The sequence below is a fragment of the Antechinus flavipes genome, chromosome 3, assembly GCF_016432865.1.
Source record: "Antechinus flavipes isolate AdamAnt ecotype Samford, QLD, Australia chromosome 3, AdamAnt_v2, whole genome shotgun sequence".
Lineage (NCBI taxonomy): Eukaryota > Metazoa > Chordata > Mammalia > Dasyuromorphia > Dasyuridae > Antechinus > Antechinus flavipes.
This window is the reverse complement of record NC_067400.1, coordinates 536470509-536542597: the sequence shown is the minus strand read 5'-3', so window position 1 is coordinate 536542597 and position 72089 is coordinate 536470509. Positions and strand designations below refer to the sequence as shown.

The following is a 72089-nucleotide window of genomic DNA, read 5'->3' as shown; positions in this document are numbered from 1 at the left end:
CTTTTAAATCTTGTGTTGGGTTTGCTTGTGCAAAACTTTTTAATTTAATGTCACCAAAATTGTCCATTTTGCATTTTATAATGTTCTCTAGTTCTTTGATTATAAATCCCTCCCTTCCCAAAGATCTGATATGTAAACTATCCCTTGCTATTCTAATTTGCTTATGGTATCATTCTTTACACCCAAATCAGGATCAATTTGATTTTATTTTATTATGGGGCATGGGATGTAGGTCTATGCTGAGTTTCTGACATATTATTTTCCAGTTTTCCCCGCCATTTAATGAGTTTTTATCCCAGATGCTAGAGTTTGGGGATTTATCAAACACTAGGTTACTATTGTCATTGATTATTGTGCCATGTGTATCTAATCTATTCCACTGATCATCTATCTGATTTTGACTGATTTGATGTTGATCTGTCAGCACCAAATTCTTTTAATGACTGATGCTTTAATAAAAGTTTTAGGTCTGGTACTGCTAGGCCACCATCCTTTGAATTTTCTTTTCATTAATTGCCTTGATACTCTTGATATTTTATTCTCCCGGATGAATTTTGTTACTATTTTTTCTAGCTCTATGAAATATTTTTGGCAGTTTGATGAGTATGTCACTAAACAAGTAAACCATCTTCCTTTGTCTTTAAAATTTCCAGTCCCATAAAAATTAGAGAGAAGCTAACTAATTAGTAACTAGAAGATAAGAAGAAGGGCTAATGCCTCTCTGAAGTGAATAAGCTTCTAATGACTTGTGACTTCAGTGTGAACCTTAACTGGCAATAAATCTACAACCATGATTATAGTTAGAATATATGTAATCTTCTTAGCCTAGTTGAAACTGTGAAAAATCTCCTTCATCTTCAATTATTCTTTATTTGACCTATTTCTTTCTCTGCAAGAAGGAAAACACTTTCCTAATCTCTTAGCTGAAAAATAGGTTCTTTGCAAGAGAGGAGAGAATGTGGTCCTGTTACCATGAGCTGTAAGATACTGGCTGCCCTGTTCTTCTTCAAGGTGACTTCTTGGAGGCTCTTCTGAGTTTCCTGAGCATGGAATTTTCTAAGATTCAAACAAGGCGTGTGTTTCAGTAGCTGTTCTGATCAAGTTCTGCAGGGCCACAGCTCTAATTAAGACAAACCTCCTTCCATTTGCTACAGAAGGAAAAGATTGTGTTTTGTTTTGCTTTTGCCATTCAGAGGATCTAGGATCTGGAGATACTTGGACAATAAGCACTGGGATATGAAGTGGGCCTGGTGTTCAGGGAGGCTGACATTTTAGTGATGAATTCCAAATTAAGACTGTTAAAGAATGGTTACCCTAGAAAAGAGACACAGGATGGGGAGGAAGGTATTGAAAAAGATTTCAAGTCTTTAAGTTTGGTATTTGAAGGGTTTTTTTTTGCAGGAGTGAAATAAAACTTAATCTTTTTGGCCCAGAGGGCAGAATGAGCAACATTGTGGGGCAGTTTCAAAGAAGCAACAAAAGGCTTTATGGAAAGCAAACAACAACAACAACAACAACAACAACAACAACAACAACAACAACAACAACAAAATCCAAATTTCCCAATAACTAGAAGGAAAGGGAGTAGCACCCCAGTATTTAAAAGGCTTTAATTTCCTTCTACCACCTATTATTGTTGTAGACTGAAAAGAACACTATATTTTGTGTGAATTCCTAACAATGAATCAATTTTCTGACCCTGGTCTCATCACTTCTCTTTGGGACTTCAGTTTCCTTAATTTTAAGATAAAAATGTTAGAAACAATGATCTTAAAGAATTTTTTTATAGTTCTATAATCCAATAAGGATATAAGAAAACCCTACAGAACCCTCTGTAAGAAAAAGGAAAAGACAGTGAGTGAGGAAAAGACAAAAGATTGAGGAAAGTGAATATTTTTCTTTCATGTTTCTTCCAATTGGTCCTTGCCTAAATCATGTATAGACGAAATGACATTTTTTTCCTTTTTTATTTTTAAAGCTTTTAAATTTCAAAACATATGCATGGATAATTTTTCGACATTGACTCTTGCATAGTCTTGTGTTTTAGATTTTCCCCTCCTTCCCCCCACTCCCTCCCCTAGATGGCAAGCAATTTGATATATGGTATACATATTAAAATATGAAAAATCCAATATGTATAAACATTTATATAATTCCTTTGCTCCACAAGAAAAATCAGATCAAAACAGAAAGAAAAAGAGTAAGAAAACAAAATGCAAGTGAATAACAAAAAGAGTGAGAATATTATGTTGTGATCCACACTCAGTTATCGCAATCCTCCCCCTGAGTGTCGATGGCTCTTTTCATCACAAGATCATTGGAATTGGTCTGAACTGTTTCAATGTTGGAAAGAGTCACGTCCATCAGAATTGATCATCATATGCTTATTGTTGCTGTGTACAATGATATCCTGGTTCTGCTTGTTTCACTTAGCATCAGTTCATGTAAGTCTCTCCAAGTCTCTCTGAAATCACCCTGCTGGTCATTTCTTACAGAACAATAATATTCTATAACATTCATATAGAATAACTTATTCAGACATTCTCCAACGGATGAGCATCCACTCAGTTTTCAGTTTCTTGCCACGATGAGATGACATTCAATCCTATGACAGTATTATACAGTGGAAAGTATGTTAGATTTAGAGCTTTTTCTCCAAAAAACCTTTGTGGTGAGCTTTTTCTTCTCAAAACACAGCCAGGTGATAAAAGTTCAGATCTTTTATTATCTCCAATATAGCCCGGTTAGCTTAGAGGTCTATCTCTCTGCTTGGTTCCAAGAGCTCCCTCCGAATGTCTCCAAATCCAAAGGATTCTGTCCTTCAGCCTCTGCCTCTACTTTCTTCAGCCTCCAACCAGCACAGAGATGGAATGAATCTCTTGTTTTCTTCACTTGGGGCTTGGCTAGCTTTCTGGTGAGTCTTTCAGACCAGCTTGGTCTCAGTGGGGGCTGTGCAGGAGCCCAGCCACCTACCACAGTGGTGTGAGATGAAGATGAATCTGGTTGTCCACTGAACTCTCGACTTGTAGCTTCTTCCTCTGAAAACTCTTCTTCTGCCACCAGCCATCCAAGTGGAAAATATTCTGCCTTGCCTCGGAGAGAGGGCTTCTGGCGTAATTCCGCTGAAATCTCAGAGTGAAATTCTTCACTCTGAAGAACTTCTTTGACTGGCCCATTGAAGCTCTATTTATGCTCCTTCAAGATAGGGATTGTGGGTTTTCTCCCATAGTGCTCTCTGGCCCAAAGAGCTTCAAGGGAGGTGTGAACTTATAAAGTTACAAAGTTTACTTTGTGAAACTCCCATACTTGTGAACTCCAATGAGTAAAGGTGTGAACACAAGCCTTGTATTAATTAGTTCTACTTAGTACCTTGTTTCAGGTTCTGCCCAAAACATCTTCTTGTAAGATTAGATCAACTCTAATTAGTTAGCAGTTTGTAAGGATTCCAACAGACCTTGGTTCAAATCTTCGCTCAAGTAGTTTGTCTCAACTGTGTCTTCATTCTTCATTTGCAAAATGAGGTAGTTGAACTAGATGATCTCCTAAAGTCTGTTTTAGCCATAAATCTAGCACTAAACTAATCCAATGTAATCCATTGGACAGAATGGCAGATTTAAAGGATCAGTAAGACCCTACAATTATAGCTGTACTTGTTTTTTGTTCTCTGTGAGGTGCTATGTTCCTTTGTCACCATGGATGAATCAAGTACTTTCTTTCTCAGTTTGCCCATCTGTAAAATAAAAAAAATTATAATAATTGTAGCACTTACTTCATGGAGTTTGGCAAGGCTCAAGTGAGATAATTCATGCCAAGTCCTTACAAAAATGTCAGAAATTATTATCATTATTTTTGAAAATTTCACTTTATCTATTTTCTTTTTCTTTTTCTTTCTTTTTTTTTTTTTTTTGCCAATTTGGTCTTGAGTTTCAAAATAGCTGAGCCTCGTAGTTGATCTAGTTTATTGGCAGTATAGAAATAGAAATATATTGGAGAGAAGATATTGAAGATTATATGAAGTCTAAAACAAAGCCACATGAATGATAGTGTCAGGTAACCAACTCTGCCCAGAACTAAGTGGGTTTGTTCTGGATGGCCTTGGAAAGGCTGAGTTGCAGGGGTTTTGATAATGAGATAGATGAAGGAAGCTCCAGGCATGTACAAATGCTTTAAAGTAATGAGACCTCATCCAACTCTGAATGTAGTGATCATAAGTAGATGAAATAAGGATAAATACAGAAATAGGATTCCTTTGGTAGCCTGGACTTCAGTTACAGATTTTTTAATCATTATCTCTATAAATCTTTTTATATTTGGTGGAGGCTAGGGAAAGAGAGAAATTTTCCCAATGGCACAATGAATATTTGGTTGGGATTAGGTTACTATTGTCCTTGGAGACCAATATTAGCTTAGAAAGAGAAATTTGGAACTGGACCACAGGGGGAGGAGGTAGGGTATGACAGTGTAAGGCTACAAAGGGTGAAGAATAAGTGTGGTTGTGCTGAAGATGAAGCTCACAATTGGTCATCCAGGGTGGGTGGGATGTAACAGCTTCTCAGCCTTCAATTCTCTGGTACACAACCCCTGAGGTCAAACCTTGGGCCCTTTAGAGCCATAGCTTCAAAGGGAACTCCCTTTCTGTTCTGCCATTTTGGAAACAACTGCATTAAAGGAAGAGACCCTTGTCTACACGGTAATAGATTCAGTCTTGTTTTGATTTCTCTCTCTCCTCTTTGCCTAATGGAGCAAAGTTTCCTATTCCAATCTCAGGCCTATACAGCTGTTAGGCTTATCTTCCCCAGGTGACATTTGAATTATGTTACTCCCTTGCTCTGAATCCTGTAACTGCTCCATAGAGCTTTTCCACCAAATGGAAGTCAGAGTCAAGGCTTTCCAACAAATCTCTCCTGGCTATTTAGTGTCTTTATGTTATACTCCGATTCCTAGTCTCTTTTGCTATTCAAGCTAATCTTCCTATATCAATCCTTTCATAATTCCACTCCCCTGTGGGGATGTTCCTTCCCAAATAACATTCTTCCCTGCTTCTAAACTACCTGATACCTTTCCAAATTGGCCCATAATGACCCAACATCTCTAGGGACTATGAGATCATTGAAGTATAGAAAGAATTAATGATTTGGGCAAATTCATATTTGAGTAAATGGCTTGGATTGGAACTTCCTGATTTATTATGCAGTATTATTGGAGTTTTTGTCTGCTTTATTTTCCCTATTTTAACGAATGTATTTGTAAACTTTATTTTCATCATTGAACTCATTCTAACCCTCTTTACTGTTTTTTTTTTTTAAATCGCCATGACCTGAGACTTTTCTTAAAAGCACTGTGAAGAATGTATCATCATCTCCCGCTCCCCCTCCCCCAGCCCCTTACTTGCCCTGGGATGTCATCAGCATAAAGAATTTTGTAAGAAATGTCCTCTACTAAGATAGAATGGTACATTCTCTGTAACTTAGTCTTATAGAGTTGCCTGTGGACACAGATGTTAAAAACCTTGCCCAACTTCAGAAAACCAGTATGTCAAAGGCAGGATTTGAACACATAACTTCCTGACTCATAAGCTACCTCTTTATCCATTATACCAGTCTATCTCTATAGTTAGCGAATATAGCAAAATAATTTTGTTTTGAGACATTTTGTGGGAGATAATTGAGATAAACTGAGATGAGCGGCAGCAACAAACTAGCAAATTTTAATAACTAGCTCTGGGTGGGGGGGAGGCAAGTGTGCAGGACACCATTTCAAGTTTAATCTGCATTAACAAAATTTGGTCCAGCACTTTCTTAAGTATATACAAGGTGCTAGCAAATGGTTTCTATAGAGGGTTAGTTAATAAGTATTTAGGTTTCATGGACCAGGAGAAAAAAATTGAGGATATTATATAGGTATTTATAAAAGAAGAGAGAAAAGGAATTTCCATAAAATGTTTTTGTTTATGAAATTTTAGAAAGAGAAGGGGGGAAAGAAAGGGGAAAGAAAATGAGGAGGAGAAGAAGGGGAGAAGCAGGAGGATTGAAGTTTTATATGTTACAGTTACTTTTCTTTGTTCTCTATGAGGTGCTAGCTTCCCTAATTGCAGACCCTGTGACCATTTCCTTTCTAATACCCTAAAGCCTCTAGGACTTCCCTCTGCATTCTGAAGGGTCCCAAAGATGGCACTGTCTCATTGCCAGGTCTGGAGATAGTTAAAGTTCTATGTCTTGTGTTTTTAGGTTTTACTTCCTTTGTTTCTGGGGAAATTCCTTATCTTGATCCTACTAATCCCAGGAGTTACTGTGCTCGCTTTATGGGTGGCACAATCAGTGCAACACCATCCAACCAGTCAGACAAGATTTGTTCTAACCTAGAGTGATTCTTACCTCTGAGGAGATTCTTATAAAGCATCAATACTATCACTTGAACCCAGATATCTCCAAAATCAAACTCGTTCTCTTGTGCCACCAAAATTGCTTCCTTCCTGGCTTCCCTATTTATTTTAAAGTTGGACATCACACTTCCATGCCAAGAAGCTTGGAAATTCTGTAGTGTCCCTCCTATTGCTACCAGAATAATCTTTCTTAATTATGAATTTAATCCTGCCACGCCTCTGCCTGGCAATCTTCATATTCTCACCTTTGTTCGGTCTTTTACATACAAGCCTTCCAATCTTATCTTACATTGCTAAGTTTTATGTACCTGATGATCCAGTCAAACTAGTCTGCTCTCTGCTGCCTGAATATGTCATGTACTCATATGCCTATGTCCATGACTTTTTCCTACACCAAAAACTTCTGCCTTATCTTTCTTTGCCTATTTGTCCTTAAAACCCAGCTTATCATCTTCTCCAAGAAGCTTCCCTGGTCCTTATTTAAGCCTAGGCCTTCACAGGAAACTTCCTGTGGCTCCCTATTGCACTTGTCAGGTAATGTTGGCTATTATTTATATATTTACTTATTTATGTATTATTTATATATAGATATTTATATTTATGTCTAATTCTCTTTCTCCACGGTGAACTTTGTAAATGTATGGTGGCCTATATTATTTTCACCGTGTATCTTGTCCAATGCTAGGAAAGTAGTTTGTAGAGAGTAGGTATTTTATTAGTAATTGTTCAATAAATGTGGTGAGAAATTGGACTAGATGGCAATTCACACATAAACAACAGTTTAAAGCTTATAAAGCATTTTCCTACCATAATCTAGTGAGATCAGAGTGAATATTATCACCATTTGGAAGATGAAAAAACTGACGCTCCTCAGGAGATAAAGAACTTACCTCTGGTCCCAAGGTTAGTAATGTTCAGAGCCAGGTCTAAAACCTTAAATCTAGGAAGCTTTCCAATTTTATGATCTTTGCTTCCTCATTCTCCTTTACCTATATATCTATCCAGTGAACAATACCTGTTGATTCTTCCCTTAAAATCTCTCACACAAATCCCTTCCTTTCCTTTCAAACTGACTCTACTACTACTTCAGATTTTTATCATCTTATGATTGAACTATTGCATCAGCCTTAGTTGTTCAGCTTGCCTCTGATCTTTCCTATTTTTGGTCCAATTTACATACTGTAGGATGATTAATTATCCTAAAAATGGTTTCACGATGTCATTTTAAAGAAAAACATGAAATAGTTCTCCATTCTCAATAAAAGACTACATTCACCAGCCTAGCATTAAAGCCTCTACAATAAGGTTCCCATTTTACTTTTATACTTTTATCTCCTACTTCTTTCCTGTTAAAATACTCTGCTGAAAATAGGTTGGCAGTTTGTTTTAAAAATGATTGCTGGACTTGGACACTTCAATTCTAGTCTGGGCTCTACCACTAACCATCATTATGGATGTGATAAATCACTTTACCTCTCATATTCTCAATTTCTTCATTTGTAAAATTAGGGGATTGTCCTAAATGGCTGATCTCATTTCTTCCATCTCTAACATTTCTTTTTTTTTTCTTTGTTTTCTTTTTTTTAACTTTCCTCCCAAAAAAAAATCCCTCGAGTTTTCTTTCTCTACTCTTTCCCTCCCTCTTTATCCTTTTTCCATTAACTTATATAGATTATCCCACTCCCTTTATTCTACACATTCTGCTATCCCTATATCCCTATATGTGTATTGTTCCCTCTTTAACCCATCCCCGATATGAGTAGTATTTCAGAACTACCAGCCCTTCTCCACTAATTCCTCTATGTCAGTTCTTTCTTTTGTACCTCATTTGCATAACATAATTACTGTTTTTACCTATTTTCTACAGTTTTGCTTTTCAGAATCATAGCATACTCAGATCTACACTAATCTTTTTTTTTGACTACCCAATTAATAAAGACAATCTTAGACATATGATTTATATTTCCATATATAAAAGATAAATGGCTTGTCCTTATTGAGTCCCTTGAAATTAGTTTTTGATGTTGACTCCTATCTGCTAAATTTTCTGTTGAGTTCAGGTTTATTTATGACAAAATATCTCCAATATTTTTATCATTTTATTCTTTGTTCTTGCAATGGCTTCCCTCCAAGTCTTATTCCCTCTTTTATGCTTCTCTGACTCCCACCTTTCCCTTTAAGATTCATGTCATCTGTGAGGTTTTCTCTTTTTACCTGCCCCTCCCTGTCTCAGTCTATGCCTTCTTCCTTCTGTGAATTCATATTGCATTGATTATGTGAGCTGCCTATTGACACTAATCCAATACCAATCCCATCAATCTTTATTATGTGCACAAAGCTCTGTGCTAAACTCTGGGGATACAGACAAAAAGAAAACCACTTTTATCCTAAAGAACTTGCATTCCAATGTGGGGGGGGAGGAAAGAGAAACATAGATTATAGAAATAGCTAAGTATATCCATTAAAGTTTAAGGAAGAAGAAAGAACTGAGAAATACAGGGATCTGGAAAGGTTTCCTGTAAAACAAAATACATGAGCTCAACCTGGTCTGAAGCAGCGAATCTAAGAGTCAGAAGTGTGATTATTTACTTGGCCTATTGTCAGAAAGACAGAAATTCAAATATTATCTTTTACTAGCTGTGTGACCCTAGGCAATTCACTTAATTTAGGTCTGCCTCAGTTTCTTGAACTATAAAATGGGCATATTAACTACCTATATCATAGATGTTGTAAGGAGCAAATGAGATATATGCAAAGAATTCAGCACAGTGCCTGGCACATACTATGAGCTTAATACATACTTATTCCTTTTCCTTCTCCCTACCTTCTTAAATGTTCATGTTTTGGCTAGTTAGAAATAATAGCTAACATTACTACATGTGTGACCCAAGCTCTTTGGACCTTAGTTTTTGGATATGTAGAACAAGATGGTTAGAAGAGATGATTTCTTTTTTAAATTTTATTAAAGCTTTTTATTTACAAAATATATGCATGGGTAATTTTTCAACACTGACCCTTGCAAAACCTTTTGTTCCAAATATTTCCCTCCTTCCCCCCCCCATTCCTTCCCCTAGATGGCAGGTAGTCCAATACATGTTAAAAATGTTTAAATATATGTTAAATCCAATATATGTATATATATATTTATACAGTTATTTTGCTGCACAAGAAAAATTGGATCAAGAAGGAAAAAAAAAAACGGAAAGAAAACAAAATGTAAGCAAACATCAACAGAAAGAGTGAGAATGCTATGTTGTTATCCACTTTCAGTTCCCACAGTCCTCTCTCTGGATGTAGATGGCTCTCTTCATCACTGAACAAGTGGAACTGGTTTGAATAATCTCATTGTTGAAGAGAGCCACGTCCATCAGAAATGATCGTCGTATAGTCTTGTTGTTGCAGTGTACAATGATCTCCTGGTTCTGCTCATTTCACTCAGCATCAGTTCATGTAAGTCTTTCCAGGCCTCTCTGAAATCATCTTGCTGGTTGTTTCTTACAGAACAATAGTATTCTATAACATCCATATACAATAACTTATTCAGCCCAACTGATGAGCATCCACTTAGTTTCCAGTTTCTTGCCACTACAAAAAGGGCTGCCACAAACATTTTTGCACATGTGAGGTCCCTTTCCCTCCTTTAAGATCTACAAGGGATGATTTCTAAGGTGTCTTTCAGTTTGAAAATGTAGGAATTTTCTTCTGACACTGGGATTCAATTACTAAACATGACATTTATCTGTCTTGCTACTTTATCTATGTTATCACACAGGTTGGACTTATCACCTTCAGCCTTAATTACTTCCCATCTCTATTTAATGCTTCCCTAAATTCCTAAGTCTTCTCAAAATGGAAGTAGAATCAACTCAGCTCTTGGTGGGCCAATGATAGTTTCTGAGCTATCTTTTAATCCCCTTTTCAACTTCTAGATATCTGAATTTGGATCATTTCATTCCTAATTGCCACTCTTATTTAGTGGGTTGACAAGAGAAAAGAAAGTGAGCTTAAGATGACGTTTAAAAGTATAAACAACTTGTGATAGTAATAATAATAATAACAATATCTATACCCAGATGACACTTTATGGTCACAGAGGACTTTTATCAAATATATTCTCTCATTTGATTCTCACAATATCATTATGAAATAATTTTGTTGTTTTGTTTTCAATCATGTCCAACTCTTTATGATTTCATTTAAGGTCAGTATCTTCTCCAACTCAGGAAATGAGGCAAACAGGATTATGTGACTTTTTTGAAGTTACACAGCTAGTATGGGTCTGAGACCAGATTTGAATTCAGAAAGATAAGCCTTCCTGACTCCAAGTCAGGACTGACTGATTCTATCCACTGTGCTGTTCATGAAAGAATGATAGATAAATAGATAGGTGATAGATAGATAGATTAATGATAGATAAGTAGATAGGTAATAAACAGAATTTTAAAGCACTTATGTGCTAAATGCTAAGAATACAAAAACAAAAGAATGAGATGATCCTTATTTTAAAGGAGATTACAAGTCATTAGAAAACATAACAAAAACAAGAGAAAGCAAGGAGAGAGCAAAGAGTGCCCACCCAGTGGTAATGCTGGTGGGGAAGTCCAGCAATACAGAATGTGACAATCTAGGAATGAGGCAAGTGTGGCTGGAGTTCCTCCAGACATGGTCATTCAGGCCAAGGATTCATCCGTGAGGAGGGCAGGACCAGAACAGAAGTAGACAAGACTGGTGAGGAAGTAGAGCTGATCAGGGAGTGAAATGAGCAGGGAATAAATATTATTATTTCCATTTTTAAAGATGAGGAAAGTGAGTTTAAATGATTTCCCCCAAAAGACAAAGTTGGAATGAGAACTCCTTTCTCTAGATCTGGTTCTACTATACAAACCTGTCATTTGAAAAAGATGATAGAATTTAGAGCTAGAAGGGACCTTAGCAAAAATCTTGTCTACCCTCTCATTTTATAGATGAAACTGAGGTTCTGAGAGGCTAATTGAATTATCAGAGATTACATAACTAAATGGCAGAGGATTCATGGGTCAATAATACTCTTGAATGCCAAAGACAAATCATGAAGAAAGTCTCACAGTTTATGTACTCTTAGAAGAATAACTGTTTCTATGGCTGGCAATCAATTCTGGTTAACAACTGATGAGAAGATGGTCAGCCAGATTGCATGGTGGATAAAGCGCCATACCTGGAGTCAGGAGGACTTGAGTTCAAATGTAGACTTGACACTTGCTGCTAGTTGTGTAACGTTGGACAAGTCACTTAACCTTAATTGCCTCACAAAAAGTATAAAGAATTATAAAAAATTTTTTAAATTATAGTTAACGTTTATAGTTTAAAATGCTCTAAGTTATTATTAATTAGAAAATTTCAAATTAAAACAACTCTGAGATACCTCCTCACATTTCTTAGATTGGCTAAGATGACAGGAAAACATAATAAATGTTGGAAGGGATGTGGGAAAACTGGGATACTAATGCATTGTTGCTGAAGTTGTGAAATGATCCAACCATTCTGGAGAGCAATCTGGAACTATGCCCAAATGGCTATAAAACTGTGCATACCTTTTGATCCAGCTGTGCTACTACTGGGTCTGTATCCCAAAGAAATAAAAGAGGGAAAAAGACCCAGATATGCAAAAACATTTGTAGCAGTTCTTTTTGTGGTGGCAAAGAATTGGAAAATGAGTAGATGCCCATTGACTGTGGAATAGTTGAATAGGTTATTGTATATGAAGATAATGGATTAATATTATTGTTCTATAAAAATGATGAAGACTGACTTTAGAATGGCCTGAAAAGATTTACATGAACTGATGCTGACTGAAACGAGCAGAACCAGAAAAACATTGAACAAGATTGTGCAATTATCAACTTTGGCAGACTTGGTTCTTCTCAGTTGTTCAATGATACAAGGCAATTCCAACAAACTCTGAATGAAAAACACTATCTGCATCCAGAGGAACTATGGAGACTGAGTTTAAATCAACATATGTTATATTCACTTATATATTTTTTTCTGTTTTTCCCCCTCTCATATTTCCTATTGTTCTGATTTTTCTCTCCCAATATGATTCATAAGAAAATATGTAAAAAAAGAATGTGTATGCAAAATCTCCCAAAATATTGCTTTTTTACATGTGACTAGAGAAAAAAATTAAAAAATAACTAACAAGAAGAATGAATATTACAATGATTATAAAAATTACAATTACTCATACCTGTGTAGAGCACATTGGGCTTCTCCACATTAGATTAAATTCTTTGTAAGGGTGGGATCTGAACAAGGTTAAGGGGGAAAGCAAAATTCAACTTCATAATTAGCAATGTCCTTCAGAGACTGAACAACCTATTGCTTCTGAAAAAATCATGGCCCTAATTCACTAATTATTAATATGAGGGGAAAATAATCATCTCAAAAACAACAAAAATGTTTAGTGGAGATCAAAATTGTTGCTAAAAATAAATTTGGGGAATATTCTATGCCTTCCATTGAATTTTAAGAGATATAAGAAATTTAGTACCTAATATACCAATCCACATAGGAACAAGAATCCTCTCTGTGAAGTTGTGTATCAAGCAGTCATCTGTCTTTGCTCCAAGAAGTGAGGGTAAACTCAATACTTCCTGAGGCAGTCCATTCCACTTTTGAATAGTCCCAATTTGAAAAGTTCTGCATACATCAAACCTAAATTTCCCCCTTAAAAACAAAATTGCAACATTTGCCCATAATTTCAGGTTCCATCCTACAATTCAGTATTGAGTTGTCAAAAGTAAATACTTCTCCTTTCGCTTTCTGTAGAAGAGCTTACCTAATTTAAATCTTCAACAATGTCTGTAATCATTCCTTTAGAGTTTTTGCAACCACAATCATTGCTTCCTTCTTCACAGATAAAACAAAAGTCATTTCCTGTTTGACAGTCCCTATTGGAACCCTGCATCCAAGACAGATATCTGCAAAGCAAGTTAGAACAGGTCCCAGACAAGTAGGGAAGAGCATTCATTGCCAGATCGCTAACTGGATAAAAGGATAATAACTACTTCAAGCAAAAATAGGTTAACACCATTTTAAAGTTGCCATGACTTTCTATTAAAATAGTGATCTGGGGCAGTTTTATGTGCTAGTGGTATATCACATCTGATAACTATGTAATGGTTTTTAGAAAGGGCAGTTTTTAAGCTTAGTGTTTTTTTTTAACTACCCCAATAATAATGGTATTAATTTAAGCAGAACTGGCCCCATCTTCTTACACAAAATTGTTCAAACCTTTGCTCTTGTCATTCCTTCCTCCACATCAAAAACATGAGGTGCTTTGTAAACTGCAGAGCACTCTACAAATATCTATTATTATCATTATCTTTTTGTTATTATTATTATTATTCTCTGGCTACTATTTAAAACATTTCCCCCCTCTCACATCAGGACAGTGATTTCACTGGTGTAGACAGCTCTCAGGAAAGAAACTGCCTCCACAGACCCATATCAATAACTGAACTGCATTAACTTAATTTTTGAAAATTGTAGAGTTCATTGAGTCTTCTAACCTAGAAGACTTGTGCTTGGTTATATAGCTAACATTAGAGGCAAGTTAAACTCAGTTGTTCCTCTAAAACCAGCCCTCTATGCACTATTTCATACCTGTCTCCTGACATTTCTTATTAATAGCCAAGAACTTACTAAGTCTAAGGAATAATTCCTTGGATCTCTCATTTTGGCAAAGATAATACAACTTAGTAAACCCATAGACAAAGAAGTGAATTACGGAGGCAATGAAGAATATATCTTATTAAGAAACGTAGGATTAATTGATTGCATTTACTGGGGGTGCATAGGATTGCGTGCCAGGGTGGAATTAGAAAAGCTCATTTTTTCTGAGTTCAGATCTTGCCTCAGTTATGTTACTCTGAACAACACATTTAAATGCGGTTTGCCTCAATTTCTTTATCTGTAAGATGGGCTGGAGAAGGAAATGGCAAACTACCAAGAAAATACCAAATGGGATCACAAAGAGTTCTAAAGACTGAACAAAGTTTAAGCTTACAAAAGAATTCCTAATTATTTTAATTAACACCACCTGCCGTGTCAGCACTGTCACCTACATTTATAGAATGGTATAGAAAAATGTGAGATTATTTGCTTACTATAACGCAGTTTGGATTAAGGATTAGAAATCCCGCTCTGTGGGAACTTTAGTATTTTATTTTTCAAAAACCAAAATGAGTCACACTGTCTACTTATCTCTCGAGAAGAAGGAAACTTTGATTAGCAACTTGTCAGCAGTCGGTGAACCGTTGGTATTCCACCAAGGAAATAACACTCCTAGAAATCTGACAGAATAGAGTTTGAAGACACATCTTCAAGGGCTTGCAAATTAAATTCAGCTCAGCCTAGGGAGAAGATGGCAGCGCCCTGTCCCCCCTCCCCCACACAAAGTCACCTCCCAGCCACAGTGGGGCATCCGATGAGGTCTTTAATGGAGTTTGGGAGAAGGGGAGGCAGAAAGATGAATAAAAGAGGAAAGTTTCTGGGGTTTCTATTCCTGGTTCTTTTGCGTTTAAGAACCTCCTCAATTACCCACCACCCTCTCCATAATCTCCTGAGGTGCTGCTACTCTTCCCCTTTCTCCGCGCCCTCTCCTCCCTTTCCTCCCCCTCCCCCTTCCGCCCCCCCTTTCTCCGCGCCCTCCCCTCCCCCCTTTCTCCGCGCCATTCACCTCTACTTGAGACGAGGCTGAGTTTTGCTTTTTAAACCGCCTTAAGCCCCCGGGTAGGCAGGGCGGTCCCGGGGCGCGGAGCCCTGCCTGCCCCGCCTCCTCTCCCCTCCCTGTTCCTTTTCCCTTCCTCCCGCGGCTTCTCTGGGGGAGCAGTCTCGCTCTCTAAGGCGCGCACACTCTCCCTCCCACGCGCCCACGCACGCCGCGGTCTGTCCCGGGCTGCGCCCCTCCTGGGCCGGGTGCGCGGGGCATGCGATCGGCGCGCGCGGCCAGGGGCGCACAAGTACGATGGAGAGCCAGCCGCGGGAGCATCTCTACAAGCTGCTGGTGATCGGCGACCTGGGCGTGGGCAAGACCAGCATCATCAAGCGCTATGTGCACCAGAACTTCTCCTCCCACTACCGGGCCACCATCGGGGTGGACTTCGCCTTGAAGGTGCTCCAGTGGGACCCGGAGACCGTCGTGCGCCTGCAGCTCTGGGACATCGCGGGTGAGTGCGGCCCAGCCTTGGGGCCCAGGCTCTGCCCCCGGGAGCCAAGCGCGGGTTTATGCGGCCCAGCTAAGTCAACTAATCCCCGGGCACTGGGAGGCCTCTGCCTGCGCAGCTTCGGAGAGTTTGGTGCAGAACTTGGCGGAGGAGAGACAAAAAGTTTCCTCAACTCTAACTTAGGCAAAGAGGACTTAAGTCACTTCATTCTTAGTTTGCTTCAGCCAAATTTTCTAGACGTTCCCGTTTTCTGGGGCGTTAGGGGGTTCTCATTTTCAAATTAAACGTTCATATTTATGTTTCAAATAAGAAAAATCTCCTCTTCTCCCGCCCCTCCCCCACCCCTCCGCCCAATCCTCGCCTTCTCGAGGGAAAAAGACCCTTGCAATAAACCTGCATAGTCAAGCAAAATAAATTTCAACATTACTTGAATGTGTATATATCAATATATCCATATGCACAAATGCATGTATACACACATGCATACTGACAAATATACATGTGTACATCATATGTATTTATATATGTCCACAAATGCATCTCTCCTCTCTCTCCTTGCTCCTCCTCTCCTTCTCCCTCTCACTTTCCTGTCTTCCTTTCTTTTCGTCACTCAGGTGTCCCTCTCCCCCTCCTTTCTTTCCCTTGCCCTCTCCTTTCCTCCTTCCTCTCTTTCCTTCCCCTTCTCCCACCACTCTTTCTCTCCCCCTCTTTCCCTCTCTTTCTCTTTTCTCTTTCAGGTTTACAAATTCTGGAAATCAGAGACTTTTTGCTCCTGGTCCTCCTGTACCACTGGGAGAAACCCAGGCCTGAGATATAATCCTCTTTCCCCTCCACCTCCTCCCCTCACTTGCCCCTTGTTTGCTCATATTTTCCCCTTTGAGTTGCTCCCCAAGGGCCTTCTGCCCCATGACAGTGACTGACAGACTGCAGGAGGGTGAGCCAGTGGAAGGGAGGGGGAACTGGCCCACTCTGTTGAAAATGGCTAGCTGTCCTCAAGACTGGGAGAGCCAGCCTTGACCTGCATTTTGTTTCTGGAATTAGGATGAAACTGTGTCAGGCTTATCCAGTTCCTGCTTAGCCTTTTTCATCGGGTGCTTTAGGTAGAAAAGTCAACCCTTGCATCTTTAGACTGGGCTGTTAATTTTATGTGTACCCAGCTATTAAAGATTAAAATACCAGTTAAGTCAGGGAGATAGGAGTTGCTAGAAAAAAATTTTTCATTTTTTACTTTAAAAAACTTGGCAAGACTTGACTGAAAATACTTTCGAGGCAAATTCTGAAGGCATGCCTTGGCCTGCTGTCACAACCAGTCATGGATTTATTGCCTCAGCCGAAGAACTTCATATGCAGAGATTAGGAAAATAAGATTTTTGGGGGCATCTTTTAAAATACAAGTGGGTTTTGTTCTCTTAAGTCCAGAATTAGGGTCTGGGGCAACAATGAGGTTTTTACAGATCTCAGAATCTCAACAAGAAGAGACCCCTAGGAACATTTAGCCCAAACTATCTAAATATAAAGATTCCCTCTGTAAAGTAGAATAACCGAATTAAGGCATTCTTTCCCCCTGCCCATCCCTAATCCTCCATTACTGTGAGGTTTCCTAAGCAGCTAGAGGCCTGGAGTACAATATGTGGAACAAGTTGGTCATTCAGCTTTGCTTGAAGACCTTCAATGAGAACAACCTATCACCTCTTTGGAGATTTGGATCTCTCTCTATTTAAGTTTTCCTCTTACTTTTTTTCCTACGTTCCTTTTAGTTACACTTTAATGTGATTCTACAAATTCCACTTAAGTTGTAGATTCAAGTTCTGACACTTTAGTACCTAAAACTTGTAGAAATCATTCTGAGTGCTTAGCATTTGCCTATAAATCTCTTGAATGGTTATCTGGTCTTTATCAGTAAATTTATGTGAGTGAGTGTAGTAGGACATGCCTAATCCAAACTAACAATCCTAGATTTGCACAAAGATTGTTTTTCAGTTAATCAACAAGTATTTTCTAAGTGCCATGTGCCAGGAATTGTAGTAGGTATGGAGGAAAAAAGTAATAATAAAGTTAACATTGATATATGCATCTGCACACACATAGACATATATACATGCATTCATGTGTGTGTATGCATATAATCATGGGTGTACACATATGCACATGTAACTAATTATATAGGCATATATGCAATGCATGATTATATACATATATGTAAATATATAGATATGATTATGTACATATGTGTGCATATATAATTATATTCATAGACATGCTACTATGCTAAGATCATTTGATCCTCAAAAAACCTTGGGAGGTAGGTGCTATTATTACCTCATATTAGGAATGAGGAATAGGGGATAGAGCACTGGCCCTGAAGTTAGGAAGACTTAAGTTCAAATCTAGCCTCAGACACTTAACACTTCCTAGTTATGTGACCCTAGGCAAGTCACTTAACCCCAATTGCCTCTCAAAATAACAAAGGAACAAAAGTAATGAGGTAAGTGGGTTTAATGACTTGCCCAACATCATACAGCTAGTATCAAAGCCAAATTTAACTCAGATTTTCTTGATTCCAGCGCTGGCACTCTACTATCTATACAAAAAATCAAATAATTTCTACTCTCAGGAAGCCTAAATTCTAAGGGGGCAAGTCTATATATAAGAATATGCAGAATAAACGTAAAGGGGACAAATGGGTAATCAAATACAGGGTTCTTACGAAGGGAGAACACTACTGGGGGAGGAGCAAGAAAAGCTTCCAGTAAAAGGTCCTGCTTAACATGATTCTTTTTTTAAAATACCTTTTTATTGACAAAACATATGCATGGGTAATTTTTCAACATTGACCCTTGCAAAAACTTCTGTTCCAACTTTTCCCCTCCTTCTCTTCACCACCTTTCCTAGATGGCAATTAACATGATAAGGAAGACATTCTATGAAGCACAGGTTAAAAAGGGAATGTTTGATTATATTGCTCAGTCCAGAAGGGAGAGTGATAGTTGTGAACCTGGAAAGCTAGGCTTTCAAAGTTAAACATGGTTTTTTATATTTTATCTTGGAGGCAATAGGGATCTACAATAGTGTATTGCTTAGAGGATCACAGGGATAGATTCAAGCTTAAGGAAAATCATTTAAACTACATGTGAAGAAAGAACTGGAGAAGGGACCAGAAGACCAATTAATTGTGAAATAATCTAGGTTAGAGTTGTCAAATATTTTATTATATTTATTAATATTTATATTGCCTAGGGCTACATGAGACCCATAACTCCCTAGAGTAATATAACCAGATTAAAATGTAATTGGGAACTATTTAACAAAATAAATAAAAATACAATAAAAACAGTAACAAGTCAATATGAAGCAAGAATGATCCCTGTGTATGCTTAGTGACCATGTTGAGTGTGACACCATTGATCTTGAGGTGATAAGGGCAGTAGCTGTGTAAATAGAGAGAAAAAGTTGAATGTGAGTGATGCTATGGAGATATAAAGGCAATTAATCTATGTGGAATGAGGGAGAGTCGGAAGGCCTATGATAACATCAAGATTACAATTCTGGGAGACTGGGAAAATGATAGTACCTTCAAAAGACATAGAGAAGTTTAGATGAGGGGTTGGTTTTAGGGGCAAGATCCTGAGTTCTGTTTTGTATATTTGGGGTTGAAGATGTCTCTAAGACATCCATATTGAAATGCCTAGTTGGTTGGTGATCCTCTGATACTGAAGCAATGAGGAGGGACTAAAGCTAGATATATAGATCTGGGAGTAATCTGCATAGGGATGTGTGAGGAGGGGGTTAAGGTGAAAACAATTATTAAAAAAAAATTTGGAAGAACACTTTGAGTTCTGTGGACAGAAATCATTGCCACCTTAACCAGGCATCTAAGGAACATAATGGAATAAAACTATTAAAGCAATTGAATTTGCTGGCATGGAATCCAAGTGATAAGGGGCAATAATTTAAAGGATGAACCAAACATTTGCATGGAAGTGTCACCAGAGTTAACTACCTTGTGCTTGGACAGTATTACTAGCTTCCAATTTATTTTTTGTTTTACTTGTTTTGATTTCACTTTTGGTCTGGAACTCTGATTCCATCTGTGAGGAATGTTTCCAGTGTAGACACGCTTTCCATCCTGGAAGCTGATGTGTGTAACTTAGTCGTAGAGAATTAGTTTCTTGGGACACTGAGACAGATTAGTATCCCACCCATAGTCATCCCAGTTGGTCTATCAGAGGAAGTCTGTCAGATCCCCCTGTCTCATAGGCCCAATGCCATCACCTAAACTTTAATGCTCACACATCTTTTAAAAAAAAGTTTTATTTATAATGATCCCCAGCAGTGGGGAGGTAACAAGTAACAATTCTTATTGTATTTCCATGTTAGTTACAGAAGTTAGTCAGTTAGTTACAGAAATGGGACTCAGGTAAATTTACTACTGTACCAAGGCCATATGGCTAAGGAGTAGAGATTAGAGTCAGAATTGAATTACATTCAATTCATAATTGAAAAAATAAATCCTTTCCAGTATTCCTACCTCAGTGGATAGTGCTTGTATTTTGTAACCTGTCTCTAAGCTTTCGGGCCAGATGAGCTCCAGTTTTTTTTTTTTTTTTCATGTGTAAAATGGGAATAACAGTAACTATAGGGAAGTTTAGATAAAGCTAGCTTTCAAAGCATTATGTCAGCTACTAAGTGATCATCTTGCCTTTGAAGATTTACTATAGGGAGGAGCCCACTCTCTCCTGAAGCGTGAATTAGCTAGTGTTTATCTAAATTTCCCTTTTTTTGCAATTTCTACCCATTGTTCATAACTAGCAGAGAACTGGTTTGTTCATTTTGGCAGATACAGCTCTGTGAGAAAACCATTGGTTGTGGAGGTAGAGTTGGAGAGGAAAGCATGATCAAATCCAATTTGCTCATCATGTGACTTTGGGCAAGTCAGTTGGCCCTCTGCAAAATGACTAAGGACTTAAAAATTGGATTAATGACTCTCAGGTTCCTTGCAGAGCCCTTCAAACATCTGAACACAGTTACTTATCTAATATTTATGTAATAATAATATCAGCTATCATTTATATATCAAATTTTCACTGTTACATTGTTTGAACTTCACATCAATTTTGGAAGGGAATTAGACTATTTATGGTGCCTAAGTGCCAAGTTCTATGCAAAAACCCTTTCATTTTTTATGCAGATATTCTCTTTTGATCCTCACAACGATCCTAGGAGGTAGATGTTATTATTATCCCCATTTTACAGTTGAGGAAACTGAGATCAAACAAAGATTAAGGAACTTGCCTGTAGGTTTACACTCAGCTTCTAAGTGTCTGAATTCACATTTGAACCCTAATCTTGCTGACTCCAGGCCCTGAGCTATATTCACTTAATTGCCCAACTATTTGTACTTTGAGTTTAATACTAGTTTTTTCAGCCATTCTTATTTGTCTTGAACTTGGTAATGTGAATATTATAATCCCCAGATTATAGATGAGGAAACTGAGATTCTCAATGGTTGTAATTTACTCATATCACATAACCAGATCATCTTTACTATGAGCTAGACAACTGTGTTAATGACTGGAGCTGGAAATAAAAGCATGCTAGATAGTCCCTACATTCAATAAACTTGCATTCTCAATACCTAGAGGGGATCTTTATATATGGTTTTGCGGCCCTTTTTTGTATATTTCAATGTGACATCATTATTCTAGATCATGACTTGTCTCATGATTTCTTTTAAGCTGATAAATTTTCCATGACCTCAGGTATATAGGTATATAAAAAGATAGACCAAACAAATATCTACTGATAACAAATCAAAAGTTCTCAACCCCCATATTTACTTATAAGACCTCATATGGGGTCATGAACCAAAGTTTGAGAAGCTTGAGTTTCAGTTAAGGTCCTTTCCAGCTTTGAGGTTGTATAATTGTATAAGGCCTCTAATGTTCTTGCAAGTTCTGATTATTCTTCATTTAATTCAATTTAATAAACCTTTATTGGCCACCAACTGTGTGCCAGACACTATGCTAAGCTCTGAGAATGCAAAAAGAAGGAATAGACAGTTCTTGCCCTCGAGGACCTTACTATCTAATAGAGAAGAAAAAATGCAAACAAATATCTATGAAACAAGTCTATTCAGGATAAATAGGAATAGTTAACAAAGAGAAAGCACTGGCTCTAAGAGGAGTTGGAATTCCTGTAGCAGATGGGATTTTAGTTGGGACGTAAAGGAAGCCAGAAGAGGTCTGTTGGAATGGAGAGGGAGAAAGCATTCCAGATATGGGAGACAGCCATGTCACCTTTTGGTGTTCTAGGGTAGCTTGAAACGAACATTCTATAACTGCAGCTGGGTGGTACAGTGGCTAGAATGAAGGACTGCTCCTGTGGAAAACCGAGTTCAAAGTTTTCTTCAGGCCCCTGCTGGCTGTATTGCCCATGGCAGGTCTTTCTTAGCTCTAATTTTCTCATCCATGAGAGAGGGATAATAATTGCACCAACCTCACTGGTTGTTGTGAAGGATCAAATGAGTTAATGTTTGTAAAATGCTTTGAAAACTTTAAATTAATATAGAGATACTATCTCTTATTATAATTCTATGAAGTTAATATTAATGACTGCCAAAATTTTTATTAAATGAGGATGGAACTTGCTTTGGAAATTTTCAGTACATTCCAGATCCTAGAGATCACCAGCAGAAAAATTCTTAGGTTGATCCACTCCATCAGAGTAGGCAATAAACATTTTATTGAGTAGGTGGGGTTTTTTTGTTTGGGGAAATTGTTAAACAATTTTAATATCATGTTAACATGTGTCATAATCCTTGGGGAACAGGTAGAGCAACTGAGGGGGGATTGAATCAGGCTAAACTAAATAACACTTAAGTGGCCCTTGTGTCTTTTTCAAAGGCTAAATTTTTTTTAGGTAGGGATTTTCATAAACACAATAGAGTGAATCTGGAAAACATATCCATCCATTTAAGTGTTGAAAATGCTGAGTCCCAAGTACTTAAGTAAATTACTATTGAATGAGTAGCTTCATCTCTCTTTCTGCTTTTTCTTCATCTTCCCCTGTTCACATTCTAACCCTTTCTTCAGTGTAGCCTCTGCAAAAAGCCTTCTCTGACCTCCCCCATTGAAATCAGTTTTCTCACCATACTTGTACACAGTTCTTTTACAATGCTAGATATATATAGGAGAGTACATGTGTTTTGTGCCAGTGTATCTTTGTTTGTGGATGTACACATATGCTTCAGTGGAAAGAAGACTGATTTGAGGGGGACCTGGATTCTTGTCCTCTACTACTCAAATACTTACTGATTATAATACTTCACAAGTCTGTGATCTGTACAAACCAGTTAACTTTCTGGGTCTCAGTTTCTTTAAATGTAATATGAGGGAGTTGGATGAAATGACCTCAGTGATCCTTATCAATGATCCTACATCCTGTTATTTGAGTCTTAAGATATTTTTTTAAATTTTATTTTAATAGCCTTTTATTTACAGCTTATATGTATGGGTAACTTTACAGCATTGACAATTGCCAAACCTCTTGTTCCAATTTTTCCCCTCCTTCTCCCCACTCCCTCACCCAGATGGCAGGATGACCAGTAGATCTTAAATATATTAAAGTATAAATTAGATACACAATAAGTAAACATGACCAAATTGTTATTTTGCTGTACAAAAAGAATCGGACTCTGAAATATTATACAATTAGCCTGTGAAGGAAATCCAAAATGCAGGTGGGCAAAAATATAGGGATTTGGAATTCAATGTAATGGTTCTTAGTCATCTCCCAGAGTTCTTTCCCTGGGTGTAGCTGGTTCAGTTCATTCCTGCTCCATTGGAACTGATTTGGTTCATCTCATTGCTGAGGATGGCCAGGTCCATCAGAATTTGTTCATCATATAGTATTGTTGTTAAAGCATATAATGATCTCCTGGCCCTGCTCGTTTCACTCAGCATCAGTTCGGGTAAGTCTTTCCAAGCCTTTCTGAAATCATTCTGTTGGTCATTTCTTACCGAACAATAATATTCCATAATATTCATATACCACAATTTATTCAGCCCTTCTCCAATTGATGGGCATCCATTCAGTTTCCAGTTTCTGGCCACTACAAACAGGGCTGCCACAAACATTCGTGCACTTACAAATCCCTTTCCCTTCTTTATGATCTCTTTGGGATATAAGCCCAGTAATAACGCTGCTGGATCAAAGGGTATGCACAGTTTGATAACTTTTTGAGCATTCCAAATTGTTATCTTAAGATAATCTAAGTTCCTTCTGTAGGATGCAGTGATTTGCTCATATTACATAGCTCAAAAGTTTTGGAAATGGCATCAGTCAGTACTGTTTCCATTGCACCCACATTTCCTTCCCTTGGGCACTTCATTCATAGGTTACTTGCTATCTAATATGTGCAGAAATTTCTGAATTCAGATTTATAAAATCCAGGGTGTGAGATATATCTTTCTTTAAAGTGTGAAGAAATAATGTATGGAATGAGTTCTTGAAAGACCATACAATTATGGAATTGGAGATAGCACAGTTGGGGTTAATTATCTTTGAATTTTCTCTGGGCTGTCCTTCTGACCTGTTCCAAAGCTTGGGCTATGGAGAATTGAGACCTTGTTCTGCAGTTTAGGCGAGCAGGTCACATTTCCTATGGAAGGAAATTAAGATGTTTTGAGACATTTTTGTTGAAATTCAAGTTGTCTACTCCTTCTCAAGACACATCTGAAGTTGTCACTATCAAAAATACTGGGCTAGGGAGACCCCAAGCTTGATTTTTGGATCATTATCTTACATTTCAAAAGTTTTATTACTTTTTTGTGATGTTCTTAAGCCTCCAAAGGTGTTAAAGCTTGAGAATCCAAACAAACTGGCACTTAACGTTCATCTCTTCAGTGTGCAAACCTTCTCCTAAACATGGAAATATTAGCTGCGTGCGGATTCGATTTGGAACCCAGAGTCTGGGATTCATATAATAATGACCATAGTAGCTAGCATTTATATAATGCTTGGAGGTTTGCAAAATGCTTTGCAAATGTTATCCTATTTGATCTTTATTGCAGTCCTGAGAAGCATGTTCTATAATTATCCTCATTGTATAGGGGAAGAAACTGAGGTAGGCAGAAAGTAACTTACCCAGGATCTTGTAGCTAGTAAAAATGTGTGAAGTAGGTTTTAATTCAAGTCTTCCTGACTCCTTGTGAAGAAGCACTGCACCCAATGGAGCAGGTAACTGCCTCTATGTTTCACCTGGATGGGCCTGGGATAATCATTGAACTCTTCTGAGCATTAATACCCTCATTTATAATGAGAATGATAAAATTTACACTATGTACCTTGCAGGTCTGGGAGTCAGAAAAGGGCTTTAAGAGTTTACGTGTGTGTTTGTATGTATAAATGTGAAGAGTTATCATTAGAGAAATGAATGCATATTTTTCTAGGATTTAGAAGTTCTGGGCTCTAGGATCAGACCTGCTCCTCTTAAATCTCAAGTTTATTTTAAATCAAGTTTGTCTCAAGTTTATTTTTAATGAAGTGGAATGGGCTAGATTTAGATCATTTCCAAGATCCTGTTGATTAACTGACCTTATATAAAACCTTAGGCAAGCGCTATGCTGAGTGCTAGGGGTAGAAACAGAAAATGAAACAATCTCTATACAGAGGAAGTATTTTATTCCAGAATTCCCTTGGCATGTTGAAGAAATGAAAATAGAACCCCCAGATGGTGGAATACGGTTATCTGTAGAGTGTATCTGAGATTCTGGGGAATAAGATGTTAATAATATATGCCTGTATGTTATATAAAGTTTACCTTAAGTTTCACGATGAGTTCCACAGACTGTCTGGGATTGGTCTAACCGCATTACCCTTCTCTGATGATTTGCTTACTTCAGTTTTTATTTTAATTCTACATGATTGGGGCAGCTCCTAGACTCAATAAGAGAACTTGAGCTTGCATCAGAGAGAATTAGCATAAGAACAGGGGATGAAAATAGACCACTTACAATCCCCCAAGTATCTCTTGGAAAGAAAAATAGTCTATTTTCATAAATGAGCAATGCTAGTAGAAATTCAAATTGTGCCACAGTTTTGTGAGTTTCAAAAATCCACCTTACTTACTTCATCTTTACAATCAGAATGGCAAAAATACTGCTTCAAGAAAAGAAATCAGCATTTACTAAGCATATACTAAGTACCAAGCTTATAAGACTTACAAATATTATCTCATTTGATTCTCACAGAAACTTTTTTGTTTTAGTGGAGACCAGCAGAAAGTCAGTGAAACCAGAAGGTAGACATGAGTAGGCAGAGTATTCTAGCTAGGGGTGGGGGATAGCCAGTAGGGGACTTATGGTCGAAGCCATACAGCTAGTAAGAATTAAGGTGAAATTCAAAACCAGAGCTTTCCTTCCTCTTGGTCTAATAGGCATTCATTCATTCATTAAATGAACAAACATTTATTAAGTGCCAACTATGGGCCAGACATTGTGCTAAGCTGTTTCCTCTTTGTTCTGGAAGAGGTCCATAATGTTGGGGAGGAATTGCTATGAAGTGGAAGTGAATTGGATTGGAGGAAGGGAAGGCTGAGCAGGTCACCTGTCTCACTTTCCCCTCCAGAGCCAGGTATCATGCTAAGTATTGAGGAAACAAAAGGAGGCAAAAAAAATCCTTACCTTCAAGGAACTCACAGTCTAGTGGGGCAGACAGCAAACATATCAACAAGCAATATGTAGGATAGGTAGGAAAATTAAGAGGGAAGGCACAAAGATTAAAAGAAGTTGGGAAAGGCCTTCCTGTAGGAGATGGAATTATATTTTGGACTTGAAAGAATGTGGGAGGCTGAGAGCGAGAAGAAGAAAGATAATATCAGACAAAGAAAACAAAAAAAAAATGCGGTGAGTTGGAATTTCTTACTAGTAGCAAAGCAGGGAGTTTCACTGTGCAACATTGCTTCCTTATTCCTTTATTTAATCCATGAAGGACTCATACTGTTTATCTAATATTGGACTAGATGCTATGAGGTATAGAAAAACAGTAGGAAACAACTATTTGGCATAAAGAATACAACTTATTTCCATATTAAGGGACTAGGTGCACTAATTTAGTATGTATGATAATACTTAATAGTAATGGTGATTGATAATTATGGACAAGCTGCTCTCAGGCCATCATAAGGAAAACATCCAAACAATGAGAGCTGTCCAGAAATGAGATAGGTTGCCTGAGGTATGGAAGATTGGAAAGAAGTAATGAGTTCTTCACCTCTGGTGGTCTTTGTAGGGGATGAGAGTCATGATTTAGGTAAGATTCCAATTCAAAGATTCATTGATTTTATAGAAATAAGGTCTAATGCAGGCCTACAGTATCAAGTTTAATACCCTGGAAAGCATATGTGAAGAATTAAGCAGTGGTGCTTTCTGGACCTTTTTTAAGGAATGAGTTTTCTTTCACCATAGGTGATCAGCCACAACTTGTGATTGCCACTTGCTCTGTACAGTGGCTAGGGATCTGAGCTTGGATCCTGGAAAACCCAGTTTCAGCTTCCTTCTCCAGGTATACCGGCTCCAATTCTGGAACCAAGTATGCATACTTTCTAAGACTCATTTGCTGACTGTTTTTATAGAGGGAGTTTCCTCACCAAGAACTTCTTACTGTGATGAAACCACAGGTCCAGTCCCTCCCTTTTCCCCACACAGAATAAGAATATATGGAGGACTGTGATCAGTATCTTACAGATGAATTTTGAATCCAATTGAGTTTCCTGGTCTTAAGAAACCAATAATTTGTTAGAAGCCCTTTTCAAACTCTTTGCATTATGCATAAGAAAAATAGTCTAATAAGAAATCTATTGCTTTAGACAGTGATTTCTACTGTGGTGATATGCATCTTTGATAGAATCAGTTTTATTTAGTAAAATAGAAAAGCTCTCCTCTTTACTTGAGGACCTGAGAACTAGAAGAATAATTTGGTGGAGTCACAACCAAGGGAATGGAATGAAGAATTTATAGATTTACAGAATCACCTCATTGTCCACATATCTGACAAAAGATACATACTTCTGAAGCCCTTCACTAAGGTCACAACCCAGAGCCTCCTGATATAGCTTATTCTTGTTCAGGAGAGCTCTTTGTTAGGAAGCTTTTCCTTAAATTAAACCTAAAATTTTAGCTTCTTCCCATTGCTTTACTTTTGACATATAGGACTGGGCAGTCAGTCCGTAAACATTTATTATTAAGTCATTGTGTCAGTGACTATTAGGTACTATACAAAGCACTGGGAATCTAAAGGGGAAAAAAAAAAAAACAATCCCTGATCTCAAGGAGCCTGTACTCTCAAGGAGAAAACAACATATAAAAAACTGTAAATTATCATGGGCTAGCTAGGTAGTGCAGTAGATCAAGTTCTGACCTTAGAATCAGGAAGACTTATCTTCCTGACTTAAAATGTGATCTCAGATACTTACTAGTGACCCAAGGCACATCACTTAACTGTCTCACTTACTCATATCTTAAATGAACAGGAGAAAGAAACTGCAAATCCAGTATTTTTGCCAAGAAAAGCCCAAATAAGGTCACAGAGAGTCTGACTTGACTCTGTTTGCCTCAGTTTCTTCATCTGTAAAAGGAGATAAAAAAGGAAATGGTACAAAACTCCAGTATCTCCACCAAGAAACCCCAAATGGAACCATGAAAAGTCGGGTAAGACTAAAACAACTGGACTAATCATATAGCCCAAGATCTCATTCGCTTTTTCTGGCTGCCATGTCACATTGTTAATATTGAACTTTAAATTGATTAGAACTGCAAGGTATTTTTCATATGAACTTCTGTCTAGTTACTTGCTTTTTTCAACTCAAATACGAGACATTAATTATGTTTATCCCTATTAAAATTCATCATATTTCCATTCTGCCCAGTTGTTTGGTGTCAGTGTCAGCCAGAGCTGCTAATTCAGAGTATGAGCATCAGACAGAGCCAGAAGACTCAAAGATGAACAGTATAGTAATCACTTAATAAATGCTTATTGACCCAATTAGCTCATATTACCATCAAAAGGGCTTTGCAGCTAGAAACTTAATTAATCCCCCATAGAGAAGTTATGTTGTAGAAAGGGCACTGGACTTAAAACCAGGAGTCTAGGGTTCAAGTCTTGATAACTGTAATCCATGGGAAAGTTATCTAACTTAACTCAGTGTTTTTAATCTTTATAATAAATATAATAACTATGCAAAGGAAAAGTGATTATTGTCTTAAATCTTCTTTGGACTAAAATGGGAACATCAGGTAAGATGCAGTGTACAAGAGTGTATATGAATTTTGAAAATCATAGTCTAATTCTAATTATTTAGCAAACATCTAATTCTAATATCCTTCCTCATTTTTATGCCACAAATGAAATATTCTGTTTGTGAATACTTTCAAAAAATTCTCCTCTGTCTACTTATTTTTGGTAACCAATTAAATTCCTGAAAGAATGAGATTGACAGAATACTGCCCAAAGAGGCTAACATCCTTGGCTTAGAAGCATGCAAGGAACTTTAGAGAGACATCATATGATTCTACCTCTTTATTTTTCAGATGACAAAACAGTGGTATTATGTGACTAACTTAAGGACACTCTGGTAATTAGGGTCAAAGGCAGAACTAGAATCCAAGTCTCCTGATTTGCCTTCTCAGGGCTTTTTTCATTAGATCAGATCAATAGAAAATGCACATTTTCAGGTTAATGGTTTTCTTTTTCTTCCTCCCTCCTTCCCTTTCTCCCTCCTTCTCTCCCTCCCTCCTTCCTTCCTTCCTTCATTCCTTTCTTCTTTTCTTTCTCCCCTCACTTCTTCCTTCCTTCCTTCCTTTCTTTCCTCCCTCCTTCCTTCCTGCCCTCCCTCCTTCTTTCCTGTCTTTCCTCCTTCCTTCCTTCTTCCCCTCCTTCTTTCCTTCCTTTCTTTCCTCTTTCCTCCCTTCCTTCCTCCCCTCCCTCCTTCCTTTCTCTCCTTCCTCCCCTTCTTTCCTTCCTCCCCTCTTTCCTTCCTTCCTCCCCTTCTTCCTTCCTTCCTCCCCTCCCTATTTCCTTTCCTCCCCTCCCCTCTTTCCTTTTCTTCCTCCCCTCTTTACTTCCTCCCTTCCTTCCTTCTTTCCTCTCCTTCTTCCTTCCTTCTTTCCTTCCTCCCCTCCCCTCTTTCCTTTCCTCCTCCCTCCTTCCTTCCCTCCTTTCCTCTCTTTCTCCTTTCTTCTTTTCTTCCTTCCTTCCTTCCCCCCTCTTTCCTTCCTTCCTTCCCCCCTCCTTCCTTCCTTCTTTCTTCTTTTCTTCCTTCCTTCCATCCTTCCTTTTTTCTTTCTTTCTCTTTTTCTTTTATTCTCTTTCTCTTTCTTTTCTGTTTTTGTCAGGGAGTGAAAGAGCAAATTAAAATACTAAATGCATGGGTTAGGAATGCATGGTAAGTGACAAATGCTTCTTTGTAGGCACAGCTCCTAGGCATAAATGAATTACTTTTACTGATTTATGCTAAGAGGGAGCATCTTTATTGTATAAATGACTTAGGGAACTTCTAGAAGTAGTATTATACACTGCAGGGCTTAAATTTTTTCCAGGCTTGACTCTGCTGGGAAATTATGTGACTCTGTTTTTATAGCTATACAAATTATTTACTGATAATAAATCAAAGTTTCTCACCCCCCACCACATTCAGTTATGAGACCCCATATGGGATTACAACCAGCTTAAGAAACTTAGATACCTAGGATTCAATGGAGAATGGAAGGACAGCAAATTCAAGGAGAGTCAAGGTTTCCTTTGATGAACTCTAGTCTATCATCAAGGACCTACTGGGCATTTCAAGCTGTTTGTCCACAAGTTTCAGTCTCCATTGTCCTTCCTTGCAAACTTGCTCCTCCCCCACACTCTGTATTTGCAGCAGGGACAGGACCATCTATCTTCCTCGTGACCTGGGTTCACGCTTGCTTCTTCCTCTTACTTTCCTCTTTCCATGCCCACATCCAGCTAGTTATTAAGCCCTGCCATGTCTTTCATCTGCCCCTTTTCCTGTCTTACACTGTCAGCACCCTAGATCAGGCCCTTCCTCATTACCCTCACCTACTGCAAGTCTAAACATGCCAGGTCTTTTTTTGACATCCTATTTTTTTCTAGAATCAAATATAAACTCCTACTTGGCATTTATAGCCTTTTGCAACCTGGTGCTTTCCTTCCTTCTCAGTTTTCTTACATATTGCTCCCTTTAATGTACACTGTGGCCCAGCCAAATTGAACTTGTTTCCTCAAAAATGACACTTGGATTTTCTTGCATTGGTGACCTCTTATACCTAAAATAAAATATATTGCCTTCATCTTTCAGGATTCATAGTAAAGTTAGTTCAAAGCACTACATGAAGTCTGTCCTGGTTGTGAGAGCTCCTCCTGCCTTACTTTCAAAATCACCTTATATCTGTATATACATATTTATATGTAAGTGGGGCAGCTATTTGGCATAGTGTGTTGAGCACTGGGTTCAGTATTAGGAAGATTCACTGTGTTTTCCTAATTGTCAATCTCTCTTTATCCCTAGCTCCTTCCTATTGCTAATAAAATCCTCAATAAATCTTCACTGGACCCTACCATTTCTGGGAAATACATCTTTCTTTTCTTTTACAGTCCAAGTTCATTTTCTCACCTTCCACTCACTTACCAACACCTTCATATTCTGGCTTCCAACCTCATCATTCAACACAAACTGCTCTTTCTAAAGTTACCAGAAATCTCTTAATTGCCAAATCTGATCATCTTTTCTCAGTCCTCACCCTTCTTGACTTGTCTCAGGCTCTTCTCATAATCTCTCTTCCACAGGATTTTGTAAGGTTATTTTATCATATTTCCTCCTTTCTCTCTGAATATTCCTTTATCAGTCTTTTTTTTCCCTTGGAATTTCATCCAGATCTCAACTATTTCCCTTCTACCACTCAGAATAGTTACCACACAGTTAATCAGACTGGAAAAATCTAGGTCAGTTTCTAGCTATAATTTCATTATTTCCAGTACGTAAGAACAAAAAAAGTAGGATCAGTTTTGTTAAAAAGAAGTCCATTAATTTTTTACGTCTTTTGCTTAAGGGTATTTGTTTTTTAAATATGTACTATTTTCTCCTAATAGAGCATAAGTTTCTCAAATAAGGGATGATATGGTTTTTGCTTTTATATTTTTAATACTTAGCACCACGGCTGCTACATTTTGATATATAATAAATGCTTGTTGAATTCAATAATGTAAAACTATACTAAAAACTGTGGTTTTATTAGTTTTAGGGAAGTTTTAGGACCTTAATACACTTCTAAATCTATTTAACTTTATTTGCATCCCCATTTTTCAGCTTTGTACATGGTACTTTATAAATACTTATTGATTATTAAAACCAAGAATCCTTTGACTTTGGAGGGGATGGAGAAATCCCAGTGGCTCTACTCCAGTTCAGTAAATCATGTTCCAGAATAATTTTCACAAAGATCAAATATTTTACAGCCATATACTAATTCAGAATAAGTTTGCTAGTCATCTGTGACTTAATAGTTGAGTCATAGAAAGTTTTCTCAAGGCACAGAGAAATGTGACCTTTCTAAAGTCATGTAGCTAGGAAGAGGCAGGACAACCCTCCTTGGCTCCAAAGCCATCATTCTATCTAATAAGCCATCCTTAATTCTTTTAAGCTAAAAGGGTGTATGTGTATCTGTTTAAAATCTTTTAAAATCCATTTTGAAATCTGATAATTTTTAAAGATTACTATTAATGGAAATCTCGCCTTTTGTGTTAAAATTCATAAAATCTCATACTATTCAGTATATTTTTAAGCTACTATTATTAATGGACACCAGCTTTTCACTACACCTCTAAAACAATTTAATTTTGTCTTTATTTGCATCCTTGTTGCTCAGCACATAGTAAGCACTTTATAAAGGCTTGTAGATTGGCGTCTAGGATTCTTTGATGATTTGAGTGGGGAGAATAAAGAGATCCCAAAGGCCTCCTTCAATGCAGTGAATCTTGTTCCAAGATAATGTCACAATGACCAAGTATTATACAATTTGTTTTCCTCACAGTAACCCTATTCCATAATGGAAGGACCCCGATTCCACATTTTATAGTCAATCTGAGGAAATGAAGACCCAGAGAGATTAAATTACTTGCCCAAGCCAAGAATTGCTAGGACAGGGACTGAGACCCTAGTCTCATGCCTTCCAGACCAATCCAGTCCACTCTAGCTGCACTTTTGTTTCTCTTTATTACGAAAAGATTATTGTTTGGGTTACAGGATCACAAATCTGGTACTGGTTGGGACTTGAGAAGTTCTGTGGTTCTAAACTCATTTTTCAGATTAAAAAACTGTGGCTTTGAGATTGAATGACTTTTCTAGTTACACAGGCAGAAGGTTAATCCATTTGCTGTGATCCCAAAGCCAGGTTGTTTTCCACTGCATCCCATTGCTATATGTGAGAAAAAGGCTATTGATGTTCCTGGTGTCCATCCTTTTCCTGTGGTGAAGTCCAATTTTGTTGCTTTTAGAATGAAACTTTTGATGTCAGGACAAGTCTGTTTTATATAGAGGGGTGGCAATATCTCAGGATGTTTTCAATGTACAACTAAATTTACTTATATAACCTATGCTATCTCTTCTTAGCTGCATCAACCAAAATTTTACAAAACAGTTTCACAAAGTGGCATGTAGAAAGAGCATTGAATTAAGTTAAGGGATTAGAACTTTGGCTTTCCAATCTAGCCAAGACATTAGTAAACCATTGACCATAGCTCATGGAGTTGATATATTGCATTGCAGAAATGCTAACTATTGTTTTTTATCACTTTATTTTTTTTTGTGCTTCAGTTTCTGTAAAATGAAGAGGGTCAGTCAGTCAGTAAGCATTTTTTAAGGGCCTATTATGTGCCAGTCACTAAATCTTGGGGACTAAAAATATTTTTAAAATTTATTATTCAATTGATTACATATTTATTAAAGCTCACTAGTGAGTTAAACTACATATTGTTATAATTTTTGATCAGTATCTGTGAACTAGAAACAAGCACTTAGCATCCAGAATTCTAGTATTACCTTTGCCACTAATTAGGCACGTACCTTTTAAAAAATCACAATTTTCCTGTGTCTCTTGGTATGGAAGAGAGAGAGAATCCTCTCTCAGTGGAATAAGCATTAATTATTAAAGTACTTTGAGATACCTAAGTGAAAGATAAAAAGCATTTAAAAACACAATTATAAACTGTCAAAACAATTAACTTCATACTCTAATTAAAAATTACAAACTTATTTGAATTCTTTTGAAAAAATTAGCTTTTTTAACTTGGATTCTTACTATGAGTTGGTTTATATACTTTGAATCCAAAAAGAATGAAGAGAAATGAGAGTAAGTTCACCATTTAAAAGCAAACAAACGATTTTAAAAGTGTGCTTTTAAAGTATATATTTCACCTTCATGGAACAAATTCTGAAACCAATATTTTCATTGTCTGGTGTTTGTCATGGTGTAGTAGACAGATATAGATTGTATCTACATAAAAGAGTGGACCATTGTGCAATGATTTTTGATAATTTAATCATGAAGGTTAATCACTAAATTAAATCTAGCAAAAGTCCATCTCCCAAATAATCAGCATGCTTCAAATCTTTACCTGCACATAGAAAATAAATAACAAAAAGAGACCATATTGTCCTTTTTGTGTTAACTTAATTTTTCATAGAAAACATAAGCTCTTTGAAGATGGTGATTTTTTTCATCTATTTTTTCTACCAGAATCTGGAATTATAGCTTGCAAATATTGGTGCTATCACACTATATAGGCACTTGTGTTTATTTTTTTTTGTTTATTTTATGCTTATGTTTTTATGACTAAATTATTGAATTGAAATGATGAGGGAATGGACAAAGTAGAGTGCAGGATAAAACGGATTTTTTTAAACCTGAGTTTAAATGCTTTTTTTTTGCTGTTGTTTAACTAAATCTTTGATCTTAGGATAATCATTTCACCTGAACCCTTAGCTTGTTCAAATATAAAATGTAAAGGATGGATCAAATGACTTCTGAGAGCCTTTCCTATTCGAAACCTCTGATGCCAAATTTGAGAATCCATGTTGTCTGTAGTTTGAGGGTGACCTCTTTACTAAAAAAACTTAAAAGACAAACTTCACAGGCTGCCAGCCCAGTGACCTCAATACACAGCAATCAGTTTCCCTCCTTAAAACCAGTTATTTGTATTTTGACTCTTCCCATCCCCCACATACATAAAGATGTGCATTTGATTCTCACAATCTGAAAAAATAAATAATAAAACTTATACTATGAAACACAATCTTTCTTCTCAAAGGCCACCTTACTTTAAAGTGAAAAACCTCCTCACAAGGAGCTTATTGAGTAACACATGACTTAGTCCCTCATCTGATTAGTTCACGGAAATGGATCATAAGACCATTAAAAAGCCCAGAAGCAATTAGAGTTCTGAATGACTGTATGTTTTTCCTGAAATGTCACAACTGTGATGAGCTTTATCAAAGGAAACCAGTGTGTCCTTCAGTACATACACACTTGCACTCAGACATACAAGCCCTGGCCTAACTTGGAAAAGGTAGAAGTTCATTCGAAGGGTAATGTGTCATATGAATGGATTCCTCTCCAACCCCTTGCCCTACACATCATTCTATTGACTGCCATAAAAAAATACAGAAACAAAAATATTACTTTTGTGTTATAGGCTTTGCAATAAGTATTGCCAGGACTATCCTGTGCCCATTTCACAATTTTCTGAATTTTTTGAAGCATGCTTGTTTACTGGAATACATTGGCACATTGGATATTCTTTAGTTCGTCACATTTTGTATGCATTTATTATTCACCTAGAGTATGCAAGATATTATGGTAGATACTGACAATATAGGTGTAGGTGAAACAACGGATAGAAACTCTTCCTGAGCACAAATTTGGCATCAAGCATTTATTAGCTGTGTGATCCTGGCCAAGTCACTTAATCCTGTCTGCCTCAGTTTCCTCACTTATAAATGAGCTGGAAAAGAAAATGGTAAACCACTCTAGTAACTCTGCCCAAATGGGGTCATAAAAAGTCTTATGCAACTGAAAATGACTGACCAACAAAAATAAATGACTGATGGAGGACATAAGAGAATGCAATGACATGATCTTTATATTCAGGGAGTCCTACAGTGTGTGGTACATAGTAGGTGCTTCATAAAAGTTTATGGATTGATTCTTCCAGGGGATTATAGCCTGTACACAGATAGGTTAATACAACCACCAATACAAAGTGAATTTAAAAAATGACTATTATCAATAAAAAGCTTTTGTGCAGGAAGTGGTCCTTGTGCTATTCTTTGAAGGAAGCTAGGGATTCTAAGTAGCAGAGATGAGAAAGGAGTGAATTCTAAGAGTGAGTAAGTCACATGTACAAAGACACATAGGTGGGAGAATCATATACAAGTAGTAAATAATTAGCAGGTCCTCTTCACTCTTTACTAGACTGATTAGATTTATAGTGTTTGATTATAGCACAAACTCTGGAAATCTATCACTTAGTCCAGGAAGTAATAAACAGCATAGTGTTATGGAAAAATAATTCCAATTGGAGCCACAGATTTTAGAAACTCAATTTTACAAATTGCTACCCAGATGGTCTTTGGCAGCATCATTTGCCAATCAAGTTCAGCATCTTTATCATGAGGAGGAGGGACAAGATATTTTAATGTTTGTTCTCTCTCTCTCTGAAATGTCATGATTTGTGACCGTGGTTTCTTAAATATACTAAGCACTTGCTTTTGTAAATTGACTTGGAAGTTCTAGTTTAACATTTCAGGAAGGTCATATGAATTCATAAGCAGTCTGGAGTTCCATTCTTTTGTCCAGGTTGAGTCATAAAGATGCACTGAAATAAAAATTTGAAGGAAAAGCTAATAGAAGTTCCTTCTCCCCTCCTCACTTTTCTAGAACTTTGCATCTCTTCTGATTGATATATATATATATATATATATATATAATATATATATATATATATACATGTACATTGATCTTAGAAGATTGATGATAGAGATATTAGAGGTGCATATAAGAGATAATAGGTATGAGAGATTGATGAGAGAAAGAACAAATATTAGAGAGATAATAGATAGCTATGAAAAATAATAGAGATAGATATTAGAGATCAGTGATGGAGATAAAACAGATATGAGAGAGATGAATAATAAATAATATGAGATATAATTAAGAGAGATAATATATCTAGATGTAAAACATGTGATAATATATCTAAATTAAAAGATATGAGAAATTATATATATGTATATTTAAGGAAGATAATATATCTAGAGAAAAGAGATACATATACACCCGCCCTCAAAGAATGAGACTGGATTCCACACCCGAAGCTAGGAGTCATCCTTCACTCCTTATTCTTACCTCCCATATCTAACCTATTACTTCTATCCATTTTATCTTTATCAGACATCCCGGGTACATGGTCTGACTCTTCTGACACTGCTACCATCCTGATGCAGGTTCTCATCTCCTCACACCTGGATTCCTGCTGGTGGAGTCTCCCTACCTCATGTCTCTACTTCAGCCTTTGTTGGGCTTTTAAAGCTCTTTCTAACTTGTTTCTTTCCTATTCTCACCATCACCAGGCTACATTTTCACTGGCTGTCCCCCCTTCCTGGGATGTTCTTTTCCTCAACCCTGCTTTCCTTCACATTTTGTCTAAAACGCCACCTTTTTACAAGATCCCCTTACTGCCCATACCTTCTTTCTGAGATTTCATCTATCCTGTATATACCTTGTAAATAATTATCCGTTTTGTCCTCCATCGTGAGCTTCTTAAGGATGGGGCTTGTCTTTTACCTTTCTTTTTATAACCAGTGTTTAGCATATAATCTGGCATATAGTTGGTGCTTAATAAATACTTGTTGATGTTGACCATCAGACAAATTGCCTATTTCCAACTCATGTGCTTAAAAGTACACTTCTAGATTTGATACGTAGATCACTCTTTGAAAACCTACTGGTATACAACCAGGGAGTTAGAGAGTTCTAATAAAATTACAAATGTGTGCTCTCTGCTTTTTCTGACAGGCCAAGAAAGATTCGGAAATATGACAAGGGTCTATTACCGAGAAGCCATGGGAGCATTTATAGTCTTCGATGTCACCAGACCAGCCACTTTTGAGGCAGTGACAAAGTGGAAAAGTGACTTGGACTCCAAATTAACCCTCCCTAATGGCAAGCCCGTGTCAGCAGTTCTCTTAGCCAACAAGTGCGACCAGGGGAAAGATGTGCTCCTCAACAATGGACTCAAGATGGACCAGTTTTGCAAGGAAAATGGCTTTGTGGGATGGTTTGAAACATCAGCAAAGGTAAAAAAAATTAAAATAAGCTTCAATCCATACTAAATATCAGATGCCAAAAAAGGGCATATTTCCCCCTTTCTATAGTGAAGATTTGCTATCTTTACATAGAAAAATCAGCTGTAGCATATATAAGAATAAAGTAGAGAAGAAAGCCATTAGAATTGCAAGTAGTATTGACTTTTCAGGAAGTAGCTATTTTGAAAACATTCTATACAATCATTGTGGAACAGTGATTTTTAGGGGTCTCCAATGTACACATATGCATATATGTGTGTGTGTGATGCATTTTTAAAAATAATTGTTGTGTTGCTTCAGTTTTGCCCGACTTTTCATGACCCTATTTGGGGTTTTCTTGGCAAAGATACTGAAACAGTTTGCTGTTTCCTTCTCCAGTTCATTTTACAGATAAGGAAATTGAGGCAAATAGGATTAAGTGACTTGCCAGGGTCACATAGTTAGAAAGTATCAGAGGCCAGATTTGAACTCAAGAAGATGGGTCTTTCTGACTTCAAGCCCAAATGTCTTTATACATTATAGACACACATTACAAATTTAAAAAGCTTACAACACCCCAGATAAAGTAAGGTCTTCTGGCCAAATGAGCTACATTTTTAGGTACTGAGAAAATTGGCAGAAGTGATGAACGGCAGATTATTTTTGAGGTCAGTAACATTTAATTTTTCTCTACATTCCCAGAATTTAGCATGCAAAATACATTGTGAGTACATTGCATATTGTAGATTCTTTTTTTTTTTCCCCTGAGGCGATTAGGGTTAAGTGACTTGCCCAGGTCACACAGCTAGGAAGTGTCTGAGACCAGATTTGAACACAGGTCCTTTTGACTTCAGGGATGGTGCTCTATCCACTGTGCCACCTAGTTCCTTCAATATTATGGACTCTTAATTAATACTTGTATGTTCTTTTTTTAAATAACTTTTTATTGATAGAATGCATGCCAGGGTAATTTTTTACAGCATTATCCCTTGCATTCACTTCTGTTACGATTTTTCCCCTCCCTCCCTCCACCCCTTCCTCCAGATGGCAAGCAGTCCTTTACATGTTGAATGGGTTACAGTATATCCTAGATACAATATATGCGTGCAGAACTGAACAGTTTTCTTGTTGCACAGGGAGAATTGAATTCAGAAGGTATAAATAACCCGGGAAGAAAAACAAAAATGCAAGCAGTTTATATTCATTTCCCAGTGTTCTTTCTCTGGGTGTAGCTGCTTCTGTCCATCTTTGATCAATTAAAGCTCTCTTTATCGAAGAGATCCACTTCCATCAGAATACATCCTCAAACAGTATCGTTGTTGAGGTATATGATGATCTCCTGGTTCTGCTCATTTCACTTAGCATCAGTTCATGTAAGTCTCGCCAGTCCTCTCTGTATTCATCCTGCTGGTCATTCCTTACAGAACAATAATATTCCATAACATTCATATACCACAATTTACTCAACCATTCTCCAATTGATGGACATCCTTTCATTTTCCAGCTTCTAGCCACTACAAACAGGGCTGCCACAAACATTTTGGCACATACAGGTCCCTTTCCTTTCTTTAGTATCTCTTTGGGGTATAAGCCCAGTAGAAACACTGCTGGATCAACGGGTATGCACAGTTTGATAACTTTTTGAGCATAGTTCCAAATTGCTCTCCAGAATGGCTGGATGTGTTCACAATTCCACCAACAATGTATCAGTGTCCCTGTTTTCCCACATCCCCTCCAACATTCCCCATTATCTTTCCCTGTCATTCTAGCCAATCTGACAGGTGTGTAGTGGTACCTCAGAGTTGTCTTAATTTGCATTTCTCTGATTAATAATGATTTGGAGCATATTTTCATATGTCTATAAATAGTTTCAATTTCTTCGTCTGAGAATTGTCTGTTCATATCCTTTGACCATTTATCAATTGGAGAATGGTTTGATTTCTTATAGATTAGAGTCAATTCTCTATATATTGGAAATGAGGCCTTTATTAGAACCTTTGATTGTAAAAATGTTTTCCCAGTTTATTGTTTCCCTTCTAATCTTGTCTGCATTTGTTTTGTTTTTGTACGTTCTTTTTTAAATTGCCTATTTTATTAAATTCAAAAAATTCTGGAAGATAAGAAAATTGTTGTGTTATGCCCAGAAAAGGGCAAATGTTCCAATTTTCAAAAAAAGGAAAAAAAATTAAACGTGCACACTAAAGGCTCCTGAACTTTATTTTTATTTCTAGTAAAATGGACAATCTAGCTGTTAAAGGAATGATTAGTTAACCTATAGATGCAGTTATCACAAAGAGCCATCATAGCTTCATCAAGAACAGTACAGACCAAGAATAATTGTAAGTTCTTTAGTTTTTGATAGGGTTACTAAACTGGCAGACTAAAGCATAGAATTTACTTAGATTTTTGGAAATACATGGTAAAGTTGCTTTTGTTATTCTTTTATGAGTATTGTGAGATATATCCAGAAGTGGTTGAGTTTCTAGAATTAAAGAATAGTGCTTAATATTTCTATGCCAAATTAGAAGGAAATCTGCATTAGAATGGTCCCTTTTCTGCCTTATTTATTTTTATCATCGATTTGGTTAAAGGCAAAGAAGGGACACGTGTTGGGAGATATTGGCTAATAGACTGTGAAAAAGGTTAAGATTTCTGCCAAATAGAAAATTTGCCCTAATTAAATAGAATACAGTTTAATAGGGATTGATGTAAAATATTAGTCTTAGCTTCCAGAAATTAACTTTATGAGCACAAAGATGAGAAAGGAAAGATTAGATTGAGATTTGTCTAGAAAAATATTTGAAAATTTAACATATAGCAGTTGACTATAAATTGAACATATGATAAGACATTATTCAAAAACTAAAAAACTACTGCTGTCTTGAACTATTTAAGTAGAGATTTGGCTTTTGAGAATAAGAAAATGTTAATAATGTTACACCCTGACATGGTTAGATTGTATAAGAATATTTTACATATATATACATACACACACATATATATGGATTATATATTAGTTAGATTACATATAAGAATTAGATTTTATATAAGGAGTTTGATTCAGTAGTTCTGGGTACTATTGGTAAACTAGACCATTAGTATAGTGAATGGTCTTAAATCTATGCCATGTAACAATTGGTTGAAGAAACTGGGAAGTTTTAGTCCAAGGAAGAAAATATTCAGGGAGGATATGGCTGCTGTCCTCAAGAATTGTCATATTGTAAAGACATTAGAAGGTGCTTGGTCCCATTGGTGGAGTTGTAAAACTATCCAATCATTGTGGAGAACAATTTGGGACTGTGCCTAAAGGACTATAAAACTGCATACTCTTTGACCCAGCAGTGTTTCTACTGGGTCTGTATCCCAAAGAAATCTTAAAGGAAGGAAAGGGACCCACATGAGCAAAAATGTTTGTGGCAGCCCTCTTTGTAGTGGCTAGAAACTGGAAACTGAGTGGATGCCCATCAGTTAGAGAATGGCTGAATAAGTTATGGTATGTGAATGTGATGGGATATTATTGTTCTGTAAGAAATGATCAGCAGGATGATTTCAAAGAGGTCTGGGGAGACTGACATGAACAGATGCTGAGTGAAATGAGCAACACCAGATCATTGTTTACAGAAATACCTAGATCATGTGACGATAAACCTAGCTCTTTTATCAATGTGGTAACCAAGACAATACCAATAGACTTGAGAAAAAAATGCCATGCACATCCAGAGAGAGAGAACTATGGAGACTGTAAATCGAAGGATAGTATTTTCACTTTTTTTGCCCCCATTTGTTTATTTGCTTTTTCTTTCTTATAGTTATTTTTTTCTTTTATTGTGGTTTTTTTTTGTATTGACACACATAGGGAAATATGTTTAAAATTGATTGTTTATATATAACCTGTATCAGTTTGCTTTCTGTGGAAGGGAGAAATAAGGAGGAGGAAAAATTTGGAACACAAAATCTTACAAAAATCAATGTTGAAAACTACCTTTAAATGTATTTGGAAAAATAAAATACTGTTTAAGATAAAAGAAGAATGCTTGGTCCCAGAGGGGAGGGCTTGAAACAATATGTAGAAATTGTGAAGAAAATTTAGATTTGATGTTTCTTCTTTTTTCTTAGGACTGCCCCTAGACTATTGTATCATAATCCCTCTCATCAGAGGTGTTTGGACATATTGTGGATGATCTTGGGCATGTAGTAATGAATGTTGTTTGTCAGGTATGGATTGAATTCTCTGGCCACTGAATCTCTTCCAACATGCAATTCAGTCAATCAGTCAGTCAGTAAATATTTATCAAGTCTTACGTCTGCCAGGCACCATGCTAACCATACAAAGAAAGGCAAAAAATAGTCCCTGATTTCAAAAACTCAGTCTAATGGGGAAGATAACTTGCAAATAATTATATACAAATAAGAATTACACAAGCTAAGTTGGTGATAATCAATAAGGGAAAGACAGAGATTGGAAAAGCCTTCCTATAGAAGGTGGGATTTTATCTGGGAATTGAAGGAAATCAGGAGGCTGAGATGGGAGGGGACAAAAATTTTAGGCTGGGGGAGAGCCAGCCAGTGAAAATGTCCAGTCAGAAGACGGAATGTTTTGTTCAAGGTCAGATACCCATATTAGTTTTGTAGTAATAGATGGCCATAATTTACTTGATGATCCTTTTTGTCTTAGGCTAACTCACTGTCTAGGATGGTATGTGGTCTGGTGTTGATTGTCAATCTTATATAACCTTTGAGCTGAGTGTTGAGGCATGGGAAAAGATCCAAAAAATAATGAGACAGTTTCTGTCCCTGTAGAACATATATCCTACTGGGAAAAAACTTGAACTTGTGATAACTTCAGGAATTCTGTGAGATTTAAGGAGCTATTGAAGACAAGAACCAATGTAGCACATAATGTACTACTAGTCAGTGGTCTGGGAAAAGAGGTATTTCTTGAGCCGCTGCAATGGTCATGGAAACTAGAGATGGGTTATGAGCTCTGGGTCATGAGAGATGGATAGCAAATAATGAACAATCAAATGCAACTTCTGCTTTCAGTCTCCTAGGCAATGACGGGCTATATTTAGAATGTCCTTTGGGTGCTATAATTCAGGGTTGTTTTTCTGAGCATTTCCTTGAATATCTCTGCCCCTCCTTGTTCATTAGTATTTTAACCTTGCCCTGACAAAGTGCCAAGGTGACAGACTGAGGAAGGAACACTGAAGCTCTCCCAAATTCCCCTCCTAACAAGTAGGAAACCTCAGAATTAATCCAGGAGCTTAAAAGACAGACAGGAAAGGTCTGCTTCTCTCCGGTAGAGGGGAGAAGGTCCAAGAACAACAGTGGTTGTAGCCACCCCACTGGCTCCAATCTCACAGCAGGGGGCTTGGGCAATCCACCAGTGAGGCCCTGCCTTCTGCAAGCCAGAAGCCCTTTAGGCAAGTGACAGACTGTAGCACAGCAGGCCCCCATCCTAGCATTCCCACCCCTAGCACACGCCACCATCTTTAGCTAATTAGTGTTCAAAGGTCTTTTTAGATATGGTTTTAGACTATCATTTAATTTGAAAGCAGCATGGTATAGTGAAAAAGTAAGTTGTATTTTGGAGTCAGAGGATCTTGGTTTAAATCCACATTGTCACTTAAAAGTTGTATGACCTTGGGTAAATCACTTAATGTCTTTTTGGGATACAGATCTAGTAGAGACATGCTGGATCAAAGGATGTGCTCAGTTTCGTAGCTCCTTGGACATAGTTGTCTTCTGGTTTCCATCTTCTGCACGGTCTTTTCCATTTCCCCTAAACACTAGTATCTCCTCTCCAAGATTATCATCAATTTTTACTTTATAGATGTGGTTTCTACCTATTTGTTTACTTGTCATTTCCTCAGTTAGATTGTAAGCTCTTTGAGGGCAGGGCCTAGTTTTGTCTTTGCTTAATAAGTGCTTGCTGACTTGACTTTTAAGCTGTTCCAACAAGGCCAAGATGAATGAGCACACTTTGTTTTCTAGACCCTGCTCTCCCAGAAATATATAGCTAGATGTTCATGCCTTGTTTGATGCCTTGAATGACCCCAACCTCAAGGGAGCCATGATAAGTCTCACAACAGAATTAGGTTTCAGAGACTCCTACTATTATTTTGACTTTTATGGCCAAGCTGAGGGAATGACTGCTTCAAATACCTCCAGTTATTACAATGCCCATATTTTGTCTTCAGTAATCTTAGAAGGATTAGTCTGATTATCAGTGGTAACTATAGTTTGCATGTAATAGTTATCCTCCTAGAGTGTATCATGAGGATCATAGTTTGTTATGCCTGTATAAAACTCCATTTCCTTCATTGCACTAGCTCTGTTTACCTTTACTGAGGCTTATAAGGGACAACATACCCTTGCCCCTCTAGTTGTAATAAGAAGCTACTGAAGTTTATTGAGTAGAGAAATAATATGCTTAGACTATAATAAAACAGAAATAAAATTAAAATGTTTATACTAACAAACGTGTATTAACTTTATTTTATTTTGTAGGCTACAGTGCAAAGAACTTAGATAGTTCCTGTCCTCAAAAGTTTATAATCTATAACAAAGCTTCTTAAACTGAAGGTTACAATTCCCTAAGGGGTCATGTAACTGACTGTAGATGTTGCAAAATGAGGACTTATTATCAGTAAATGTTTGATTTATGTACCTTTTTAATAAACCTATATAGCCAGAGTCACATGCAAATTTCTTAGGCCAAAAAAAAAAAAAAAAATCAGGTCACAAGTGAAGCCCTAATCTATAAAAGAAATAATGTGCCCAAATAAGTAATATACAGTACAGAATGTAAGAAAGCTAGATCAGATGCTCTAGGAAAATGAGTGAAACAGAAACACTTTTACCCAGATAAGTAGATTAAGGCTTGGAAAGGGGACTAACCAAGTCCCTGATAAGTAGAAGACGAACCAAAGAAGGAATGTAAACACAGTAGGAGTAGAACCAACACAACAGTGTCAGGAAATCCAGGGGAAGAGAGAACATTCAGAAGAGGGTATCAGCAGAATACAGAGCTGCAGAGGGAGATCACAGAGAAGCCAGAGAGCCAGGCGTTCCAAGTGCTTTCTAACCTGAACCCTTTCTGGTCTTCTTACACCTTACTCCTCATGACAGTCTGTGACCCAGTGCTTCTTATGGGTAGTTGTTTGCATGTTGTCTTCCCCATTACTGTGCTCTCCTTGAAGTTAGGGGTTATTTTTTTTGCCCTTCTTTGTATTTTCAGTGCTTAGCATAATGCCTCTTACACAGGAGGAACTTCATAATTTTTGATTTGAGGAATATTGGATTTAAATATTAAAAGGTAACCTTTGAGAAAGGAGTTTCAAGGGTGCATTAGGAGCAAGAATATAAGGGGCAGAAGAATGAGTAATGTGTGTATATAAAAAGTTTAAAAGATGACATTCTCTAGGAATTTATTCATTAAGAGGTTGAAGTGTTCAAGATGGTAGCATAAGGGGATCAAGGGAATTTTTTTTTCTTTTAAGATTTTGTTAATCAAAATATGTTTGTAGAAAGCTAGAAAAGAATGTGTGTGTGTGTGTGTGACAGAGAGAGAGAGACAGAGACAGTGACAGAAAGACAGACATAGACAGAGACAGAGAGACAGACAGAGACAGACAGACAGACAGGTGAGAACAGTCTGTCTTCTTGTTGGAGGTTGGTGCATTTGAATATTCCTGGGTTTGTGAATAACACAATAGTATTGTGGAAAGAGCATTGGGTTTGGATTTAGAGTATACTTACTTTTTAAAAAATTTACATTTGTATGGTATAGCACTAATGTTTTCTCCATATTAGGTTAACTCTCCCCATTTTAGAGATGAGGACATTGAAGCACAGAGATATGATGAAGTAATTTGTCCAAACCTACAGAAGAAATATATTACAAAGGAGTTGATTTCTTGGCACCAAGTATAGAGGTTTTTTCTTTCACTAAAGCATGCTGCCTGAGCTTAGTATTACAAGGAGTTGTAAAAGTCTCCAACTGATAGGACTTTCCTTTGAGAATGCTCAGACATTGCAGTTCATTTTTACTGTATGGTCCTGTTTTGTCACAGGACTTGCAGACTTAGGGTCATAAGAACCTCCTGGGATTCCCAGTTCAGCTAGGTTCATCAGGGTGAACAAGGAATCTCATGAAGTGGTCTTGTTATTTGAATTTTGCACTATTTGAAGTTATGATTATGGTCCAGCCCCATGAAAATATGTTGTGTGAATTCAAATGATTCATTCATTTCATACTTGCACTAATCAGGATATAGCTCCTTTTTTTAGTTATGTCACCATAGGCTTATTTTTCATTTGTTCACCTCTCTGGGTATATCAATTTCCATACCTATAAGTTGGTAAATGTTATATATGTTACTGTCAACCACACAGAGGCTGTTGGGAGGAATGTTTTGTGAGCTGTAAAGCTACTTTCACATAAGTATAAATTATTATAATTTAATTCAGTGAAAGGGGATTCACAATTTCTTGGTTTTTTTTAATCCATTGCTTTCCAGATATGAGATTGTATATATAATGTAATTATTCCCAAATATCCTTGAACTCTTCAATCTAACTCAATTTCTGGATACTGACCTAATATTAGGACAGAAGACAGGCTGCTGATGCATTACCAGGCTAGTCCTCAGCTATGTCTAATGGAATATTGATTTTCCCCCTGGTGTGCTCTTCTAAGAAATCAATACTTCTCTAGATGGCAGAACAGTTGTGGATGAAAAAGAAGGTGATCTCTTCCATCCGGATTCCCTTCTCCACAGGGTGCAGGGGCTCTGAAGGTACTGGCAGAAGCACATCCCTGTGGGACAAAAACAATCTGAGGACCCGGGGAAAGAATAATGGGAGTTTAGCATTTACAAACCACTTTAGAGGAAACCAGGTAGCACAGTGGATAGAGTACTTGGCTCAGTGTCAGGAAATCCTCAGTTCAAAATCACCCTTAGATATTTAATAGATCTGTGATCCAAGACACATCATTTGATCATTTTCTGCCTCAGTTTCCTCATCTGTAAAATGAGTTGGAAAAGAAGGGACAAACCATGTCTGTTAAGAAATTCCAAATGGGATCAAGAAAAGTCTGTCTTTACTGGAGGGCTGGGGCGGTTTTAGATCGGGCGCAGGCGGCGGGCAGCAGCAGTGAGACCACGGGAGCAGACTGGAGAGGGGGTGGAAAGTGATCGTAGCCATTTCTGCGGGGAGAGCTTCGCTACAGGTTTGGATAATTTCCTCCGGCAGCAAGTCAACAGCCCAGCAGAGAAGCTAAAAACACCGGGGCTGAAGAATACAACCGCAAACAGCTGGAGTCTCTCAGGACCTGCCCCCCCCCTCAGTGACTCAGCACGCTTTGGGATCTCAGAGCGCAGGCGCAGCACAGTCCTGCTAGTGCCTCACTGCTGCCCCCTGCAGTCTGTAGAGGAAGCTCGATAACACACCCAGCCCCCCCCCAAAGAAAGACTCCAGTTTTTTTCTGTTTTTCTTTGGTAGTTTATCTCTGATTAATAGACAGAATGAGCAAGAAGCTGAAGAGGACTTTAACCCTTGACAGCTTCTATACAGATAGAGAGCAGACTCTAAATCCTGAGGAGACTAAAAACAGGCAGTCCCCAGGTGATTCCCCAAAGGAGGAGATCATCTGTTCCTCAGCACAGATGAACCTCATAGAAGTGATTAAAAAGGCTCTCACAAGGGAGCTAGAAGAAAAATGGGAAAAGAGTCTGGAGAAAGTTAAAGAGAGAGTGGATAAAGAAGTAAAATCCTTGAAAAATAGGATTAGTGAACTGGAAACAGAAAACAGCTCTCTAAAAAACAAAATTGGCGAAATGGAAAAAAATTCCACAGAACAAAAGAACTCAATTGGACAATTAGAGAAAGATTTTAAAAAAGTGAGTGAAGAGAATACTTCACTGAAAATCAGAATTGAACAAGTGGAATTGAATGACTCGAGGAGACAAGAAGAATCAGTCAAGCAAATCCAAAAAAATCAAACAATGGAGAAAAATGTGAAATACCTTCTGGGGAAGACAACAGACCTGGAAAACAGATCCAGGAGAGACAATCTGAGAATCATTGGACTCCCAGAAAAACATGATGAAAAAAAGAGCCTGGACACTGTCTTCCAGGAAATTATCAAAGAGAACTGCCCAGAAGTCATAGGAACAGAGGAAAAAATAAACATTGAAAGGATTCATCGATCACCCACTGAAAGGGATCCTAAAATCAAAACACCAAGGAATATAGTGGCCAAATGCCAGAACCCTCAGGTGAAAGAAAAAATATTGCAAGCGGCTAGAAAAACCCAATTCAAGTATCAAGGAGCCACAATAAGGATCACCCAGGATCTGGCAGCATCCACATTAAAAGATCGAAGGGCCTGGAATATGATATTCCGAAAGGCTAAGGAACTTGGTATGCAACCAAAAATAACTTACCCAGCGAGAATGAGCATCTTTTTCCAGGGAAGAAGATGGACATTCAACGAAGTAAGCGAATTTCATCTATTTCTGATGAAAAAACCAGAACTTAACAAAAAGTTTGATCTACAAATATAGAACTCAAGAGAAATCTAAAAAGGTAAAGATTAATCTTGGGAACTATATTTTGACTATATAGATGTATAAAGAATACATGTATACCTTGTTCTAGAAATTGATGTGGAAAGGACATTGTACCAGAAAAAGGGTAAAGTGGGGGTAGTACATCTCATGAAGAGGCATAGGAAACCTATTATATCTGAGAGAAAGAATGGAGGGGATGAATATAGTGGGTATCTTACTGCCTTCAGAATTGGCTTTAAGTGAAAAATCTTAAGACATATTCAATCTATGGTGAAACTTCTCCCATCTCATTGAAAAGTGAGAAGGGAAAAGTGGAAAGGGAAGGAATAAGCTAAGGGGAAGGGAATACGGGAACTGGGAGGGAAAGGGGTAAGATAGGGGGAGGAACTCTAAGGAGGGGGAGGGATACTAAAAAGGGAGGGCTGTGAGAAGCAAGGGTGCTCACAAGCTCAATACTTGGAAGGGGGGAAAGGGAAAGAAGGGAGGAAAGCATAAACCGGGGTTAACAAGATGGCAAGTAATACAGAATTGGTCATTCTAACCATAAACGTGAACGGGGTAAACTCCCCCATAAAGAGAAAGCGGTTAGCAGAATGGATTAAAAGCCAGAATCCTACAATATGTTGTTTACAGGAAACACACCTGAAGCGGGGAGATACATGCAGGTTAAATGTAAAAGGTTGGAGCAAAATCTACTATGCTTCAGGTGAAGTCAAAAAAGCAGGGGTAGCCATCCTGATCTCAGACCAAGCTAAAGCAAAAATTGACCTAATTAAAAGAGATAAGGAAGGACACTATATCTTGCTAAAGGGTAGCATGGATAATGAAGCACTATCTATATTAAACATATATGCACCAAGTGGGGTAGCATCTAAATTCTTAAAAGAGAAACTAAGAGAGCTGCAAGAAGAAATAGACAGTAAAACTATAATAGTGGGAGATCTTAACCTTGCACTCTCAGAATTAGATAAATCAAACCAGAAAATAAATAAGAAAGAAGTCAAAGAGGTAAACAGAATACTAGAAAAGCTAGATATGATAGATCTCTGGAGAAAATGTAATGGAGACAGAAAGGAATACACTTTCTTTTCAGCAGTTCATGGAACCTATACAAAAATTGACCATATATTAGGACATAAAAACCTCAAACTCAAATGTAGTAAGGCAGAAATAGTAAATGCATCCTTTTCAGACCACGATGCAATGAAAATTACATTCAACAAAAAAGCAGGAGGAAGTAGACCAAAAAATAATTGGAAACTAAATAATCTCATACTAAAGAATGATTGGGTAAAACAGCAAATCATAGACATAATTAATAACTTCACCCAAGAAAACGATAATAATGAGACATCATACCAAAATGTATGGGATGCAGCCAAAGCAGTAATAAGGGGAAATTTCATATCTCTAGAGGCCTATTTGTATAAAATAGAGAAAGAGAAGGTCAATGAATTGGGTTTGCAATTAAAAATGCTAGAAAAGGAACAAATTAAAAACCCCCAGTCAAACACTAAACTTGAAATTCTAAAAGTAAAAGGTGAGATAAATAAAATTGAAAGTAAAAAAACTATTGAATTGATTAATAAAACTAAGAGTTGGTTCTATGAAAAAACCAACAAAATAGACAAACCCTTAGTAAATCTGATTAAAAAAAGGAAAGAGGAAAATCAAATTGTTAGTCTTAAAAATGAAAAGGGAGAACTCACCACTAACGAAGAGGAAATTAGAGCAATAATTAGGAGTTACTTTGCCCAACTTTATGCCAATAAATTCGACAACTTAAATGAAATAGAAAAATACCTCCAAAAATACAGCTTGCCCAAACTAACAGAGGAAGAAGTAAATATCCTAAACAGTCCCATCTCAGAAAAAGAAATAGAACAAACTATCAATCAACTCCCTAAGAAAAAATCCCCAGGACCAGATGGATTTACATGTGAATTCTACCAAACATTTAAAGAACAATTAACTCCAATGTTATATAAACTATTTGAAAAAATAGGGATTGAAGGAGTCCTACCAAACTCCTTTTATGACACAGATATGGTACTGATACCTAAACCAGGTAGGCTGAAAACAGAGAAAGAAAATTATAGACCAATCTCCCTAATGAATATTGATGCTAAAATCTTAAATAAAATATTAGCAAAAAGATTACAGAAAATTGTCACCAGGATAATACACTATGACCAAGTAGGATTTATACCAGGAATGCAGGGCTGGTTCAATATTAGGAAAACTATTAACATAATTAACTATATCAATAACCAAACAAACAAAAACCACATGATCATCTCAATAGATGCAGAAAAAGCATTTGATAAAATCCAACATCCATTCCTAATAAAAACACTTGAGAGCATAGGAATAAATGGACTTTTCCTTAAAATAGTCAGGAGCATATATTTAAAACCATCAGTAAGCATCATATGCAATGGGGAAAAACTGGAACCTTTCCCAGTAAGATCTGGAGTGAAGCAAGGTTGCCCACTATCACCATTATTATTTAATATCGTATTAGAAACACTAGCCTCGGCAATAAGAGTCGAGAAAGATATAAAAGGAATTAGAGTAGGCAATGAGGAAACCAAACTATCACTCTTTGCAGATGATATGATGGTATACCTAGAGAACCCCAGAGATTCTACCAAAAAGCTATTGGAAATAATTCATAATTTTAGCAAAGTAGCTGGCTACAAAATAAATCCCCATAAATCCTCAGCATTTTTATACATCACCAACAAAACCCAACAGCAAGAGATACAAAGAGAAATTCCATTCAGAATAACTGTTGATACCATAAAATATTTGGGAATCTATCTACCAAAGGAAAGTCAGGAATTATATGAGCAAAATTATAAAAAAGTCTCCACACAAATAAAGTCAGACTTAAATAATTGGAAAAATATTAAGTGCTCTTGGATCGGCCGAGCGAACATAATAAAGATGACAATACTCCCTAAACTAATCTATTTATTTAGTGCTATACCAATCAGACTTCCAAGAAAATATTTTATTGATCTAGAAAAAATAACAACAAAATTCATATGGAACAATAAAAAGTCGAGAATCTCAAGGGATTTAATGAAAAAAAAATCAAATGAAGGTGGCCTAGCTGTACCTGATCTAAAATTATATTATAAAGCAGCAGTCACCAAAACCATTTGGTATTGGCTAAGAAATAGATTAGTGGATCAGTGGAAAAGGCTAGGCTCACAAGACAGAATAGTCAACTATAGCAATCTAGTGTTTGACAAACCCAAAGCCCCTAACTTCTGGGAAAAGAATTCATTATTTGATAAAAACTGCTGGGATAATTGGAAATTAGTATGGCAGAAATTAGGCATGGACCCACACTTAACACCATATACCAAGATAAGATCAAAATGGGTCTATGACCTAGGCATAAAGAACGAGACTATAAATAAATTAGAGGAACATAGAATAGTTTATCTCTCAGACTTGTGGAGGAGAAAGAAATTTGTGACCAAAGATGAACTAGAGACCATTACTGATCACAGAATAGAAAATTTCGATTACATCAAATTAAAAAGCCTTTGTACAAATAAAACTAATGCAAACAAGATTAGAAGGGAAGCGACAAACTGGGAAAACATTTTCACAGTTAAAGGTTCTGATAAAGGCCTCATTTCCAAAATATATAGAGAACTGACTCAAATTTATAAGAAATCAAGCCATTCTCCAATTGATAAATGGTCAAAGGATATGAACAGACAATTTTCAGAGGATGAGATTGAAACTATTACCACTCATATGAAAGAGTGTTCCAAATCATTATTGATCAGAGAAATGCAAATTAAGACAACTCTGAGATACCACTACACACCTGTCAGATTGGCTAAGATGACAGGAAAAAATAATGATGAATGTTGAAGGGGATGCGGGAAAACTGGGACACTAATGCATTGTTGGTGGAGTTGTGAACGAATCCAACCATTCTGGAGAGCAATCTGGAATTATGCCCAAAAAATTATCAAAATGTGCATATCCTTTGATCCAGCAGTGTTTCTATTGGGCTTATATCCCAAAGAAATACTAAAGAAGGGAAAGGGACCTGTATGTGCCAAAATGTTTGTAGCAGCCCTGTTTGTAGTGGCTAGAAACTGGAAAATGAATGGATGCCCATCAATTGGAGAATGGCTGGGTAAATTGTGGTATATGAATGTTATGGAATATTATTGTTCTGTAAGAAATGACCAGCAGGATGAATACAGAGAGGCTTGGAGAGACCTACATGAACTGATGCTAAGTGAAATGAGCAGAACCAGGAGATCATTATACACTTCGACAACGATATTGTATGAGGACATATTTTGATGGAAGTGGATTTCTTTGACAAAGAGACCTGAGTTTCAATTGATAAATGACGGACAAAAGCAGCTACACCCAAAGAAAGAACACTGGGAAACGAATGTGAACTATCTGCATTTTTGTTTCTCTTCCCGGATTATTTATACCTTCTGAATCCAATTCTCCCTATGCAAGAAGAGAACTGTTCGGTTCTGCAAACATATATTGTATCTAGGATATACTGCAACATATCCAACATATAAAGGACTGCTTGCCATCTAAGGGAGGGGGTGGAGGGAGGGAGGGGAAAAAAAAAATCGGAACAGAAATGAGTGTAAATATAATGTAATTATTAAATAAAAAAATTAATAAAAAAAAAAAAAAAGAAATTCCAAATGGGATCAAGAAAAGTCTGACTGAAATATCTCAACAACAGTCTCTTGATTTACCAGTCTAGCAACACCATCAAAAAAAGAAATAAGTTCCATCTTGCATAGTTGATGAAGCAATGTTAGTGCTTTGTGATCACAGCTTCCCTTCCTAAATAATCACAAACTGATCTCTGTGAGCTTTTGTTTCTTCATCTATAAAATGAAAATCATACTGGCATTACCTGTTGGACAGATTTGTTGTAGGAAATGCTTTGAAAAATTACAAGTACTGTATGAAAGTGAATCATAATGTTAATCACATCTTTTCTATTTAGTGTCTTGGCCAAAATCAGAGACCTTTGTCAAATGTCAAATGTGGGATTAGGATGACCTTGATTTTCACTTCCAATTCAGAACTTTTTTTTAACCACTAAAAGAAGTTACTGTGGGAATTTGTGGATAAGAAGAACCATTCTGCTAACTACAGAAAAATTTTATCTAACTTTTCAAACAAGTCATCATTTGTTTGAAGATGTACTGTTTTCTCCAACTTATTTTAAGTATTGTTTATACACATGCAAGGTAAAGTCCTCATTAACTATGTTTAATTGCCACATTATAACAGCCAATAATAACAACTAGCTGTTTAAGGTTTATAAAATGCTTTTTATGTATTACCTCATTTAATCCAAAAACAATCTTGGAAGGTAGTACTATTACACTTATTTTACAGATCAGGAAACTGAGGCTAAGAGAGTTTAAGTGACTAACTTAGAGGTAGACAGCTATCTAGGGGTCTGAGGCAGGTTTTGACCTCACATCTCACTTGCTCCCAATCTTGGGCTCTATCCACTATACCACCTAGTCACCAGTGACTAAAGTTGGCCTGTATTTTTTAAAGGTTCTTTATGGAGCAGCAGGATTATGTGACTATGTGCCCACTCTACAGATTATAGTGACTTGTGGTCCCCTGTGTCATTAAGGCATATAGAGTACCTCTATTTGCTTTGAGAATTTTCATAAGATGAAACTGGTATAGTGGTAAGGAGTCAGAAGGCCTGGCTCTCTCACTGCAGTCATACTGATGATTATAACCTATATTCAAATTCTGACCCAGATATTTACTGCTGATATTACCCTGAAACACTTCATTCCTATGTGCTTGACACACAGAACTGCTTAGTCCCTAAGTCCTCTGGGTTCTTGGAGCCACCCATAACAGTAGAGTTTCAATAAGACTAGCTCCTTGAATAATAAGAGCAACTCATTTAGAGTCAGGGACACCTTAGTTTGATTCCGGACTAACCACATGATTAATGTCATTCAGCCTCAGTTTCCTTAACCCCCAAAAGGAATAAGACTACCTACAGTATCTCCTTGAAAGGTTTGTGAGAATCAACATGAGATATTTGCTGTCTGGACAACATTTTGCAAACCTTAAAGTGCTATCTTAATGTCAACTATGATTCTTAATGTTATTTAGATAATACTTATAAATGCTTAATGTTTATAATAATTACAAAAACCTTTTCCTTGAAACAACCCCATAAGATTTCCTCATCTGTAAAATTTTAGGTGACATCTAAAGTTTCTTAGAATCCTAGCTTTCTATTATCAGCCTATAATTTTACAATTTTAATTTATTATGTTTTTATTCAAATCAGTGACCTTTTTTGGACATAGTCTTTTGAGTAAGAAACAAAATCCTTAATAATTGTTGTTGTGGTGGTTCCCCTTCACCATCCCTAACATAGATGGGTGACATCTAATCCAGGTTGGGTGTGACAAGAGTTAATTTCATTAGAAAGATTTTTTATTTCATGATTTCTGTTTGCATAGACTTTTAATATATTAAATTTATTATTTATTTAAATTTATTAATTAATCTTGAGGTCACCTCCTGGGTCATGAGTACAAGGATACAGAATGATAGCACATTTATAAAACACTTATATGCACTGTGTCATTTAATCACCATGGCTACTCTTCTGAAGTGGATATTTTGGGTATTGTCACCACCATTTTACCCATGAGGAAGCTGAGCCTATAGTAAGTTGGCCCATCTGGTACTCAAACTGAAATATCTATCTATAAATTCTGTGAGCTTTGTATTTCATAATAGGCTGCTGTCCAAATCATCTGCAGAAAACTTTTTTTAATTCTAGAAAGTAAGCAAAAATATTCAATTTTCATCTTATACTTGACTCATTATTCATAAGATTTAGTATATAACTCTGTTTATGATACACTTAAGGTAAAAATAATAATTATTATTACTATTATTACCCCCAAGAAAACAATCTTCCTAATGAATAGGTTATAGCCATATCACTCCCTTTTTGAAGAATTTTTAGTGGCTTCCTTTGGCCTAAAATATGTGCTCATCTCTTTGACATCATCATAGTCATAAGAATATTCATATTTGTTTAGTATTGTACATTTATCTCATTTGATCCTCTCAGCACCTCTATAAGGAAGGTACTATTACTATATCAGTTTTCAAAAATGCAAGCTACTATCAGTATGATTACAGTGATTGGGCCAAGCCTTCTGATTCCTTATCAGTGCTGTTTCTACTATACCAGTTTCATCCCTCATAAAAATTGTAGAAACGAATATAGAACTCACCTTAATGATACAGGGAACCACAAGTCACTATAAACTACAGTGAGCAATCTCTAAAAACTACCCTGCTATATGATAAAGAACTTTTCAAGAAAGAACAGGCCCTTTGTGATTAGAAGTGACTAGGTGGCACAATGGATATAGTACTGAGCCTGAAATTAGGAAGACTTGAGTTCAAAATCCAATTCAGATACCTCCCTTTTTGAAATTTAGAAAAGATTTTCTTCAGATGATTTAGTCTGTTTTGGAGTGAAAAGCACAGTGCACTGCTAAATAACTTAATTTTGTGTCCCACGTGGGCCATTTTTATGGATGTAGATTTCTCATTTGTAAAATCATCTCTGTGATGTTCTTCATTATAACAACACTAAACCTCCTGCCTTTGTACCTTAGAACAAAGCTTCTTAAATTGTGGGGTTTAATCCCATATAGAAATTGAGTAACTGAATGTTGGGGAGTATCACAAAATCATGATTTATTATCAGTTAAATATTTGATTTATATACCTATTTTATGTACCTGTATACCCAGAGTCAAAGTAAACTCAGAAGAAAAATGGATTATGAATGGAAAAAATTTAATAAGCCTTGCCATAGCACAGGCCTAAAAGGATCCCCTTGAATTTGTTGAATTTAGATGTGATAGGTAATAATATGAGGCTTTGGTTTATTTAGTTTACTTTGAGAGGCCTAACAGACTAACCTACAAGTTTGATAACTTGGAAGAATTCCCATAGATTTTCCTATATTAAGTTTCCCATAGGCAAAATGCCTATAACTATGGCAAGCATGATACCTTTTTCTGGACTCAAATGAATGCCTTGAAGAATTACCTAGGGATTGGGGAAAATGGCTGTATTTTACTCTAGGGTTTCCAGAGGTCAAAGTAAAATGTTCTGTGAACAGGTATAATAAAACCTCTAAATGGCATATAACAGGAACTGACAAATTCATGAATTTGAAGAACTAATATACTTCATCCTGGGCTTTCCCATAATTCCAAAGAAAAGGTGTTCTAGAAATCCAAAAAAAAGGAACCTACACCATCTGAATTGGACAGTGGTGTCCAGCTTTATATAAACTGTTGGGGGGGACTCCACAGAAGTCATCCTCCTATGCCTCGTGACATAGGGTCTCAGAGGTTATCCGTGCTCTCTCACAGATACCACATCTCTGGTAAGTCTCCCCTCTTGATGAATGTTTGGTCACAGAGGGTCAGATACACAGCTCCAAGGCTAACTAGGGCTGCAGGATGATTATCACTGCTCGTATCCTCCCTTAGCCATGCTCTGAGTTTGGATTGTGGTAGGGAAGTAAAGGCACTAATCCCTCTATGGCATGGGTAGCCAATGGATGTATCATATCGCCAAGAAAACTCTAGCCTGTGACAACCAAATACTCTTCTGTGATCTGCTGGTCGGCTTCCTCCGTCTCACTTCAGCAAGGTCTGTGCTGTCTGGTTGGAGAAGGCCAGGAGTGAGCAGAGATTTTCCATAGGACTGGACAGAATCCCCACTGCTCATCAAGTGGCCAGCCCCAGTAGTTCTTGCTGGCTCTCCCTTCTGAGCTAAAAAGTCTGGAGTTTTGTTTTAGACAGACCAGCCTAACTATGTATGCAGAGCTTTGTCACCAGTCTTCCTTGTATAATTGGTATCTGTGCACATCTTCCTTTTATTGTAGTCTATGCTTCTTGACAGCAGAGTCTGTACCTTTGTATGCTCAACACTCTCTACACAGTTGGCACTTAATACATCTGTTGTGAATGAATGAATGAGTGAAATTGTATTAAAATAGGTCATCCTGAGGAAAGAAACTGCTTGGAAGTAGTGCTCCAAAGCAATTTAAATTGATTTCTTACTCTTCTCAAGACAAAGGTTGATGTGCATTAGGTTGTTGACTTTTCATCACCCAACACAGACATTACAATCTCAATGAGGCACTGTATGGGTTTCATGATAAAACCATTGCTCCTCCTGCAGCTTTTGGTTCACCTTAGACTTAATCTGTGCTGTCAAGTGGTTCTCAGAGTAGCATGACTGCACAAATCATGTTTGCCCAGAGAAGATTGGGGTCCATATTACTGACAAATGGGTAGAAAATTTTATATGAAATATAGATGGCCATTCTGCTGTAGTTTAAAAGTAATTTGTATGGCTTAAGAATTTTAAATTGTATCGTCAGGGAAATTGGTTGGGTGGTCTTTGCCCTAGAACCGAGGAACCATTCCCAAAATTATGGGAGCTTGTCCTTTCTCCTTGAGAAAAATACATAGATATGTTTACCCTGTGAATCATCCTACAACCCTAAGTTGTAGGTTGCCAATTGGCAAACTGGCACAAGGTCTTAGTGCTATATATCTATACTTTGGTGAATAAATGTACTCCTTTCTAAGTTCCTTTATATAGCTTGACATATAAAGAAGAGGACCTGTAAAGTCAAATCAGAGAGAAGGCTTAAGAGAAGCACTTACAAGACGCTGATAGTAGTTACCAGACACTTTTTAGTCATGTGTTTTTGTGACCTGCTTTGGGATTTTCATGGCAAAAGATATTAAAATGGTTTGCCATCTCATTCTCCAACTCACTTTACAGATAAGAAAACTGAACAGAGTTAAGTTGCTCAGGGTCTCACAATTAGTGTCCGAGACCCCATTTGAACTGAGGCCTTCCTGAATCTAGGCCTGGTGCTCTAGCCACTGTGCCATCTAGCTGCCTCTTTGGTAGAGCTATGCATTTTAATCCAGTGCCAGCCTTGGAGTCTGTTGACCTTGAACAATTTATTACATCATTTTCAGCTTCAGTTCCCTGTTATATAAAATGAAGAGATTAGACAAAGTAATTTTCAAGCTCTTTTCTGGTTGTAAAATATTGTGTTATATTTTGAAAGCACTAGAATGGGGGCAAATCTAATGAGTTTGGTCTAATTTATTATCCTATTTGTAGGCTAGCAGGCTCTTCATTCTCTTTAGTGGGAGAGTTTTTGCCATCCGCACTGATAAATTGCTGCCTTCTTCTCCTTCACCTTCTGCCCAATGTCTAAAAGCCCTTGGTAACAAAATAGTCTTCCTCTTATCTGAACTATTATAAATGTTATATATACATATGTATATGCATATGTATACTTATATGTATGTGCTTATTATACATATGTATGCTTATTATACTATTCCTTGACTTAATCAATTGGAAGGAATAGATATTAGGATTGTCAGGAGACCATGATGAAAGATTATTTAGAGTCTTAAGGTTCAGCCTTTCATTTTAGAGTTAAAAGAACTGAGGAGTAGAGAGTCAATATAAGTGACTTACTCAGGATTATAGAGGTCTAAGTGACACAGGTGATTCCTACCCACATAACTAACAGCCAGTACGTTTCCTCAGGCCACACAGCAAGTAAACAGTAGAACTCACATTTAAATCCTGGTTCTTTGAATCTAAATCCAACATTTTTCTACTACCTTAGTTAATATTTTATCTTGAACCCACACATTTGTATTTTTCCTTCCATATATGGTGGTAGTTTTGAAGAAGAGGATGTCTGGGGTCTTTCTCAGTTCTCATGATCCATTATTATGTAGTTTCATCTTTGGTTATTCTGTTTCCAAGGATCATCACCATTTAGAACCTTTAGCAGCATCTGATCCCCTAAAGTCCACTGTTGGGAGCTATACATAAGAGAACTACCTGGGACCAGTTCTAATCTTAGGAGCTTATTTACCATCTGATGTAACGGGGCAGCATTAGGCATGGATGGTGTTTACAGTGAAAACACAGAAAGGAAAAGTAAACTACTTCGTAGCTGATGTCTATAAACAATGAAATTACTTGATTAGACCATGTTGAAATTTACATGCTCAATCTAATGGTATCTATTTATTTTACTGAATGACTTCTCTTTTCATCAAACTCTGCTAATATCAAAATAAGCCTGTTAAACCTGATTAAGTGGTAAATTGTGTTTGTGGTTCTTGCATATGTGTAAAAAAATTTGACATGCTAATAACTGCCAATAAAATACTTCATTGGATTGAGAACTAAGGTGTGAACAGAATCATAGCCCTCTACTTTTCTGATTCTTGGTGCATAAATACAGGCTTGGTCAAATAAATTTGGGAGGGAGAAGGTGAAGATAATACCAATGGAACCCAGAGAATCAACCTTTGGACTCTAATTAACTCAGCTCCTACTTACTTTAGTTTTCAGTGCCTTCACAATGGTACTTTGAAAGTAGATAGTGTAAATATTACTACCATCTTTGTACACGTGAGAAAAATTCATGTGTTCATAAGTGTCCTATGGATATATAGTTCATATTTGTTGATTGATGTTGATTGACCTGGATTGATCTGGAATTTATGAAGCACTTGTGAATTTATATAGTTACAGACTGAGCCTATCACTTTCTTAGGAAAAATCCTAAACTCCTCACTGTCATATCCCCTATCCCTCAGGAAGAGACCTTAATCTACATATTCTAAAGGGAGCCCTTATCCCTTTACTGATCCAGCTTGACAGTTCTTATTGCTTCAGGAAATGAAGTAGCCACCAGATCCTGCCTCAAACACCAAGTAGTATCTCCTTAGCTCTAGGCAAATCATTCTACTTTTCTGTGCTTGTTTCAAGTATAAATTAGCAATTTTTGCTGGATTGTCTCAAAGTTCCCTTTCTACACTCCTGTGATTATGACTTGCTGAAGATAATGCAATCAGCAGACTGTGCTTCCAGAGGTCTGTTCAGTAGTCTGTCCACTGTTCTGTCTGCCTACTCCTAACCTAGTCATGAACTTCTCCAGATCTTCAAGTAGTAGAAACAAAGCTTTCCATTAGGCTCATAATCAAAATCTTTCTTCTTAAGACCTTTAAGAGTTTACTGGTCCAGCCCTCAAAAACTCAGAATCATTTTCCAGGCCCGCATGAGACATCAGAGGAAGATTTTGGTGGAGGAGTTATTCAAACAAATGAGTCACATAAAATTCTTTTAGTTGCTGCATTTTTCAGTAACATATTGAAGATAGATAATTGTCTCCTTACTTCCCTCTGGCTATGTAGTTGAAGCCTTAATATGAGAAGGTGCCTGAAAAATCCATTAATTTTTAAAATTTGGCTTTTTTCCTAGAAAGACGTTGATGAACTGACGCTGAGTGAAGTGAGAACCAGGAAAACATTATACACAGAAACAGTAACACTACCATGTGTTAACTATGGAGTCTTAATGCAGATCAAAGTTTACTGTTTTCACCTTTTGTTTCCTCATGGTTTTGTCTTTTTCTGATTTTTCACAACATGACTAATATAGAAATTGCTATAATCTATATCAGACTGCTTACAGTCTTGGGGAGGAAGGGAAAAAATAAAAGTGGATGTTGAAAACACTTTAGATATAAATAGGAAAAATAAAATTCTATTAAGGTGGGGAGTGAAAAAAAGAGCCTTGTATTGAAAAAATTAACTTTTCCAAGTTATCATAAATTTACAGTTTGTAGGGAACTTGAAGTTATTGGTATTTGAGTTCAACATACTCATTTTATAGAAGAGGAAACAGATATAGAAACTTTAAATGACTTATTCATGGTCACACAGCTAGTTGCTAAGAAGGTTTTGAACCTCAATTTTCCTTACCCCCAGGTTTATCATTTCTGCGCACTGCACCATAAAACTGGTTGACTTTGGTTCAACCTTTGTTGTAGGGATTACCTCAGAGGGATAAGTAAAAACCATCTATTATGTACGCCACTGAGTTAAATCTAGAGATAAAAAGGAAACATGACAGTGCCTTATTCTCAAGGAGCTCATGGTCTTATGTGGGAGACAACATGCAAAGAGTTGTAGATTTGATGATTAGGATAAATTGAAGATCACTTCAGAAGGAATGCCTAGCTTGAAGAGTTAAGTGGATCAGGAAAAGCTTTATGCAGAAGATAGGATTTTATCTGGGCTCTGAAAGGTAGTCGTCAGGGAATCCAGGATAATGGGGGAAAGAGAAATCCAGGCATGGGGGACAGCCAGAAGAAGAAGCACACAGGCAGAAAATGGAGTGTTTTGGACAGGGAACAGCAAGGAAACCATTGTCACTCCTTGTGACTCCTTGTAAAAAGACCAGAAAGGTAATAAGGGGCCAGATCATGAAGGGCTTTAAAGGCCAAAGAAAGGGCTTATGTTTGGTCCTGAATGTAACAGGGAGCCATTGTAGTTTATCTAGAAAGCCATGGAGGGAGAGACATGGTCAGCTTTGTACTTTAGGAAGATCAGTTTGTGGTGGCATTTGAAAAGATTCTTCATTCTCTGTACAACCATAATTGGAACTATTTTCTAAGTGTTTGTGCTAATTAAATTTCACAGGGCTGTGAAAAATCTTGCTAGGGGACTGAGGAATGTAGAGCCACAGCCACATAGAAGATTTGTGTTTTATTTACAGCTAGTTTATTTGGGGAAAGAAAGGAAAGATGGACCCTTATCAACTTTTAACTGAGCATAAATGTTTTGTCCCAAAAGCTTTCTTGTAACATGGTGAGATCACAAAACATAAATATTGCATGCGTACCAGGGTTTTTGTTTTTGTTTTTGTTTTCATTTGGCAAAATAGCTTAAAGGCCTAAATAGTTTAACTTGGCACTTGGTTTCAAAGAATCAACTTTACAAGTACCAGATAGGGGAGCTTGGTTATTTCCCGTAAAAAGAACTTGAGGAAAGAGGGGGCAGTGTATTACAAATTCAGTGTTTTAGCTAGTGATGTGGCCAGCTAGAAAGTACAGCTAGAAAGATCTTAAGATCCAACAAGAGAAACTTACCAGTCAGAACTGTCCAGGACTGTTTTCAGTGCTTAAGCCCATTTTAGGCAAGAAATTGGCAAATGAGAAACTTATTAGAGGAGTGTGGCTGGGGTAGTGAGAAGACCATAAATATTATATGAGGATGAGTTGAAGAACTGGAGCTGTCTTCAAGTCTTTTGAGGATTGTTAGGTGGAAGAGGGATTATTACTTTGGGCCTAAAAAGCAGAGATGGGAGCCATGAGGAGAAATCACAAAGAGCAAACTTTGGGTCCATTCAAAAAAAACTTTCTTAATAATCATTGCTGCTCCTAAGTGGAATAGGCTGCTTTGGGAAGAAATAAATTCTTCATCTCTAGAGGTAATTCAAGCAGAGTTAAGATAATCATTTGTTGAAGATATCATTTTATAATTGCAATAGGTTGACCTCTGATATTCCATCCAACTTTGAGATTTTGTGACACTTTAAGAACAGTTGTAATCATGAAAAAGGGTGCTTCTGAGCTTAGTAAGAGACTGATAAATTTTTAGTGTCTGGTTTTGGAACTGCTAAGTGGTGCAGTGGACAGAGCACCAGATCTGGAGTTAGGAAAACCTGAGCTCAAATATTGCCTCAGATATTTAAAAGTGGGCAAGTCACTTAATATTTATTTGCTTAATTTCCTCATCTTTAAAATGGGAAAATGGCACCTTGAGGATCAAATGAGATAATTATGAAACTGTTTATCACAATGCCTAGCATATAGCGAGCACTCTATAAATGTTAGACATATATGTGTGTGTTTAGCACAGTGCCCATAATAAGCACTATTATCTCAGTTGAGCTTTACTGCAGCCCAAGGAGTTATATGTATAATGCAAACATTTTAATACCCATTTTACTGAAAAGGAAACTAAGGCCCAGAGAGATTTCCTTAGGGTCACACAGGTAGTAAGTGTTTGAACCCATGTTCTTTGAATAAAGATCTGTTCTTTTCACAGGAACTTGTAGCCAATGCTATATAAAAATAACATATTTGAAAATGTGTTTAATTTTGATTTAAAATTAAACAGCAAGTTACATTGCCCTTTATTGGTTTTTAGCACATCTGTTTTTAAGGATAGTTTGTGGGTGGTTTTTAAAACCTATTTTTAAGGGATCCATGTGTATGAAAACTCCCATTCTCAGTAGAGGCAAAGATTAAACCATAAAAAACACATCATGTGAACAGACTGATAACAGCTTAAAGTATTAGGCATTCTCAGTATCTCTTCACACTATAAGAACATAAATAATCCATATTCTTATTCAGTCACTCAGTGTATGTGTGTGTGTATGTGTGTGTGCATGTGTGTGTGTAGGCAGTTCATAAAAGTGGAGTATCTATTTGTAGGTACAAATGTGACTGAAAATACCAGTGTAGGTGCTGGGCAGTTTTACACAATTTAAGTCTATGGAAGCCTAAATTTACACCATATTTATGAATGATCATCCATAAACTCTAAGAATTAGATTCAAGTCTTGTTTCTGACACCTAAATACCTTTTATGAATTACATCCCCCTTTTAACACTTGGGGATCTTCTTTATGGAAAAAGGGGTAGTCATATCTGCCATTACTTCTTTATTGCGTTGTTGTGAGACTCAGATGAGATGATGTGTATAACCACGTTTTGAAACCATAAAATGCCTAATAAATGCCTGCTTTTGTTACTCAGCTAGGCTCTTGCAGAGTACTACTTTGAATCTTGATGATTATGGTGATGACCCAAAATTAACAAGGGACAAGAGTTTTAGGGGCTTTCTGATAGGGAATGAAAATGGATCTGCACAGAAATTTCTACATTCATTCCTCTTTAACTTTACACCATTTATAAAAATGTCCTATAAGCCCAATGTTTGAAAGAAAAAAGACTGCTTAATCCACATAAATTCATTATGGGATAATTTTAGGATTTTGCATATAGGATTATACAATTCAGAACTAGAAGGAACCTTCAGGATTATCTCATTAGGATTCTTAGCTTCAGGGTCTGTGAATTTATTCTTTTAAAATTTGATAATTAGCTCAACATGATTGTTTTCCTTCAAAATCTTTTGTGTATGGATCCCATTGGGAACATGACCTATATGTGGTCATCTCTGCATACTGCTTAAGTAAATATCTGTTTGCTCTTCCCCCCTAGGAAAATATAAACATCGATGAAGCCTCCAGATGCCTGGTGAAGCATATACTTGCCAATGAGAGTGACCTGACGCAGTCTGTGGAAACTGACATCATAAAACCGCATCTCCCTCCTTCCAGGATTTCCAGTTGCTCCAGCTGTTCCAAGCCCTAAGCTGGTGAATTCTGAGAATCTCTTGAGGGTTGCTCCATCAGCCCATGACTGGTTATTTATTGTTTCTATTGAATACCAGAATAGGGAATTGCATGCTTTCTAAAGCACAAAGATTTGCCCCCTCTGTCCTGCAAGAGAGAAAAACCTTTTCAAAAATCACCAACTCAGTGTTTACAAGTTTTCAGAAAATTGAGTCTTTTATAAAATCCCAACATCTCCTGGTCATAAGTGTTGATCAACTTAGGGGAAGGTTGGGATCAGAACCCTTCTTGGTTCTTTTTGTCTTTTATAGGCAGGTGAGGGAATGCATGACAGTTGCTGATTTGTCCCATAAACCTTTAAAGTAGTAATGGTGCTATTCAGAGACATCCTCCGTCCAATTAGAAATAAGGTATTCTCTGACTTAGTTCTTGAGGAATACGTATCAGATGGCTTGTTGAATGACAAAAAGTTTATTCTCTGCCTTTAAGTCCTTTCCCTTGCCTGTCCTCAGCAGTTTGTGTTAAAATGTTGAGAGCCAATATACAAACCTTCCCTCTAAGTGCCTTTCTACCAGCTTCTAACTAAAGCTGGGGGTTAATATTGACTTGTAATATATATATATATATATATATATATATATATATATATATATATATATGTTATATATAATATATCATATATATATATTATATGTTGGTTTTTTCCTCAAGTGAAAAAATAAAACATGGAAATACATGATGTCTGTTTCTTTGTGTAATTTTCTTCTTCTTCATATATAAAGCCCATTTTTCAGATGATTTCATTGTCTCATGAAATTGTATCATTCGGAGAAGACTGAGAAGTTAGCTGTTGCCCCCACTGTCTTTTAAAAATGAGAAAACTAATTTTCAGAGTAAAGTGACTTATCCAAAAATAATTAGTTGTGTGACTTTGGACAAATTAATGAGGAAAGAGTGGGGAGTTGTTACCCCAGATCACACAGCTCTTCTAAATCAAGATTCTAGTTCAGGCCTATTAACTCAGCCTAGCCCTCTACTAGCCACCACCTGGGATTAGAGTTCAGATCTCAACTCTTGACTTAGTTAGTTTTGTCACCACTACTTTTGAAATATTTAATTGGGGCAGTTAATTGGTGCAGTGGATAGACCACCAGCCCTGAATTCAGGAGGACCTGAGTTCAAATCAAAGTCTCAGACACTTAGCACTTCCTAGCTATGTGACCCTGGGCAAGTCACTTAATCTCAGCTGCCACAGCCAAAACAAAACAAGATTTAATTCAGGAAAGTCATTGGAAATATTCATTCTGTGGAAATAGAACTGGGTTTGTTTTCACTACATAGAAATCTTATATTTTAAAGCTGGAGTGCGACAGAGAAGTGATAAAATCCAACCCCCTCACCTCCATTCTCAGTGACCAGAAACTTGGTGACTTGTAATTATCACATGACTAGTAATTAATAAAATAATAACATTTCTTGTGAATTGCTTCTAAAGAAACATTTTTGTTTACTCTACTTTGAAAGGAGAGAAAAAAATTTTGTGCTCTTTATCAAGATATGAAATATAATACAGTTCAACAAAACATGGACAAGCTTATCTTGCTTTATATAACGCACACAAACTTGAAAAGTGGGTAAATTAGTTTATTTATTTTGCAAATAGAGTAGGTAGTGGGATGGAACAAACTTGTAATTTTATTGTAGCAATATTTCTTGGTGAGGAATTTCCTCTTAGCAATGTAGTTAACGCCTTTTCTGTAACCATAGCTTTCCCTAGAGAGAAAGTAATACCTGAGAGGGTAGTAATACCCATTCTATATGTGTTAGAAGTGGGACTAGAATCCAGAGGGTTCTGGTTCCAGGTCAGCTCTCTGTCCACTATATAAATAAAGTTTTTGTAGGCAGAATCATAATCTTCATCTAGGAATAACCCAGTGTTTGATTTAGGCTACTTCCAGATTAAGCTCTTAATCTCACTGCTGTGCTGTTAATTCAAGCCTTGATGGACACCACTCACTTAGCTTCCTTTCCCTTCAGGTTGGAGTGTCGGGGAGTGCTTAGATACCCCCCCAATTCCTTTATAGAGGACAGAACTGGGCTTTGGGGTGCTCCGCATCTGCTGCTTGGTAGCAATTTTGTGGAACAAAATGCCTGGCTGTACCCTGGTGCCCTCTCTTTCTGGATATTCTTTCTTGAGATAAGAGGCTGCTTTTTTTTTGGTTGATAGTATATCCCCAGACCCTGAAATACAGTGGTTGCTTAATAAACATTGATTATACAGTCCTAGTGTACCATGTTGGGATTGTAATTTCCCCCCATAACTTCAGCAATAATTGCATTTGTCATAAAATATTCCTTAGAAGCCATCACATCAGAAGCCATCTAGCCCAACATGTACCTATTAATAATCACGTTGATAAATCACCAATGAGTGAATTAGCACAGAAAAAAGCTTAAGATGCACAAAGTTATAGAATCCATCTCAAATATTCAGAGGAACTATTGGTGTTCCACCTGTGGCAGAGCTTTTTGAGCTCATATTGATCTAAAATCACAGCTGGACATACTAATTTGACTCTAACATAGTGATGTTATTTTGGTCTTCAAGAATGAAACCAATAAGACTGTTGTTAGAATAAAATATTTCTTCTGCAAGAACTATAAGCTTTGTGCCAAGGTCATCAAGATAGATGACATTTCTACTTTGCTTTAAGCTTGCAAACATTATCTCCTTTGATTTTTCACAACCACTCTGAGGAATATGCCATTTTCAACCCCAATTTATTGATGAGAAAACTGAAGTTAAGAAATGTTAAGGGATTCTCTCCTGGATCAAGCTGCTATTACACGTGAGGTGAGATAGGAACTATGATCTTCCAATTTTATATGGTCAGCATCTATCCACAGTACCAGGCTAGCATATGATAGTTTGACAGTTGTGGCAACAGCCTACATTCAAGTTACTGATAAAACAAATAAAAAGTTAATCATCCAAAGGCCAAAAATAGATCTTGGGCATTCCATGAAAGAATTCCAGATCATGATTACTTTTTGCTCCCATCATTCAATTTGTTCTAATTGCACTTAACTGTCTATGACCCAGCCCATATCTGCAGACAAAAAATGTTTTATTCTGTGATTTGCTGAAATTTAAGTATATTGGGCCTACATTTCCCTTTTATGCCTGCCAGTTTAGTTATACTGTCAAAAAAAAAGAAGTTATGTTAATCCAGCATTACCAAACATCTCAGTAACAATGTGTTTTAGAATTTTTTGTTTTAAAATAAATTTTATTTTAGCACGTTATTTTTTACAGATTTCCACCATAGTTCTCCTAGTGAACCATTATAATAAATTTTAAAAGTTTTTATTCATACATTTTATATGTTGCCGAGATTTTACTTTGTATCTCTCCACCCTTTCCAAGAAAACTATTCTTTATAAGAAAATTTTAAAAAAAGATGAAATCAGCCAAAAAAAGATTAATACATCAAAGTAATGTAAAATATGCAGTATTCCTTTTACACTTTTACTCTTCCATGGGAATGAATGAGAGCTAGGGAGTGAAAATGATCTCCTATCTCTTTTGGGGGGCTACGTTTGCTCTTTGTAATTTTGTGTTCTACAATTTAGTCAGGAATAGAATCCAAGTGTTTTGATCTATAATTTGCAGAATAAACCCCTTTTTGTACCCTTCCCCTTTTTTTGGAAAATTGGGACATTTATTCCTAGTTCTGCCATTTGCTCATGATCTTTCAAAGATCATTGACCTTTGCAGCTCAGCAATTATAGCTGTCAAGCTGTTGGGTATTTTAGGATGTAATTGTTCTGGTCCTTGTAACTTAAATTTAAAGTTGAGTAGTTTAGCGTTCTGATAGTCATCCATTGTCATCATCCTGTTTACCTGAATCCCACTCCTTTCTACCTTCCTTTAGATTTTCATCTTATCCTTGTTCTTTATCTTTTAATGTTCTCATTTATTTGGGGGTAGCTGGGTGACACAGCGAATAGAATACTGAATCTGGAGTCAGAAAGAATGCATTTAGAATATACTTTAAATTTAATCTTCATTAACACTTTCTCCATACTTTCTTAAGTTTTAATAATGAACAAAACAATCAAGCTCTGATTTGTAACATTTGCTAATTTCCAAGATGTAAATTCTTCCATAAAAATTTAACAATCAGCTTTTCTGAATCAATTTGAGCTAACTCTAGCACATCCCTGGCTCTAAGGACCTTTTGGAGGGGTTTAAAGAAGTTACCGAAGTTTTCAAGCCAATTTAATAGATTTTTATATTCACAAAACTTTTCTTTTTTTTTAAAACTAATGCACTTTTAGGCACATAAGGAATATTAGTAAGTTTAGGATGCATGCTGAATGTTGCATGTGGGAAATAAGCTACTGGTATTTAAAACTTCCAGATGGAACAAATTATGTTTTTTTTTTCTTACAATAGAACTTTCTTAGAGCTGTGATGAAACCTTTGGAGGACATACTTGGCTTTCTATGCAGTACTTCAAAGAGTTGATATTACATAATCAGCAGTACATCATCCCATTTTGACTTATGAGTTGCACTTTTAGAAAATTTATTAGAGCAGATGTGATGCTGACGTCCTTAGATTCAGCCATCTAAGGGCTTAAATATGGGCTCTGGTGTTTCCAAACTGTGTGGCTGACTAAGTATCTTAAACTTCTCTGAGGCTCAGTTTTATCAGTTGTTAAATGAAAGAAATATTAGTTACAGAGCCTACCTTACAGCGTGGTTGGGAAAAAGGAAAGCTCTTTGTAATCTTAAAACACTACTGTACCAATTATCACTACCTTCTTATGTGCTAGGACCCTTACAGTTAACTACTAGCACAAAGTAATTATGAAATGAGTTGCTAACTTCAACAGAAATCTATTATACTTGAGGAAATAAAACCTATAGGGAAAAATAATAAAAATGAGGGATAATGAAATGTCTACTAGATTAAAGAATTACATAAATTTGGAGGAAAATAATATACTGTTAAATGATTGGAAAAATTCTCAATAAATCAAGTAAAAAATTTAACAGTAATTATAAAAAATTGGGTTCAAAAAATCAAGTGCCTAAGGGTCTGCGCCTTTCCCTCTCTTCTGTACTCTCCTGTAGAGATCTTTTGTAACATAAAATGCTGCCACTGTCAAGTCCTGGAGTCTGGATTTTCACAGCATTGGAAAGAATATCTTTTTTGGGGGGTATTTCTCCAAGAAAAATCTGGTTGGGGGATTGAGTTTTGTTGTAAGAGCCTTGGATTGGGTCTTTGAGTCAGCTAGCACAACCTCCCTGTCTGTACATGAGGTACAGGGTGGGAGAGTGCTGAGTGAACTCAGGATAGGTTATCAGTTCATGTTTTTTCTCTGTTTTTAGTCCTGGTTTTTTTTTTTTTTTTTTGGTGTCTTAGACCATGGAGGCAGCTGAAATTCCTTTATTTTCCTCACAAAATTTCTATTTTACTGGGGTTTGAGAGGTCTTTGAGGATCAGAAAACATCTAATCCTGCATCATATTAACATGACCACATTTTATAGCAATTTTAAATGGAATCTAGCTTTCTATCTCTTCCTATAGGGTTTAAACTATTGATAGATTTAAAGTTCAGAATTACATATATAATTGTATATTAATAATAATAATAATAAGTAATTATATATGTAAGATATAAGTATATATTAAGTAGATATCTACAGTTATTGAAAGAATTTATTTTGCTTGACTAGATATTTATTATAAAAAATTTATTTTTTTCAGGTGGATATATGAGAGAAAAAACATTTCTATTAATTTCTTAAATTGCTGGGGGGAGTGCTACAGATATGAAATATTTGCATACATATTCATTAATCACTGTATGATTAATTTTACTACATATTTTTCCATTGTTGCAAGAGACCTCTCATGAAGTAGAGCAAATATCAACATCTGCAATGCAAAAACAAAATATCAACAAAACTCTAAAGGAAAAATAAGAAGCGATAGGTTTCCCTCAATGCAGATCTTCAAGCCAAAATTGGATGACCATTGGTCAGGTGGTATATACTCTACAAGGGATTTTTCATTATGTCCTTTCACTTTCTACTCCATGATTTCATATGATTCTGAATGTTACAACCGGAGGGCCCTTTATAGAGCACCTAATCCATCTTTTAATTTTATAACAGGATATTATGGTTCAGATAATTTACTTAAGGTCACATAGTGAATTAATGGCAAAGCTGGAACTAACACTTACCAATCCCAATTCTTTTCTCAGTGTCCTTATAGCTTTATGTTTATAATGATAATTTTATGCATTCAGACTAGTTTTATTTTACTATCTACTCTGTCTTAATAGTGAGTGAGTTCAAAGGGACACTTGACAGAGGCATTTTGGAACAGAAGCAATTGGTTCATGCCCCTGAGCAAATAAAATGAGGATAAAACCAACAGATTATAGCTAAATGGGGACAAATACAGGGTGATGTGTTTATAGTAGTGGGAATAAGATATGTAATTGTAAGACAGAGAATGTTGTGTAGAGACATAAAAAACACTGAAATTAGGAAACCTGAGTTTGAAATACACTGAGCAATTGGGTATAATTGTGGACATGTTATGTCATCTCTCTAAAATTCAGTTGCTTCATCTGGAAAATGGGTTCAATAATTGGATAAATAATACTTAATCTACTAACTTTATATTGTTGTGGTGGATGGAATACTGAGTAAACTTAAAATAATGTATTAAATTGAGTGATTGTTAGAAGAATCTCAGAATTTTTGTTCTGGAAACAAATTAAGATCATTCTGCACCTGAGCAGGAAACTACTATTTATGCAGCCTAAAATTATAATAGGGTTTTAATTTTTTTGGTTCTGTATTGTACTGTTGAATCATTTTGAACTTTTACTTTATGAAACATTCCTCTGTACATATCTATACCTTTTCCACCAAGAACTATTGTTTGCTCACACTTACTCTGGCTTCTACTTTCATTCATTTCACAAATATTTTTTAAGCACCTACTATGAGTCAGCACCTACTAAACTAGATTTGGGGGATGCTCAAACAAATTTGAAGACATCTTTTTGTGGATGCTGTGTGAGTTTTTTACATTTCTTCCTTTTAAATTTTGTCTTATTTGTTT

General features: G+C 36.7%; 1 protein-coding gene across 1 annotated transcript; it reads left to right on the top strand.

Annotated features, from left to right (window-relative positions):
* Positions 1–15119: 15119 nt before the first annotated feature.
* RAB38 (RAB38, member RAS oncogene family) lies at positions 15120–65563 on the top strand. The gene is made up of 3 exons (XM_051987294.1): positions 15120–15591; positions 37716–37996; positions 64802–65563. Exons 1-3 carry the CDS (start codon positions 15390–15392, stop codon positions 64952–64954), a joined length of 636 nt encoding a protein of 211 aa, XP_051843254.1. The 5' UTR covers positions 15120–15389; the 3' UTR covers positions 64955–65563.
* Positions 65564–72089: the final 6526 nt, after the last annotated feature.

Bases quoted from the DNA above. Each gene is read 5' to 3' on its own strand.
- RAB38 (XM_051987294.1), top strand. From the start codon at position 15,390: ATGGAGAGCCAGCCGCGGGAGCATCTCTACAAGCTGCTGGTGATCGGC. The intron at 15,592-37,715 runs GTGAGTGCGGCC...TTTTTCTGACAG, and splicing joins GCAGCTCTGGGACATCGCGG to GCCAAGAAAGATTCGGAAAT. The intron at 37,997-64,801 runs GTAAAAAAAATT...CTTCCCCCCTAG, and splicing joins GGTTTGAAACATCAGCAAAG to GAAAATATAAACATCGATGA.